This window comes from Xenopus laevis, chromosome 8L (assembly GCF_017654675.1).
Source record: "Xenopus laevis strain J_2021 chromosome 8L, Xenopus_laevis_v10.1, whole genome shotgun sequence".
Taxonomy (NCBI): Eukaryota; Metazoa; Chordata; class Amphibia; order Anura; family Pipidae; genus Xenopus; species Xenopus laevis.
The window spans coordinates 115,470,771-115,542,859 of record NC_054385.1 but is presented as its reverse complement, the minus strand read 5'-3'; the positions used below and the strand labels follow the sequence as shown (position 1 = coordinate 115,542,859).

General features: G+C 37.2%; 4 protein-coding genes and 1 pseudogene across 4 annotated transcripts; all 5 read left to right on the top strand.

The window, feature by feature from the left end:
- The first annotated feature begins 5,780 nt into the window (after positions 1-5,780).
- Positions 5,781-10,789, top strand: LOC121397318 (olfactory receptor 6P1-like). Its single transcript, XM_041573944.1, has 2 exons — positions 5,781-5,951; positions 9,983-10,789. The coding sequence occupies exons 1-2, from the start codon at positions 5,781-5,783 to the stop codon at positions 10,787-10,789; spliced, it is 978 nt and encodes a 325-aa protein (XP_041429878.1).
- An 8,775-nt stretch (positions 10,790-19,564) lies between these two features.
- On the top strand, positions 19,565-20,563 carry LOC121397317 (olfactory receptor 6C4-like). Its single transcript, XM_041573943.1, has one exon. It carries the CDS (start codon positions 19,565-19,567, stop codon positions 20,561-20,563), a length of 999 nt encoding a protein of 332 aa, XP_041429877.1.
- A 767-nt stretch (positions 20,564-21,330) lies between these two features.
- On the top strand, positions 21,331-24,415 carry LOC121397316 (annotated as a pseudogene).
- A 1,778-nt stretch (positions 24,416-26,193) lies between these two features.
- On the top strand, positions 26,194-42,743 carry LOC108699034 (vomeronasal type-2 receptor 26). The gene is made up of 6 exons (XM_018230892.1): positions 26,194-26,501; positions 31,994-32,285; positions 32,652-33,449; positions 35,401-35,619; positions 38,948-39,071; positions 41,818-42,743. The coding sequence occupies exons 1-6, from the start codon at positions 26,194-26,196 to the stop codon at positions 42,741-42,743; spliced, it is 2,667 nt and encodes an 888-aa protein (XP_018086381.1).
- Positions 42,744-46,428: 3,685 nt separating this feature from the next.
- LOC108699033 (vomeronasal type-2 receptor 26) lies at positions 46,429-70,947 on the top strand. The gene is made up of 7 exons (XM_018230891.2): positions 46,429-46,712; positions 50,124-50,415; positions 54,666-55,436; positions 62,102-62,225; positions 63,221-63,976; positions 69,071-69,266; positions 70,650-70,947. Exons 1-7 carry the CDS (start codon positions 46,429-46,431, stop codon positions 70,945-70,947), a joined length of 2,721 nt encoding a protein of 906 aa, XP_018086380.2.
- The last annotated feature ends 1,142 nt before the right edge of the window (positions 70,948-72,089 follow it).

Here is a 72,089-nt window from a genome sequence, read left to right as displayed (position 1 = left end):
ACTCTCTAAAGTAATTTATGCATAATACCATGTTTGTACAAAGTAAATAGCATTATTTATGACTTTTGACAGTTCAAACATTTGCCAAAAAGCTGTTTTCACCTCTTTGTTTCTTAAAGCATAAATGAAGGGATTAAACAGTGGAGTGAGCACAGTATATGAGAGTGAAATAAATTTGTCATAATTACCACCCTTATTTCCAATATACACAACAATTGCTGTAATATAAAACAAACTGGCAACAATGAGATGTGATGAACAAGTTGAGAAAGCTTTCTGTTTTCCCTTAACACCTTTGATTTTTAAAATGGTGTGAATGATGTGTATGTAGAAACCCATGATTATTAGGAAAGGAAAAATTGTAGCAAAAATGGCAGTTAAGCTTGTAACAATATTAACAATAAACTTATCAGAGCAAGCCAAAATCTGTAAAGGAACTAGATCACAGTAAAAATGATTGATTTCAAATAGGCCACAGAATTCCATATTAGCAGTAAAAACAGTAGGTATAAATACAATAGCAGCCCCCATAATCCATGGCAGTATTGCTAACGTAATGCAGAATTTCATGTTCATAATAGTTGAATAGTGGATGGGATTGTTAATAGCTAAGTCACGATCAAAAGCCATGACTGCTAAGAGGAAACATTCGGTTGCTCCAAGTGTGTCTGAGATAAACAACTGTATGAAACAGTCAATGAATGAAATAGTCTTGTTACAAGAGATAAGGTTATCTAATAGCTTGGGGACAATAGAAGATGAAAACATAATTTCTAAAGCAGAAAGTGTGCTGATAAAAAAATACATTGGAGTGTTGAGGGATGGCTTTATGTTGACTAAAATAATAATTATAATATTGGCTGTAATACATATCATGTATGCTAACTGGAATATAATAAAAAACAGGATCTGTAACTGATGAAAGTCTGAAAAAGCTGAAAGAACAAAGTAACTGCCAAGAGTTCGGTTTATCTCTGCCATTTTGAATGCAATGGATATTTGCTATACAAATGTGATCTGAAAACAGTAAAAAAACTGTTTTAGTTTATTTACTGATAATGATCCTCACTCTATTAATTGTAAGAAATATAATTAACAGAAAAGAGTCTGACTTCAAGTTACATTTTTTACATCAATTTAAGAGGGTAAGGGGGTAATTATAAATATATACAATACAGTAAAATAATATAGCACATGTCATATATAACAACTAGACAATAGAATATAGAGATTAGATTCAATCCAATTTCTGTCAATTCATAAAAGCTAGAAGATTTATAGAAAAAGGGAGAACATTTTTCAGAAGTTTGTTAACGGGGCCCATTTGTTCAATGATAAATGGTTCTATTTTTTGAGTTGTTTCTTTTGTTTAGGAAAGATTAATTTTCACATGTCATTCATGTAATCTACAGCAGTGTCTACTGGTGGTGGTTTATTCATATATTCATTTAAGAAACATGGATTTTCTAGCCAAAGGCAAGAGGATCATGATAAAACTTACAATGAATAAATAAAATACAAGTTCATATATTCTATAAAGTCTGTAATATGAATGTTTATTCTCAAAATTTGTTTTAGGACAAAACCTAAAACCATGAAAGATATTAGCATTGCATTGTTTTCAATTGAGTATGTTTGCCTAAAATATTCTTCTCTCTATGTAATAAAACAATATCTGTGGACATATCTGTGGTTGTTTGTAATGACCCTCCTACAGCACCTTAGCCATTATTGTTTATGTTGGAATTTTATTGGCAGGTACATTTTACCAAGCAAGTACAACAAAGGGGGATCAACATCAGTTTGGTTTTAGATTTAGTCTCATTGCTTTTTACCCTTTTTTAACATTTTCTAAAGATGGGATATAGTAAGTCTTACATTAATCTGTAAATACAGAGAAAATAGATCTACCAGTTATGCTTACAGATGGCTTGCCAGGCCCCCACAGAATAAAATAAATTAAATTTTTTCTGTAGCTCCTTTCTGACTACAAAGGGATCAATTCTATGATCAGATAATGATTGTAGGCTTCGCATGTGACATGTTGACCATAATGTCAGTATTGTTCCCTTGTTTGGCTTAAGTACAACATTTGGACAGGGCACTCTTTGCACCATACAGCATTACACATTTAGAGAAAGACTGGTAGAAAGTCACCCAGTATATAATCAAACCTTACTTCCTTTCAGTTTCTGCCCCAATATCAAATGCTTTGCATACCCTAGGAGGAGACAAGCCAATTAAGCTGGAATTATAACCTAGATAAAATAAAAATGTTATTTTTTTCATGAAATCAAAATGTGCAGTATAGCCTCCCACTTTAACCTAGAGTGAACAACTACACTGGACGGGTTAGAGTATACTTAAATAGTCAATAAGTAAGAAAACAAATCAGTTAAAGGCAGGGAAAATAGTATATTATTTAGCAACTAAGCCAGATAAGGTTTAGTGCTCATAAAAGATGCCGGCAGAGGTTCATGCCATGTATTCTTCATGGTCAAATAAACAGAAAATGCATTTTATAATTTAAAAGATTATCCACAGATGTTAAGAAATGTCACCAATGGAGCCTTTGCCGTGCATTCTTCTGCAAAATAAGTTTTTTTTAAATTGTAAATTACTGTAGTTTCTGTCATGCCACAATATGAATTTCCTTTTACCCTAATATATATATAACTAAATAATGCTCTGGGGTGTTTGTCAAATGGGGCCAAATTAACAAAGTAGGTAAGGTCCATGGTGTATAAAAAGTATAAAAACATAACCATTTTAGGTATTTTAAATATACAGTATATATATACAATATTTCTCTATCAAATGGCTGAATGTGTTGTGGCATATTTTGTAAAATAAAAAGGCCTATCAGAAGATATTTCTTTTTCCTAATAGTTATATATTGATGGCTTAATATCCTTAATATTGTGAGTCTCATTAACCATTCATGTTATATTTCAACAATTCAGTGTTTCTTAATAATTTGTAATGATACTAAAGGCTATGCTTCTATGACAATCATTGATGCTGGCTGGAATTAAGCATTCAGATGTTAGGGGTTTGCAGAGGGTCACCATCTTGTCCCAAAATGTGATAATTTTGAATGGGATTTACTTTTTCTTTAAATTTCTTACATACTAGGGGGCACATTTACTATGGGTCGAATATCGAGGGTTAATTAACCCTCGATATTCGACCATCGAAGTTAAATCTTTCGACTTCGATATATCGAACGATTAAATTTAATCCATCGATCGAACGATTTTCCTTCGAACAAAAAGTGCTTAGAAAGCTTATGGGGACCTTCCCTGTAGGCTAACATTGGTGCTCGGAAGGTTTTAGGTGGCGAAGTAGGTGGTAATTTGCTAATTAAGGGGCTTTATAAGCCTGTGGCAAACTATACCACGTTGCTTGATCATTGAAGCTCCCAAGCTAGATCCAGCGTACCACTTGTTCCTGTGACTCCTTGTTCCTATGACTCCTGTGCCTGATTCCTGCCTTGTTCCCTGGTCCTGTCCTTGTCCTGCCTGGTTCTCTGCTTCCATTAACTATTGGATCTCCTGGTATTTGACCTCGGCCTGTCTCTTGGACCATTCTCTGCCTTCAACCTGCCCCTGACCTCGGCCAGTTTACCGGACTCTCCAAGTTTGCCGCCAGTTCTGAGCTTTTTGCCTATTCTTCAGATCACTCTTGCCTGCAGCCTGCCTCTGACCACTGACCCGGTAAAAGGACTTCTGTTTTTCTTGCAAATAACCAGTTGTGTTGCCTGCACTTTACTTTAATAAATCTTTCCATGTTACACGGCACCTAAGCTCTTACCTGTAAGCCACTCACCTGTGGCCCAGCCTTACACTAGGTATATTAGATCACCATAATTTTACACAAGATGGCAACCGCAAAATTATTGATATTACTATCAAATCTATGACTTTATTCAAGTTATATGCCTGTGGCGCAGAAGTTCAGTGGAGGGACATAGGTCCCATCGATTTATGGGCGACTATTTCAAATTATTGCTAGGATTCACAATACATGGTGTAAACAAATTGTTGTATATGTTAGAAACAGCCGAGGAGTTACTGTAAAACATCAACTTCTCAATAAGTCATGTTCTAGATCTAAAGTAAAATGTACATATATCTTTTCACACACATACTGTATATAATGTGTGTTTTGGAATTTATTAAGCCCAATGCTGCAAAAAGTCAGAATCTGAAAATCTGGCATCTCAGACCTGCCGAGTTGTATTTACATTAAGTCAATGGGAGAGGTTCCTATACTATTTGGAAGTTTCTGTGGACTGCACTGGAATTAGCCTGAGAATCTGACTATTTCTGACTTTTTGGGCAAAAATCAGAAAAATTAGAGCTTTTTGGTAAAAAAAAGCCAGAAAAAATCAGGCGATTCAGGAAAAAACTTTGAAAAAATTGTGTTTTTTAATAATAAATAAGGTCATATCATGGATTCTAGTTTGGTCTGAAACAAAATATCAATAAAAGAAATTAAAAATATCAGAAAAAATCTATTTTCGATAAATAATACCCCTAACTGTTCAATAAGCCTCCATGTTCCAAGTAGGTTTAGTCCATTCAATTCTCTGAAGAAGGGACTAAACCTGGGCCTTGGATTTATGGCTAATTATGTGGACTAAGAAAGGACTGCACCAGGTCAGAAATAGCAACATGTCTGGATATGGACTAAGAGATCATATGGAATTCCTTTGATTCTACACTCCAATAATTCAGCCCTAATTTATACTCAGCTTCTTTGACCCACATTATCTTGTTACTTATCTGCTTGTCTCTTGCAGATCTCCTCGTAAATGACTTTGACACCTTACACATAGATTGATATTCCTTTTTGTTGGTATGAGCTGAATGTTGTATATATACCAGAGAACATAACAGCTTCATTTTAGCTTGAGAAAGGAACTAAAATGTTCTGAAAGCTTGCTATGATTATATTAGTTAGCCAATAAAGGTATCACCTTTATACCACTTTTGTTATTTTTTATTTAAAAAGTTTTGCCCTGTGCCATGTCTATTACTACTATGACACCATCATGTTAACTTAATTGTGTACAAAAACAACTTCAGCCTCAAATATTTTGACTTTTCAAAATTTAAACTTGCACTCTAAACCTCTATATCATGTTATAGTGTACACCACACCAGCTAAAAAAGACCTTTGAAAGCCTTCAAAACAGATCATTATCTTTCTTTTTATGTGTTTTTTATATTTCAAAATGAGGTTTAATGTTTGAGTGCCAAAAAAATCCCACATCTAAACAATGATATATGTAAAATCCATCATCTACAACAATCCAAGCAAACAATCCTCCTCCTCCTGCATGACAGTGGCTGCCTCTTCTTCTTTGCTGCTTCTGGATTAGTGTTCCACTTCAGTTTCTCTGGATATATTCAGCGCACTGCATCTGACGTCATATCACTTGGCACAAAATTCAAATATTTAAAGGGGCCGAAGGCAATTATCCACTGCCCATCGTAGGTTTATTTCTATAGTTCCTGGGTGCACTTCAAGTTGCTTTGTCTGTTCTCTGACCTTCCCTGTCCCTGATCTTCACTAGTTCACTGCCTGTCCTGACCTTAGCCTGTTCCTGATCACTCTTTTGGATCCTGATTCTGTACTGCATTACTGTTGGTTTTGTCTCTGGCCTATGGCCTTGACTATGTCTCAGACTCCAGATTCTGTACTGCATTGCCTGAATTGGTATCAACCTCGGCCTGACCCTTGACAACGCTCCCTGTTCCCTGTCCTTCCAATACATGTTACACAACACAGTCCATGGTGGCCCTGATGAGACAAACCCACATGGTGTTGTAGCTAAAGAACCAAGTGAAAGTGAAATCAGGTCACCTACCACCTCCAGATGTGGCTCACATACAGTAGTTCTGGTAGAAGAACAAGGAGTTCTTCAAGCCAAGTCAATCCAGAAGGTAAGAAGACGACATACATTCAGACCACAGGAATGTTACTACAGTGGATGATGAGGATAGGCAACCAGGCCACATGTATAGCTCTGAAGAAAATTTAAAACTAATCACAGCTATCATTATTTAATGATCTAATTTCAGGGTTTTGGAGGGAGTGGAAGGAGAGCACAATCAAACTGACTTCCTGAAGCAAAATGTAACCATACAACACCTGTTTGGAATCAGTCATTCATTGGCAGATATTGCTTTATCATTGTGTAAGTTTGTAGTAAACACTAAAAAAAGCAGATCATAACATAACTTCCATTTCTAGCGCCGACAACACACCAACCACTTCTAAATTGTTATGTGACACAGTGGCCAAAGAAAAACAGATTGTCTCATCAAGATTGCAGACTGAGACAACAAAGTGCTATGGCATGCCCCACTTCAAATATTAAAAGAAAAGGTATAAAATAATTGTTAAGCACACAGTATAAAAACATAATTATTTTTTGTAAAACTTTATGATTGTCCTGATATGTCTAATTTGCTATGAGGATATTGTATTTTGGTTGTGTAACATTTGCAAAGTGCCTTTTTAATTTGACAACACCAATGGTCAGGTTTTTGTAAGTGGATAGAATTGTATTTTTGCCACACAAGCCACAACAAAAAGCATCCCGGTATAAGGTTACATTTTTTTATTTCCTGTTGTAAGGATTTTTTTAATAAAAATGGTGGCAAAAATTTGTTGTTTTTTATTGATCAATTAAGGGCCAACATTTATTAGAGTATACTTAAATAATTCTCCAAGGCATGCTGAAAAGTTAAAAAATATAGTTTATTTACATCAAATGTTAAAATACATGAGAAATAACCCCTTTAGCGCCTAACGCATTTCATGCTTACCTAGCACTTAGTCATAGGCGATTTTGCCTATGACTAAGTGCTAGGTAAGCATGAAACGCGTTAGGCGCTAAAGGGGTTATTTCTCATGTATTTTAACATTTGATGTAAATAAACTATATTTTTTAATTGTCAGCATGCCTTGGAGAATTATTTAAGTATATGGTTGTACCTCTGTTTGGTCACTAGAGGACTCCGGCATGCTTAACATTAATGTTTACTGGCCTCTACTTCCAATTTGATTAAAATAACATTTATTAGAGGACTGTTTCAAATAATACGGGAGGGCAAAGGCTACAGTCTAACTTGTGTACTCCAAACCTCATCATCATCATCATTTATTTATATAGCGCTGTCAAGATACGCAGTGCTTTACTGCATTTATAGCAAACAGGGAATAAATGGTGGATAACAAACGATTACAGAGTACAAACCTAGCTTAAATGTTAAAAATAAGGTTTACTTACATGTAGTTAAGGTTTACTTCCAGTTCTATGGAAATGTGTAGATTAAGGGAAGATGTAATTAACACACACACAAAAACACACGTAGAATATTGGTTTATAATTGAATATCCAAAATATAGCTTTAAATGTAACACCTACACTATTGATATCTTACTCAGATGTCTGGTTGTTAGGGAACATTTTACTATAGCAGCCTGTTTGAAGGAGAGAGTATAATGTGAATTGTAGAGGGTGTTATTAAAGTAAGCTGTTGATAATACTGTATTTCAGTAAAGAGCAGATAATCCTCACATAAAAAGCTATTTTGTGTGGTGAGGACTGTAGGAAATGTTTAGAAGCATGTTATGTGCAAATGACAATAGGACCAAAAAACAACATTACAATGATGCTGCTTGAAGAAAGAAAGAGTGTACAGTGTGAGATCAACTACATCAAATGAAAATTAGCATGTTCATAGATGAAGAGGTAGCAAGAACATGTGTAAGCTAAACCTGAATCTCATCTGTGATCATTATAGTGCTTCTAAAAGAGAAGTGTCCATGAATGATTTGTTGCTGGACCTGATTCCCACATTGACCTGCATCTGTAGGATCTTCAGGTTGCTCATCCCCTTCAATAGCTTTGTGGTAATTGTAGATCCCCCAATGATGTGCATTGCAATATTATGTAAAATGCAGGCTGCTAAAATATTACAACATTATAGAGTTATTGGCAGCCGAATACTAATAGGAGTTAATGTCAGGCCCTTTCCAAACCAACTTGCAGTCTGCTGTTTCAGACACTGGTTGGTTGCTAGGGTCCAAAAGAAATAAAGTGGTATAATATTAGTCAAGTGTTATACACACACTTATTAAAAAAAACAAAACTATAGAATATTTAAAAGTATTTTTGTTAACAAAATACACATAAGTGTAGCTGTAAGTGCCTTTAATACACTTGTGCAATGTGTGAGAATAGAAGACGTAAAGAGGGCAAAAGAGGATAGGAGGAAGAGCATTTCCGCCAGTTTAAAGTGGCAAAAGGGAATCTGGAAGTTATCACAAAAGACTTCACTCTGGGTTTCGGGGTGAATTAAATTGCAAAAAGTAAGAGTTCCCTGCACTTTCAATGGGCTGTTAGGTAATGTAAAGATAGATTGGTTAATGCGAAACGTGTTAACACAATGCATTGCATAGTGAACACCCAAAAAGTCACACTTATCATACGAAATGTACCACATTGCATTGAATTGAATCCATGAAGTCCATAATGTACATGTTATGCTATCCTTTACATTGCCACAACTCCTATGAACACTTCTCTTTGTTTCTTGTGTTATGTATGTATTACATACAGTTTTACACACCTGCCTTATTAATAATATTGAGTTAGAAAACAGTTATGATCAGCAGCTAAAATAAATAAAAAACACATAAATAATTTAATATTACTCTGAAAACAATGTACCCATTAGAGAACTTGTTAATTTTTTTAGCCAAGTTGGGATATTGTGTTCTGTATTGTCACAGAAGATATATTTCCCACGAGTCAAAAACTACCTTTAAAATGCTATAAATTTTGTAGTGAATTAGAGCACATGCAGATATCATAAATCTCATTTGTATCGTATATTTCAAGTAAGTAAGACTAGATTTTTTTCTTCTCTTGAAAAGCTGCTCCTCTGTTGGTGTTTAAAGTAAGGGGATGGGCCTTACGGACATGCACTTTTCCACACTTCTATGTTTGAGATGAAGAATAATGAAAGCTAATTATAACTAATAAATTGTACACTATCTTCTATGCTACTGAAAGATTAAATATGTATGTCTTGCATTTCTGTTTCTTTTTATTTGCAAAGGATATTAATATGGTATTTGCTCCTCCTTTACCTTTAAAGTTCATTCTTCATTAATTGTAGGGACAAAAGGAAGTATAAACATTTGGATGCATGCATTTAGTTATTTAGTGCATACAATGATTACCTAGATTTTGTAGATTTTGTAAGTGTCATTCGAGATATAAATAACTAAATGAGGACAAATATGTTAGACAAGTAAAATGCATTAATATCTTAATACCATGATTATCACAAACCTGGGTGAGATCAATATTCAATTACACATTCATTCGTACTGTGATAAAACATATCTTCTAGTCTTTTTGAAATGCATGGAATTTATAAGCCAATAGATGATGGTATGACACAGCAAAACCAACCAAACAGCTTTATCAATTTAAAATAACCTTTTTATTTTTTACATCTAACATGGGTTTTATTGATTTGTAGCAGGAAGTAGCAACATTGACTTTTCTTTGGATTAAGAGAACATATAAACAATTACTAATTATCACTGGATCCCAACTGTAATCATGGAATAGTAGTGAACCCTCTACCTCAAGTTTCAATGGGTTATTTTTTCTCTTTTTGGTGGAATAATATGGCATGATCCACTTGTCTGTGGAAATCTTCAAAGATCAGGAGAGCAACATCCTACACTTGATCAATAATTACAACTCTTTGTGCAGGACTGGAGAGTCACTTCAAAAATAATGGATGCATACAATAAGACTCTCGTAAAAGAATTTATTCTTGTGGCATTTTCAGATATCCAACTGAACCAGATTTTACTATTTATTATTATCCTACTGATGTACATTGTATGTATAAGTGGTAACATTACCATCATTTGTCTTGTTAAGTATGAGCCTTCGCTTCATAAGCCAATGTATATTTTTATCAGTGTATTTGCATTTTTAGAAATTATGTTTGTCTCAGTCATCACTATGCCAAAGCTCCTAGCAAACTTACTTTTATCTAACAAGCAGATATCGTATGTTGGATGCTTTTCCCAACTGTATATCTTCAATGCTTTAGGGGAAACAGAATGTTATCTCCTTGCAATTATGGCTTTTGATCGTCACTTGGCCATTAACAACCCTTTGCGTTATACATCAATAATGAATTTAAACGTTTGTTCAAAATTAGCTTTTCTCCCATGGATAATTGGATTTAGTGCATCTTTTATTCCCACCATGTTCACAGCTAGTTTGGAATTCTGTGGGCCCAATGTGATTGATCATTTTTTCTGTGACTTGTCCCCTGTACAAAATTTGGCTTGTTCCAATCCTTTCATCAGCAATATTGTTACGATTGCATTAGCTTTTTTCATGCTTATAATTCCATTTATAATGATAATAGCTTTCTACATCCGTATTATTATTACTATATCAAGGATTAAGACTTCTGAAGGCAAATTGAAAGCCTTCTCTACTTGCTCTTTCCACCTAATAGTAGCCAGTCTGTTTTATGGCACTTGCATTATCGTATATGTTAGGCCTAAGGGAAGCCGATATGACAAGTTTCTTGCTCTCACTTACACAATAGTGACACCCTTATTAAACCCCTTTGTTTATACTTTGAGAAACAAAGATGTTAAAGATATTTTGAAGAAAAAGATTGGTTGGATTTTACAGAAAGCTGTTAATTGCCAAACATCAACATTTTAAACAACACAGAAAATTATAGCAAATAGGGGAGGTGGGAAAAAAGACACATATAAATCAAATACATTTATGAAAATATGTACTTTTTATTTTGGCAATTAAAATGTCAGTATACAATGTATTACTATGAATTTTTATTTTGCTTACCTTTAATTGTTTATGTTATATATATTGACAATGATTTTGTTTTTAAATACAGAATATTTATCCTATTATTTGTCACTGCAGCTCCCTGTTCTACTATTAGGGGCAGATTTATTTGGAGTCTAATAGTAAATTCAAATTAAAAATGGTATTTTTTGTTAGTGTCAAAATTCGCACATTAAAATTTTAATCCCCCAATTCGAATGTAATTTTGAATGTGAGATTTATCACATCATGTAAACAGTTCTAATTTGAATATTCACCACCTAAAACCTGCCAAATTAATTCACAAGTCCATGGCAGAGGTCCATAGATCCATTTGAATATGTTAATAGCCTTCCTGACATTCAAGTTTTTTTCAGAGGAAAATTTGATTTGAGTTTCGTTCGTATTGGATTTGAATACAAATGATCATTCCATTCGATTGAATTTTAGACGTACATATTTTTTTTATAAATAACCTCCCATCAGAGTTGTGAGTAGTGATGGGCGAATTCGCGAAACGACGCCGGCGCCTGTTTTTTTGACGTTGGCGCCCATTTTTGACGCCGGCGTCCGTTTTTTCTAAAAAAAAAATTTGACGCCGGCGAATTTTTGGCGCGAATTTTCACGGGCTGCGAATCGCGCAAATTCGCTGCGAATTCGCGCCTGGTGAATAAATTCGCCCATCACTGGTTGTGAGTACATTAGAAAAAAAATTCACATAAATTTGAAATTCGACCTTTGATCCCCCTCTAAATGAAGAGGGCAGAAGAAGTAGTAGCCATGACAGAGGATGCTGTAGGAAGCAAATTTGCCTTTGTATTTAGAATATCTGTAATATGGAATAAAAAACTCACTTTTATTAAGGTAAAATGGTTAAAGGAGCTCAGTAAAGGGAGAAGGCTTTAGTTCTACTTTAACTGCAACTAATTTTAATTGATACAATCAGTTTAACGTTTGGTCATTATTGGGAAATGTATTAAGAATTCTTTACATTGCAGAAGATTCATCAGTTCCATCTTAACGGAGTTAACAGTCATAAGGCAATAAAAGAGGGGAGGAATAACAAAGGCCTTATTTGGTTTATGTAACCTGGTGAGGAGAGTGATGGGGGTACATACCTTGGTAATACTGTGAGATATTAAGTGAGAGCTAAACAACTATGTTCACTTCTGAATTTATAGGCCATCTAGGCTGAGAATTTCTCTTAGAGGGAAAGAGGCCAGAATGAAAGAATATGCCAGTTAGCTAATAATACCCTTATGGGCACCTATTTAATACAGGGACCACAAAGGCATGCCCAGTGTAATGAAAACTTCTAAATATTTCTTCTAGTGGGAATTCCTAGTGTGCTGGGCGCACCAGTGTCCCTTGAACAGCCAAGGGGTCTTAGCAACGGTGCAATAAGCCTTACTACATCATATACCCTTACTGGCACATTCCCACAGAATCATCTTCCAATTTTCTAGGGAGAAGGGAGATATAAAGTGTAATTGTGGTTAAGCAAATTTCCAAAGGGCCAAAATATCTCCACAATGTTGAAAAGTTATTTAAATGTATATTCTACAGCAAACGTACACTTCTGTAGAGCAGGTAGAGAGATCAGACACTAGTTTGTGCACAGTTTTTCAACAGCCTTAGAGGGTCTACCCTGTGACTCCTCCCTGAAAGGACTTGCCCTTTTGAGGGCCCATAAGCTTAAATTAAAGACTGATGTCTTTACCTCATGTCTGGATGAGCTGTCTTGTGTTGGAGTTCATTTTATCTTCAAGCAAGACCTGTGTAATCCAAATATCAAAGGTCACTTTTGTACAAGTTTTAACCCTTTTAAATGCCAGCTGAATATCAGATTTCATTTGCACTCGGTGCCAGATGGGGTTTTTTTTAACATCTTGTGCTTAGGGGTAACGATGGGTGAATTTATTCGCCAGGCGGGAATTTGCGGCGAATTTGCGACAAATTCGCACGATTCGCTGGCAGCGAATAAATTTGTGAAACGCCTGCAAATATTCGCCGCCAAAAAATTGCCGGCGTAAAAAAAATTTTTTCGGAAAAAACGGACGCCGGCGTCAAAAACGGGCGCCGGCTTCAAAAACGAGACTCCAGCGCCGTTTCGCAAATTTTTCGGTGAAGCAAAACAGCGCAAATTAGCCCATCATTACTTAGGGACATTTCCTGAGTGGGATTTTTAGTTTATCTAGGAAAACTATCCATTTTTTTCTGAAGATCCAGAGCTTTCTAAATCTGTTTGAGTTTTGTGTATTTCCATTTCTGGAACAATATTTAGAAACTTGAAATAGCAAAAAAATTGAAAACAAAAAAGCCTCACATGTCTCAAATGTGTCAATAGCAGATATGTATAGTTTTACAAAGATTTATGACTTCTATAGATCAAAAACTCCCAGCAGTAAATTACTGAATTTCAAAGAACTACAGTAGAACATGGCATACTTTGGATTCCAAAGCCAATAAATCCTGGAACAATAGGTTTACTCTAAGAAACCATATATTTTTGAATAATTCTGTTGAATCCAAAATGGGTAACCACATGTTTTTACTTCTAATCACCAAACATCAAAGCTTTTCTGAACTTATTGGTTTCTGTAAAAATGTATGAAAATTCAGAAAAATCACCTAACTACTTTTATTTTGCAAGTTTATCTCCCACATAGCATAAGGTACCAAGGAAATGCCTAAATGTTGGCCATTGTGCATAGGATTACCAAAGACCCCAAAATGAAGAATTATTATCACATTTACTGCATTTTTCTGGGTAAAAACACAAAGCAATATGTTGACCACCCAAAACCATGTATTTTTGGAAAGTACACATTCGGTCAAATCCAAAAAGGGTAACTATGTCTTTCTACTCCAAACTACTGAGTCACAATGCTTTCCCAAATCTGTCAGTTTTGAGGAAATAGCTGAAAATTGCCATAAATCTTCCACTTTTTAGCATCGTATCTCCCTCATAGCATGAGCTAACAAGAAAAAACGACCTAAATATAAATGGCAGTGATCCATTTTGATGCCCACTGTGCATAGGATTACGAAAGTAACTTGTGCTTAAAGATCCCAAAATGAAGTTTGCGCATACAACTTGTCCTGGAAGACGCTTGGTGGGGGTGAAAACACAAAACATATGTTGACCCCCCCCCCCCCAAAATCATATAGTCTTGGAAAGTACAGATTCAGGCAAATCCTAAATGGGTAACAATGTCTTTCTATTTCAAACTACTGAGTCGCAATGCATTGCCCAAAATTGTTGGGTTTGATGAAATAGCTGAAAATTGCCTCAAAGCTTCCACTTTCGAGCATCTTATTTCCCTCATAGCATTAGGCACCAAGAGAAAACATCTTTAAAATCAATGCCGGGGTCCACTGAACATTTTTGACCAAAAATGGGTAAATATGTTTTTCTACTACAAACTACCAAACTTTAAAGCTATGCTGAACGTAGTGGTGTTTATACATTTCTGCAAATCAATTATATGCAACACATTTTGTAACGTACCAGCATAAATTGCTAGGAAAGCCTATGGGGACCTTCCCCATAGGCTAACATTGGTGCTCGGTAGGTTTTAGGTGGCGAAGGAGGTGGTCGAAGTTTTTTTTTTAAAGAGACAGTACTTCGACTATCGAATGGTCGATTAGTCAAACGATTTTTAGTTCGAATCGTTTGATTCAAAGTCGTAGTCGAAGGTCCAAGTAGCCAATTCGATGGTCTAATCCTTCACTCGAGCTAAGTAAATGTGCCCCCTAGTTTAATCAGCAGTCAAAATCACAGTTTGAATATTTCAGCTTGGCCAAATTGATTGCACCCCAGGGGCCTCTTTTCCCCCTGCTCAGCTCCTTGCCTAGGGACTTCTGAATGTGTGGCTTTAACAGCCCTCTTAGGCTTCCCAGTATCACTTCCTGCTTCCTGTGGCAGAGCACTCCAACCCCAGAGTATGACTCATCAATCACAGCATCTGTTAATTTGCTCATATGCTAGGTTTCAAGCCTATGTACCTTCCCTATAGTGTTTTCCCAGCCTCTGTACTACAAGCTGTATTAAACCTGTCTCACCAATATTTATTGATATTTACCAGAACTCTAGAACTGCAATATTAGCAATCCTTTTAAATTGACTACTTTCTACATTGAGAACTATGTATCGTGTTATTGAAGCCTTTCTCATGATGAAGAAGCTTGATGCTAATAGTATTTCATTCTAAGATATGCCATGATGAAAATAAAGATGATTTAAATATATTAAAGTCTGGACTTTCCTCATTTGATGCATCATCATTTTTCTCTTAATTTGTTTGTCTTTCATTGTCTGGATTCAAGGTAGTCATGTGTTTGCCCAGGAAAAGAACCAAAAAACCCATACTGGTGTTTGCTACCCATTCTTTAATTATTGGGTCCGAGAGCTGAACTGCAATGTACTTTTGTGCATATGTTTAAACTGCTTTCTGTGATAGTAAATGTTTGGTGGTCATTTATGATTCTATTTATTGTTTTTCATGTAATGGCACATACAATAAATAAAATAACTCTTCTGAACATTACCAATAAAATGCATGTCAGTTAACAATGGTTACAAAAAGGTTTTGTTGCCTATGCCCCCAAAATTAAGTATCTTCAAGATACCCTGGAATAAGTTCACAGTGTTATGAAATGTATTAATGGATTCAAATAGAAAATGGACAAATGGAAAATACAGCTAAACAATTTAAAAAAAAAAAAGGTATGAATAACTAAAAAAAGGTTTTAAAAGTTGAGTTTTTTCAGACGATTCCTATTAAAAAATCAGAAAACCTCTAAAAGTTTGAATTGAATACAGCTGTCCAATAGGATCAGCGTAGCTCCCCTTGACTTCTATTGGACCTCAACAACTTTTACATGGCAAAGTTGTATTAAAGGTTTTTGTGGATTTTACACAGAAAACCACAATTTTTTAGAGATTTGTGGAAGACTTGTTGAAAAAATAGTAAATTGTCCCCTTAATGTTTTCTCAAAATGTTGCTTCAAAATAAATTTTCTGCCAATTAAATATATAAGGCCTTGCATGAACTTTCATTTAGCTATGAATAAAAGGAAAACCAGGAACCACACACTGAGATTTGCACCCAGACCTAGAAAAAAAATCTACATATGGAATTTTAGGGAGGCTCTTCAGTAGTGATGGGCGCCATTTCGCTTCGCTGGAAAATTCCTGAAAAATTCACGAAACGGCGCCAGCGTCAGTTTATTGGACAGCTGTATTCAATTTTTTTTCTATACCGGCGTCTGTTTTTTCCAACACCGCATCAAATTTTTCACCAGTGAATTTTCACGGGCGTTTCGCAAATTTATTCACCGGCGGCGAATCGCGCGAATTCTCGTCTGTCGAATAAATTCGCCCATCACTACTCTCCAGATAATGAAGGGAAGACCATACACTAGATAGGTTTGGGAGATACTATAGACCTAAGTGGACAGTATATACATATGAAAGCTTTTGAGGAAACCCTGCATATAGGCATGGCTCAGTAAAAAGAATTACAGTGTACGTATTTATAAACGTACAAAAAAATGATGGGGGAATTTCTCCCGTTTTGCTTCGCCGGAAAATTCGCAAATTTAATGCTACATTAGCAAAGTGGCAAAAAATTAGCAAAGCTCGAATTTTGACACCAGCATCAATTTTGATGACCGTGTCAATGGGCGTCTGAATAGTGTTGACATGCGACGGTTTTGATGCTAGTGACTTTTCAGATGCGCATTCAATTTTTTTTTACGTCTGTGAACTTTCACTGGAGTTTACTGTGAATTTATTTGCCTGCGTTGAAACGTGGAAATTCGCTGCAAATCCGTGCCTGGCAAATTTATTTGCCCATCACTATGTATAAACTGAGTTCCTAGGTACTGTTTATAGAATTCAGTGGAATATTTCATTAACTAGTCAAAAATATTGTTGTGCTTTTGTCCAAAGTGCTCTCTTTTCAAAAGAATTTTTAATATCCTATTAAAACTATACATGCATATACATTTTAAATTTACAGCATTATTTGGAGACCCATTTTGTTTATTAAAATGCTTATTAAAATACACATATTTTCCATGTTCATCTGTAGGTATACGCCATAAGCATGTACTCCTTGAGGACCTTGTTAATGCTTGCATAAAAAATTCTATTTCTCTAATAAGGAATTCCCATGAGTCATCTGTAGAGTCATCTATATTCTATATAAGAAGGAACTATGTGAGATCTATTAGGTTTTTACCTCTTCTCTGTGTTGCACTGTGGTTCAAAACTGCACACCTTGATAGCTGTAGATATTTTAAGGTAAGAAAAAGAGGAGCATTCAAAGGCTTCTCCTGATATTCAAGTGATGGGAGATAACTATTATCAGCCAATGCAAATATATATATATATATATATATATATATATATATATATATATATATATATATCATTTTTTTTCTTAATAAATTCGGTACATTGTGTGCATTTGTGAAAATCCTTTTTAATATTTTAATATGTAAAGATTCTCTAAAGTATTATCCTGTGTATTACAATTGCCTTAACATGTTTTAGATGTAGTAGAGCCAGTTACACAATTAGAACACACTTGGGGGCCGATTCACAAAGGGTCAAATATCGAGGGTTAATTAACCCTCGATATTCGACTGGGAATTAAAATCCTTCGACATCGAAGTCAAAGGATTTTAGCGCGAATAGTGCGATCGAACGATCGAAGGATTATTCCTTCGATCGAACGATAAAATCCTTTGAATCGAACGATTCGAAGGATTTTAATCCAACGATCGAAGGAATATCCTTCCTAAAAAAACGTAGGAAAGCCTATGGGGACCTTACCCATAGGCTAACATTGAGTTTGGTAGCTTTTAGATGGCGAACTAGGGGGTCGAAGTTTTTTCTTAAAGAGACAGTACTTCGACTATCGAATGGTCGAATAGTCAAACGATTTTTAGTTCGAATCCTTCGATTTGAAGTCGTAGTCGAAGGTCGTAGTAGCCCATTCGATGGTCAAAGTAGCCCAAAATTCAAATTTTTTTTACTTCGAATTCTTCACTCGAAGTTAGTGAATCGGCCCCTTGGTATTTTTCACTGAATGTGGAAACTCTGCTTGAAATCTGAAGGTGTAGATACTAGATTATGAAAATCAACACTAGTTCCATAAATTATAATACTATTTTGCACTCCCTCAGACCTTCTGTAAACCCTTTAAAAACAATTGAAAAAATTCTTTAAAATCAATAGAAAAACATCAGCAATATAAAAAAAAAATGCTCATTTGCTTTTAGTCAATTTATTAAATTTCTCTCAGGGAAATTTGTGAATACATTTCTCTGCAGTTCTGTCCCATCTTTAGTACTCATTTGATTGCTATAGTTAATAAGGGCAATGCAATTAACCAAAGATTAGTATCCCACTTTGCCCAGTTCTAGTAACTTATAAAGCCATTAAGATGTTTGTTGGTTTCTTAACTTTGGCAAACTTTGCAACTTGTATTACATAAACCCCAATTATTCAAAATGCTTCAGTTTTTTTGAGATCAGAGCCAATCTATCTTGTATCAGCAGAAACAGGAATGAGATATGTAATTTTCATTAGTATTAGTTCAGTTATTTAACTATAATCAGAGCTATTTGGCCATCTAAGTGTTCTACTAATCACAAGAATGATAAACAAGTTGGCTTAGGTATTGCCACATTAAAGGAACAGTAACATCAAAAATTAAATTGTTTTAAAGTGATAAAAATATAATGCAGTGTTGCCCTGCACTACTAAAACTGCTGTGTTTGCTTCAGAAACACTACTATTGTTTATATAAATAAGCTGCTGTGTAGCAATGGGGGCAGCCATTAAAGGAGGAAAGGCTCAAGTTATACAGCAGATAAGCTCTGTAGAACATAATGGTGTTATCTGTTATCCATTATTTATCCTGTGCCATATAGCCATTTTTCAATTTCCGCCATTGCTACTCAGCAGCTTGTTTATATGAACTATAATAGTGTTTCTGAAGCAAACACATCAGTTTTACCAGGGCAGGGCAACACTACATGATATTTTCATTACTTTAAAACACTTTCAGTATTTTGTGTTACTGTTCCTTTAAGGTGGTTATTTACTAAATTCTGAATGCAAAAATCACGAAAAATCACAAATATTTCAGGGATTTATTAAACTCCAAGGATGGAAAAGTCAGAATTTGAAAATCCAGCATCTCAGACCTCTCAAGGTTGCATATAAGTCAGTGGGAGAAGTCCCAATGATTTTTTGATGTGCACTGGGTTTCATGCAATACCCCAATGTTTTCGGAGTTTTCGGGTGAAAATTCCAAAAAAATCGTGAAAATCAGATGAAAGATCCGAAAATATTGTGAAAATCGGATTAAAAAAAATAGTAAAAATCTGATTTTTTCCCACAAAGATAATTTTCGGGAAAATGTAAAAATAAATAAGTGTAAAAAAACAGAGCAGATTTGAGTTTGTAGCAGAAAATATTGAGATAAATTTGGACTTTGATAAATAACCCCCTAAGATTCCTACTAAATCTACAAAACATTAACAGGTACATTTGAAGGGGAATTTCTCTTATAACCGACCGCTTTGTAACAAAGCTTGTTCTTAATTTCATTTACAGGTGTTTAATTTAAAATGGAAAACTACACAAAAACAACAGTAACAGAATTTACACTTTTGGCCTTTTCAGACTTCCATGAGTTTCAGACAATATTTTTCATAATTGTCCTACTAATGTATATCACATGCATTTTAGGCAACATTACTATAATTACCCTTGTTAGGACCGAACCTTCTCTTCAGACACCAATGTACTTTTTTATAAGTGTTTTTGCTGTTTTAGAAATTCTATTTGTTTCAGTGACAGTGCCAAAGCTACTAGACAACCTAATTGCACATAACAAGAAAATATCATTTGCTGGGTGCTTTGCACAATTATATGCCTTCAGTTTCCTTGGAGAAACAGAATGTAGTTTCCTTGCCATCATGGTTTTTGATCGATACTTGGCGATACACAATCCACTACGTTACTCTGCAATTATGAATCATAAGTTTTGTACAGGGCTGGCTGTACTGCCATGGATTATTGGTTTTGTTGTTTCTTTCATTCCCACCGTCTCTACTGCTGTTTTAGATTTTTGTGGCCCTAGTGAAATGAATCATTACTATTGTGACTTTGCTCCACTGCAGAACTTGGCATGTTCAAATCCCATCATTAGCAATGCACTGACAAGTTTTACAGCTGCACTTACTGTTGCCTCACCATTCTTTATCATTGTGGGATTTTACATCCGTATTATTTTCACAATAGTCTCAAATATGAATAATACAGAGAGTAAACAAAAAGCCTTCTCCACCTGTTCATCTCATCTCATTGTATCAAGTATGTTTTATGGCTCAGGAATAACTGTATATATCAATCCTAAGGGCAGCCAATATGATAGATTCCTGGCACTCACCTTCACAGTCATTGCTCCACTTTTAAACCCATTTATTTACACACTGAGAAACAAGAATGTTAAGGAAGCCTTCCGTAAATCATTTGGGCAACTTTTAAAACATCTTCCTGTCCAATTTCATAATAAAACCAGCCAAACACAGCCTAATCACATGCTAGCATCTCTACATTTTTGATCTTTTTTAAGGCATCCGTCCTTCAAGAAGCAAAAATGCACCTGTCTTAGACTTGGGAGGTGATTTATTATATTCAGTAATTATATCTAGTTAATTATATATGTTCAGTGGTACTAATAACTTTTTGTACCACTCATAGAATACATGGCCAGCCTGCATTGCCTTCTATCTCCTCTTTTTAACGCAAACAAATCTATCATCCTTTTTATTTCACATATCCCATATTAATCTCTACTCGGGCAAGTTTTTAGTTCCGCTCAATTTTACGTGATCTCTGAGAATGTGTAACTCAAACTTAAAAATAACCACCTGCAGGGAACTTCAACCATCGAATAGGCCAAATCTGACTTTGTTTCAAATTGAAAAACCTTCGAAAATTCGACCACTCGAAAATCTAAGTACAGTCTCTTTAAAAAACATTCGACTTCGCCAACTTAAACCTGCCGAATTGCATCATTAAAATGATGCCCATAGACTCCAATGGGTGAAAAAAAATTGTTGTGCATCAAAATAATGTGTCGCGCATCAAAACATTTTGTCGGCAATAGACTTCAATAGTGATGGGCGAATTTGTGGAAAAAATTTTGCGAAACAGCGACAGCGTCTCGTTTTTGATGCCGGCGTCAGGCGTTTCACGAATTTACTTGCTGGCTGCGAATCGCGCAAATTCGCCACGAATTTGTGCCTGGCAAATAAATTCGTCCATCACTAGACTTCAATGCATTTTGTAGCTTTTTTACCATTTCACGAATTTTCCATGAAGCTAAATGGGTCAGAATCGCCCATCACTACAAGGCAGTGTTACAAAGGACAAGCAAATGGAGAAACTGGAGGAGGAGAGTGTTATCTATAGTGTAAAAAGCAGCTGAGAGATCAAGAAGTTTTAGTAGTCAAAAGGAGCTATTAGCTTTAGCCATTAAGAGGTCATTGCTTAATTGACTGAGGGCAGTTTCAGTGGAGTGTTGTTGCCTAAAACCAGATTGTAGAGGTGGAGATGACTACTGCAAGTTTTAGTCAGGAAGGAAAGAGTTGAGAGAGAGAGATTGAATTGATATATTTAAGCTTTGAATAGACAGGGATTGGCATTGCAAAGAGGTTTTGAAGGAATGGGATCAAGTGAGAAGAATCCAAATGTTTTGAGACTTTCTTATCAGTCACAGGGGAGAAGGAGCACTGATACAGTAGACTGGGAGATGTGAAGCAATGTTTTTCACCTATTGGAGTCATTTTCATGAAACTTGGAGACAAATTTCGCTCATCACTAGTAGTAAATTATGTTTGTTTAGCTAAACAGGGGTTGGTAGGCTTGTAGGAGAGCAGAACAGATTTGTAACATATGCCAATTTGGCACATGGGTTGGATTTCAAACCACAAATGCACATTAATATTTTCTAACTGGAATCCTCCCCATGTGTCAGGTTACAGGCAGATTCCATTCAGTCAATGCATACATATATGGATATGTGGTTGAATCAGAGTTATAATATATGTGATATTAGTATCAGGCCCGAGTTATAGAAGATCCTCATCTAAGATTGCTTTTATGCAGTGATCTTACATACAGTGCTACAAAATATGTTGGCACTATATAAATAAATACATGTTAATAATAATAAAATAAATCCATAAAGACTTAGGAAAATTTTGAAATCTGCAAAAATAAATAAAAAACACAAGTTAAAAAAAAAAGTAAAATAAAATGATCTTACTGGCATGCCTGGGCCATTCTAGATAAATGGAGCCTTGATGTGGAAAGTATGTCAGGGCCTAAATTTGTGGGCATATTGGGGGTTACATTTATCTTAGGCCTCATATTTTGTAGAGATGAACTGAGTTTGAATATACTACTGTATTTTACTGTCTACATAGACACATTTATTAGCAACATTTAGTCAGTCTCTGATATGTTTGTATGTATTTTGTGTGTTTTTAAAGCATTTTTGTAAAGCATCTTTGTGTATATATATATATATATATATATATATATATATATATATATATATACACAAAATATTCAGACTCTTCTCTAAATAATAGATACATAATAGATACATAGATAGATAATTCTCTAAATTTGCTAAATGACAAAGTATCTGATGTTTTTATTTCAAAGCCATGAAACTCATGTTTAAGATTTAATAACATAAAAATGAAATATTACAAAATTATGAAATATATATATATATATATATATATATATATATATATATATATATGCTGTTTGTTAAAGTACTAATTTCCTTCATTCCATCAATTTTAGAAGAAAATACTTGCTAATATAAGGGTAAAATGCCTCTCATTTTTGCATCAATTTATTCAGATAAGGGACAAGACATTTCCCTTGAGATCCAGCATACTGTAAACCTGGGTTTTAATTTCTGGTAAATGCTCTGGAGACCCTGCAGATTTAATGAGGTGCTAATAAAACTGTAGACAATTACTCTAAGCTCCTTTGCTGGTTGCATGTACATACACACCCCTTCTCTATTTTAGCGAAGTAACACATATTGCCAAAATCATGACTGGATCTCTCATGAGCCAGAGCTCTTCTCTATATGCTTCATAAGATGGACTTTCATTACTTGCTCATGGAAAATGAATAAACATGTTATTACAGGAAAATAAAATACCTAATAGGTTACTATAGCTGTAGACATTTTCAGGTAAGTGAATCCTACAGACTGAGTAAACAAAGGTCAAAGTGATACCTTACGGTAAATAAAGCCTTACAAATAGTTTCATGGAGATCTTAAATCTATAGCCTTCTCCTTTTTAAAAGGTTATTGCTGGTCATCTGAAATTGTTCTGAAAACTGTTTAATTTGAAAGTGAATGTCGGTTTAATAGACCATTTTTTTGATAAATGGATATTCTACATTTCTTTTACAGACACTGTTGTAGCTCCAAAATGGAAAACAACACTACAGTATGTCAAGTCTAATAGAGTTTTTTTTCTGGTGGCTTTTTCAGACTTCCATCAGTTTCAGTTTGTATTTTTTATTATTGTCTTACTGATGTATATTATATGCATTGTAGGAAACATTACAATCATTGCCCTTGTCAGGACTGAACCTTCCCTTCAAACACCGATGTACTTTTTTATTAGCATATTTGCTACTTTAGAAATTATATTTGTTTCTGTCACTATCCCAAAACTCTTAGCAAACCTTATTGCAGATAAAAAGGGCATATCATTTTTTGGATGTTTTGCACAATTATATGCTTTCAATGCCCTGGGAGAAACTGAATGTTGTCTTTTTGCCATCATGGCCTTTGACCACCACCTTGCAATAAACAACCCTTTGCGTTACTCTGCAATAATGAGCCATGGATTTGCAAAGAGTTGGCCATGCTCCCATGGATTATTGGTTTTGTTACTTGGTTCATTCCTACCATTTTCACTGCTGGTTTGCAGTATTGTGGACCCAATAAGGTCAACCATTTCTTCTGTGATTTTGCTCCGTTACAGAATTTGGCTTGTTCAAATCCTTTCATTAGCAATATGATGACATGTTTTGCAGCCACAGTCACTGTTATAATTCCATTCATGATCATTATGGGTCTTTACATCCATATTATTCTCATAATTGTTTTAGGCATGAAAAGTTCTGAGAGTAAACGGAAAGCCTTTTCCACCTGTTCATCCCATCTCATAGTATCAAGTCTTTTCTATGGCACAGTAATGACTGTATATATTAGACCTAAGGGCAGTCAATATGATAAATATCTTGCTCTTGCCTACACAGTTTTTATTCCATTACTCAACCCATTCATATACACCCTTAGAAACAGGAATGTGAAGAAGGCTCTACATAAATTACTAAGACATTTTTTAAATCAGCTTTGTTTCTAGAGTCAAAGCAAACTCATTCATCTCATTACACTCATATAAAGTCACCCCCTCATTAGAAAAATTTAATTTCAAAAGTTTCTCTTCGGAGAGGGTTATTTACTAAATTACAAATTTTTCTAATTTTTTAAATAAAAAACCATGACCAAACTACAATACCCAATGTTATCTTATTTATTAATGAAAAAGCTTAATTGGTTCTGGTACAAGATTGGTTCTGTACTTTTTCAGGGTTTTCCCCCAAATCCCTCAAATTTGCAACATCGGGCTTTAATAAATCTGAAAAAAATTAGTTTTTTTTAAAAAAATAAATAGATAGATAGATAGATAGACAGATGAAATTGAATTTTTGGGAGCAAAAATTCTCTAGGAAAGTATATTTCCCATTACTCATGTTGTTGACTCATCAGTCTTTGTGCACCTCTTCAGCCCTAAACATATCATATAGACAAATACAAGAGTCCTCTGCACTCAACCTATTATCATTATATTTAAGACAGAGACATTTTGTGCATACTGCTACTGAAAAATGCCTGACCCTTCAAGCAAAACAGGGATTGTTTGTCCATATATTGCAATATATTTAAGCTGGCCAACTACGTCAAAGTCATCCCATATCTGGCCAGTCCTACGCTCAATTTTCATCAGATTCATTAAGAATTCTATTGCTTCATTATACATTTTACAAAGGGACTAAGTTTACCTGCAACTTACTTGCTGCTTTCAAAGAAAAACTCCCAAACTTGGCTGCCCTTCCATTAGACACCAGTGGGATCACCTGACTATAGTTGGGAAGGGTGCACAATGACCTTATTGTGTGTTTTTGGTGTGTCCAAAAATGTGTGTATCACATGCATTAGCAACATACAGAAAAAACAAATTGAAGTTCAAAATAATGATGTGCCCAGAACCTGGTTTAATGTATGATTGTAGGTATTTTGTAGTTAAGATTCTGGTTATGCTATAGTTTGCTGTTAGTGCTACCTTGCCAGGTTTCTGACCTTCCAGCCTATTTTTGACAGCTCTGTTTGCTGCCAGCCCTGACTGAAAAGAGAGAATATGAAAATTCAGCATCTCAGACCTGTTGAGGTTGCATATAAGTAAAGGGGAGAGGTCCCAATGATTTGATGTGCGCTGAGTTTCGTATAATACCCCAAAGTTTTCGGGGGTTTTTGGGAAAAAATCTGAGTTTTCTGGTGCAGATTTGAAAATTGAATAAAAAATCCAAAATAATCACAAAAATCAGACTTTTTCCCGCAAAGCAAATTTTCGGGAAAATGTAATCATAAATACGAGCGGCTTTGATCAGAGTTTGTAACAGAAAATATTGAGATAAATTCGGACTTTGATAAATAACCCCCTTAGTTTTACCTGCACTGGTCAATCAAATAATAATAAATAGGCCCCTAAGGGTGATGGGGAATGTCCATCACATTTCAATAAGATTATCAAACATGCAAATGGGCAGTCTAACAAATGCAGAGCACAAGTTAATAGCATACAAGTTATTTTAGTAACAAGGTGAGAAAAACAGATTTTATTTTCATCCACATTAAGAGGAGTCCAATTACCTCATAATATCAGTGTATAACCTAAATTCTTAAGCAACACAAATAGCAATGTGGGGGGGAACTGTGGTCACTTTTTTAAAAAAACAAGAAAGGATTTATAAGAGAACTCTGTCTGTCAATGTTATAGTTTACTACTAATAGTCAAAGATGCTGATAAATGTGTGTCACTTGTATGTTCTTGATTGTGACTTTTCCTGACCATAACTAATGATGAGCACCAGTGAAGATAGCAATATACAATCTCAACTGATAATGAAATCTGATTTCCCAATAATCATATATTCCAATGAGCTGCTAATGTATTCACTGTATATTGCTGTGTCACTGACATATACTGGAACTGCAGAGGACCATCAAGGACAGACCAGACGAGGATGTTATCTAAGTACCCCAGTGAGCTCCATGGAATACTCCAGAGATGGGGACATCGTTATAGGAGGGATACTTCAGATATTATTAGTTGCTACAGGAGACACCAATGATTTTGTAGAAACTCCTTTTTCAGTGGCTTGTGGGGGGTAAGTAAACATTCATTGTATAATACAGGGCCATGTATTTCTGCAAGTGCAGTTGTACAGACAGTAGCTCCAGGGTTTGGAAGCAGAGTTGGATACAATTATGGTGGGGGAAGCACAATTATGTCAAGAGAATTGCCCCTTTGTGACCCCAATGAAGTCAGAATACTGGTGAAAAACATCGCACTTGCACTTAAAATTGCACTTTGCTCACTGCACTTGCAGATTTACAAATGCCAATATATCTCTAGGAATTGTGCAGATTTTAGGTTAAAAAAATAAGAGTCCATCAAGTTCAAACCTTTGTGCAATTAAGTTCTTAAAAATGCTTATTCACAGAAATCCAAATTTACATTTTCAAGCCCTTCAATTCTTCTACTCTTGTAGTTGCATCTGTTTTAGGATTATAAATGTTATATGCATATTTTCATTTGCAAGGCCAACTATAGACTAAATTTGACTCAGTGAGGACTATGTCTTGCTTTTATCGTCTTTTATCTAGTTATTCATTGCAAAGTTTATATCACAATGGAGGTAAATAAAAGGAGGCAGAAGTGACTGTGAAGTATTAACCATGCAATGAAAAGTTGCTTGTGACCTCTGGCTTTCAAATACTGCAACTCCATTGATGATCCATTGATGATGACATTAGATGGCAATTACATTGACATATTTGTACTTAAACCCATGCTATTTTTGAATTGTGTGAACCAGATTCACCAATTCACCAATGTTTGCCAGGTAAATGTTGGTTAGTATTATTTGAAGCTGCCCTGATCCTATTGGACCATTTTAAATTAATTCACTTTTAGGAATTGTCTGAAAAACTCGAATTGTTCGAGTTTTTAGAGGTATTTGTATTATTAAGCACATTATTCAGCGTTATTTTCATTTTGCACTGTTTATATTTGGATCTTTTTAGATTGAGTTTAGCTGTGGTTTCAAAAACCTCTAAAATCTGACCTTTGATAAATAGCCCTTAGTTAGAGCCTTTAGAGCCCATGTAGACAGGGGGTGTTTTGAATGACAATTGAAGTCAATGGGCGTCCATTAAAATGTCGCCGGCATCGAAATTGTCCCCAGAGTCTGAACCGTCACTGGCATAAAAAAAACTTTGATGCCAGCGAACTTTTGCGGTGAAGGGTTAACATGCCTACGTGCCGACCCTTGTAGGCCTCTGTACTTGTTTTCCCGTACGACCCTGTACTGTCTCTTCTTAGAGAACCTTGCATAAGTATCATCATGTACTAAAAACAATATTATCAGCTTGCCTCAGACAAAATATCTTAGCTAACGCGCATGCACATATTTGTCTCTTTTCTATCTTGTCCATCCTGAAGGATATACCTGGGGAGAAGCTGTTCTTTGATGAAAAGGGGAGCTTTCCAGGACAATTTCATATTCTTAACTGGATCATTTATTTAAATGGGACCATCAAAAAAATCCATGTTGGAAGTTTCGTGGCTGATGATCATCACCTTGTTATTAATGAAAGAATCATCATTTGGGGTCCTCACTTTAATGAGGTAGGAATTTCAATATTGGTTCACAGTGGAAAGCCTTCATTTTTTGTGTGTGCTTGTGTGTGCAAGTGAATTATTGTGAATATATTGGAGGAATTGTGTGAGTGTGTGAGGTAGGAAATGTGGAGGTGCATGTAGGTGTGGGAGAACATTTTTGAGAGTAATTGTGCATCATTTTTTGCAAGCTTGCCTGCTCCAATACATTCCAAGTTAGTTGAGAATAATCATGTTTATAGGCGGCAAATTATATTTCTAATAATTAATCTAATATAATTTCCTAAGCAAAACAGTGCTCAAAAAAAACAGGACAGCAAAAATATATAGTGTATTATTTTAAAACATACATTTGTAAATGTTCTGTCCACCCTACATATTACCCTGAGGCAGTGTGTAGTTCAACATGCAGCTAAACCTCCCCACACACCAATAAAGAGACTGAGAGCAAGTCTGTAGATTTTACTGGAAGATTAGCAGGTGAGAGAGAGAGAGATGAACTGTAATATAAATGTAATATAACTGTAATATAAATGAAAGGGAATATAATCAATGCAAAACTCACACAAAACACTGTGTTATGTCACACGCTGAGAGTATAGTAGCCAGGTATGTTCAAATGTAATATTGTGGATGGCTGAATAAAGGTGTTGGATAGAGTCATAAAGTATAATAACATGGTGAAAGCTTGTGCTTTAGACCGTAAATAACTATAAAGTACAATTTGACTTGTAACACCTTTTTGGCCACCCCCCTGTGCCAAAGGTTATACATCACATATTCCTTTCCAATGCAGACCCTGAGTCCCCTTTGCTAAGTGAAAGGGTACTGGGAATTATCTCTCATAGCAGTGCCTCCACCTAATGGGATCCGGAATACACCTGCGGGTGGCTCCATTAGGAAAACATTCAAACGCACACATTGCTGTGTAACAAATATACTTTATTTAATATTAAAGGCAAAGTAAAATACTGTATGCATTCACATCATACTAATGACCACTACCCTGGGGAAACTGTGACAGTCCCATTCCGGCACCTCCCTGCTAGGTAAAGTCCCGCACTACTCCTTTGGCAGACAAAGAGTCTCAGTCCCTTTTCCCCCAAAAAGCTCTTAAGTTTCCCAGGTAGCGCTACCTGCCCAAATACCTTTCCCGCTGGACAAAGGTATAGCCTGTATCATGAACAGGAGACATGCTGGATTCTTTCTTTTTCTACCCTCCCTTGGGCACAACTCACCCTGGGGATTCACTCAGATGGGTAGGCTCATCCAGAGCTGGAACAGGCATCCACAGTGATTAAATACATTCAGTGAAGCACAAGCAGCTTGCTTTAAATCTTCAGGGTATTGCTCCCAATACTATCAACAGTGTGAGTATGACAAACCCCCTTTATTCCTTACACACAGCTCCCAGCATTCTCCATAATCCAAGCACACAAAAAGGCATCCAAGCTCTAAACCCGCATGGTTGAGCTTACCAGGCTCTGGAGTACCCTGCATCAGCCACAAGGCTATCAAACTCCTTTTTAGCCCCTACATCTTTGCAGCAGTTTCTATCCACCCTTTCTCAGTGAAAGTGAAAGCAGCAATGGCTGTGTGCACATGGCTCTGCCTATATCAACAAAAAGGATTCCTGTGTCCCCAGCCTCTCCACTCAAAAGCGTGCTGTCCGGAAAAGAGGTTGGCACCTCTCCAATATACATAGAAGCGAAAAATTCACCAGACACTCAACAGCAAGTGAAGCGGGGCGGACCCCTGCGTGTTTATTCAAGTCTTGTGATGTAACATTTTGGGGGCAGACCCCTTCATTTATACATCACAAGACTTGAATAAACACGCAGGGGTCCACCCCGCTTCACTTGCTGTTGAGTGTCTGGTGAATTTTTCGCTTCTGCCTATATCAAAACAGTTACGCAGCAGCAACACCTTCTGACACCCTCTGGTATCTGCCAGACACAATGCACAGGGACAAGGGCTCCTGCCCCACCCAAGACTCTTGGTAAACCCTGTAGCTGGAGAAGCAGGGGATGTCCACCATGTGGTTTCAGACTGTAGGGGAATTAACCCTACGAGTCCCTACAGACTTAAAACCCCACACTAACTTATTTCCATATCAATGTAAAGAATGATTTCAATTCAAAAAGACTGTTTAAAACCTTAGGTGTAACCATTTTCAATTTAAAAATTCAACTGGATTCCAACTTCAGCAATCTGGTAGTCAAATCCCTCCACTATTTTCATTAATATTATCTATACTAAACATTTTAGATATCTGGAGAGTGCATTTATGCTCGATTTCAAAAATGTTTAAACAATATACTATCCTCATTATTTTATCTTCAAAATGTTCCCCTAATCTTTCTCTCAATTGCCTAATTGTATGTCCTATACACAGGGCCCCACATTGACACGCCACCCCAAACTTCCCAACCACATAACTTTATTTTTAGCATTTTTCGATTTATTAGAGGTTGGTTTTAAGCTTTGGTGACTTTTAGTAGAACAGAAAGTATGCACTGTACAAATGAAAATCAACTATTGTATTTCTGGTATGAAGAAACCTTTCCAAAATAAGGATTAAGAACAACTAACATCAGGATAAAAGCATATATCCTGAAAGGTCAAAGTTGTCTTGTGTAAGGCTATGGGTATTAATTTAATTTGCTAGTTTGAGTGATAGATTTTTTTAGCAGCTGGGTGGCATTTGAGCAAATATTTGTAGAAAGTTAAATAAAACAAAACATGCAATTAAATACCTTCTTAGTAAGGCTAAAAATGAGCACAAATAACACATTTCAACCAACCACTAATTAAAGCTGTGAGCAATGATATATAAAGTTCCCATTAAAGCTTCTAGTACGCCATATGGTGCCTGATACAAATTGTTTGCATTGCACTTGAAGTAATTTGAGATTTTGGTTACATTTATATACAACAGTTTATATTTCTCTTCTTTGCAAACAACTCTTTTGCAAAAAGTAGATTCAAAATGTATACACGTTTATCATGGAGTGACCACGGTGGCTGTGAATTGCTTTATCTAATACTTATTACCATTGACCAAGTGTTTCCTAGTTCAAATGATGTGTTTTACAGATTAGAGCAAGGACATGGATGCATTCTCACTTCTGGTTCCAGCCCTACCAAATTCTCCAGAGATGGGGACATTGTAATAGGTGGGATCCTCAAAATTTTTTTAATAACTGTAAGTCAACATACTGACTTTCAGAATTTTCCTGATCAGACGAAGTGTGTAGGGTAAGATATGTTTCTAAGAATTGCTTGCATTGGCCATTTTATTGTCTTCTGGCACTTATATATACAGGTATGGGATCTATTATCCAGAATGCTCAGGACCTGGAGTTTTCTGTATCTTTCTTTTTTTTTCTTTTTAATGGATTTTTCTGTAATTTGGATATTCATACCTTAAGTCTACTATAAAATCATGTAAACATTAAATAAACTAAATAGGCTGGTTTTGCTTCCAATAAGGATACATTATATCTTAGTTTGGATGAAGTACAAGGTTCTGTTTTATTAAAAGGAAATCATTTTTAAAAATGTTAATTATTTGGATAAAATTGGGTCTATGGGAGATGGCCTTTCCTTTATTCAGAGCTTTGTTTATAACAGGTTGCTGGATAACCGATCCCATACCTGTGTCACATGGGAAAAATTGTATCTGCTACTTGTGGTTAGCTAGAAAATGGTTTCATTTTTTTCCATAGGCAAGATGCATTTTATACTTATCTCATTTTATACTTACTTTTAAACGTATCTCTTGACCACAAAAAAAAATAATTGTGATTCACTGATTGACAACTTCTAGTAAATTTTCTATCTGAAACTGAAATTTTCATGTTTCATGCAATTATTTCAAAAGCAGTCTTTGTATATAGATCATTATATAAGCAATGCACTATGCACACCTGTATTTATATTATACCCTATTGTTTTCTTATTCTGCTTTTTAAACAGGCCTACCTTCCAGAACCTGAAACACCTTCTGGCTTTTATTTATGCCATAGAAGAAATAAACAACAACACTGATATATTACCCAACATCACTCTAGGATACCACATCTATGATGTTTGTGCTAGTGAGGTTCTGGCATTAAAGAGCGTGTTCCACCTAATTTCTAATGAAGAAAATCCATCTCCTAACTTTATCTGTCACAAAAAACAGAACCTGATTGCATTTGTTGGGCATTTGTTATCATCTACCACGTACACCATAGCACAAATAAGCCAGCTATACAAATATCCTCAGGTATTAAAAATAAATACTCTTTTCATAATCTCCCTTTCAATCCTAATTGGCAGTTGGAAAACACCATTTTTATTCTGTCCGATTATGGAAATGAAAGAATTTTTACACAAGACTGTTAATCATATGTTCATCATATACGGTAAGATTGAACCCTGTCCTTTGTTAAAAGTCTATGACCATAAGATTGACAGTGAGATTAGGATGGGTGCTTGTTTGATGTTTATGATATTTTATTTGTGGTATCATAGGATTTTTCACTCCAGCACATTGCTAAAAGGGTATCCTTTATTCCAAAGCTTTTATGTAAGTTGGGCAAAATGTCGGACAATACTGAATTTGGTTTGTATATATTTTTTTCTCCTTCAGATAAATTATGGGGCTCTGGACTCTGTATTTAACAACCACATCTTGTACCCATCTCTCTTTCGAACTGTTCCTACTGTGTATTCTCAGTTTAAAATGATTGTGCAATTACTGACCCACTTTAGATGGGCTTGGGTGGGGATTGTGGCAGCAAATGAAGAAAGCTATCTCCAAGCAAGTGAGGAATTAATAAAAGAAATGAAAAGGGCTCAAATCTGTGTAGAGTTCAAAGAAGTTATAGCAATTTCAACACATGCACATGCTACAACTATCATCAACACTTGGGAAGTGATTAAACGTTCCTCAGCCAGAGTAATCATCCTGTATTTGGATGAAACCCAATTTGTACCATTTCTAATGAAAGGACCTTATAAACTCATATCAGAAAGATTGTGGATAGCATCTGTGACCTTGAATATTATTACAGATTACAAATTTAAGCAAGCTCTATTTTCATTTAATGGTTCTCTGTTAATATCAATTCCAGAAAGAGACATCCCTGGTTTTAGTGATTTTATGACTCAGTATATTCTGACCAACATTTTTAACAATACATTTATACAATTGTTTTGGGAGTTAAATTTAGGATGCTCTCAAGCACTACATTTAAGGGACTATAACTGCTCCAAAAAGAAGATACTGAAAGAGTTTTTATCACAAAACATGCCAAGCAGTTACCGTATATCCTATGCAATCTACATGGCAATATATGCTTTGGCATATGCCATGCACAATATGAATTTAGCTACAGAACTGCTAAAGTCAGCCAACAAAGGATTAATTGGTACAACACCATATAAGGTTTGTTCCCAAAACAGTTCTCCAACTGATTTTACATTGAGGAATAGGCAATGTCTTTGCTTTGGTTGAAGTTTAGGTTAATTTAGATCACCTTTAGTTGTGACAGTAATCACAATTTTTTTTCCATATGAAATTAGTTTATCTTCTTAAAATGCAGGGCCACTTGTTATGCTTGCATTCACACTAATGGAAAGCAGATTATGACAAATTGTGTGGGTGCTGACTGCCACTACAGAATGCAGCAAGCAACTTAACTTTATGCTTTTAATGCTCATTAAATTGCAGCAGGTTCCAAAACAGCTATTTGGATAACAAATTTTGACCATTGCACCCAAAATTATTTCTGATCTGGTAAGAGTGCGAACACTGTACATAAAGTATATATATATATATATATATATATATATATATATATATATATATATATATATATATATATATATATATATATATATATATATATATATATATATATATATATATATATATATATATATATATAAATATGCACAAATAAGATCCGCACTCACAGGACTTATGAAAATTATAAAAAATTTATTGCAAGAGTCTAACGTTTCGACCTCATCCGAGGTCTTTTTCAAGAAAAAGACCTCGGATGAGGTCGAAACGTTAGACTCTTGCAATAAATTTTTTATAATTTTCATAAGTCCTGTGAGTGCGGATCTTATTTGTGCATGTGGAGATCGAAACTGTCGATACTGCACCCAGGCGTTTGAAACTATTTTTCGAGAGTGCTGGCTTCTTGGAGGACTGTATATATATATATATATATATATATATATATATATATATATATATATATATATATATATATATATATATATATATACTCAAAGAAGACCAGCAACACCGGGATTTCTCATGAAAAATAAATATATAAAAACGTTTTTGCTGTCAGTTCCATGTCTGATTTCACAATGGGCCAATGCTGCAATACATATTTCTTTATAAATGGGGTGCGTGCATCATAGGTGGTCACATAATATAGTGAATCATCCCTATTAGTTTTCATTTTCGCCCCTAAAATTACATCTCAATCCAATGTCATGGCCCATGCTTTTGTCTCTGTGATAAGTTTAACTGGGTACCCTCTCTCCAGGAACTGTCTTGCATAGTCTCTAAAGCTATAGTTTGCTTCTCCTCCTGAACCCGAACCACTCGCAACAACTGCAACCTGGGTAAGGAGTTTAATAGGTGTTGGGGGTGACTGCTGGCATAATGTAGTAGTGTATTCCTATCCGTAGGCTTTTGGAAAATCCTTGTGTGTAATTGCTTATACACTATATATAATGTGGAATATTTGCCACATACACACATATATTTTTAAGCAACAAGTCACTTTATAGCACATGTCACTTTAAAAACAGTAATCAATGAAGTTGCTGATGTCACTTTTGGTTCACTTTGAATACAAGTATGTGATTGGGTTACGGTCATGGTTGCTGCAGCAGCTGCACTTTACTTTTTAACAATTTAAGATAAGCCAAGATTCCCTCCCTTGGGAGATAAGCATCTTAAAAAGCAATTCACTTTCATTTGCAAAACTGTTATAACACATACAACTCCTAGAAATGTGTTAAAATTGCATAGCCTGACACATTTTGTAAAATGGACATGGTAATTAAGGGATGTGCCCATGAAATGGACATGGTCAAAAAATGTCCATTTTATGACTATTGGGAGGTATGATATCTTCTGGATAGTGACTTACGTCATTATAAAACAATTATTGTTCTTTATATCTATGCTTATTATAAGGTTAATTCCCCTATGGTCTGAAAATTCCCTGGTGTGGCCAGCTAAGTGTTTGGCCTAAATTGCATATGGGAGGGGGGTGAGTCATTTTGCCTATTGAAGTGTACCACTATCCATGAGGGCCCTAAGTTTAATCAATAGCATTCATTTTAACAACCATTTTCATTTTCTCTAGCTAAATCGTTATCTGAAAGATCTTCATTTTGAAAAAGCATCTGGAGAGGATTTTGTCTTCAGTGCAGATGGAAATATTCCAGAAAAATTTGATCTTCTTAACCTGGTTATTTATGCAAATGGAACCATGTGTCGAAACCATGTGGGCAGATTCTTGCCAGAGGTTCACCAAATTGATATTATTAGGGAATCGATCAATTGGGGCCCTTATTTTAATCAGGTGAGAATTTCAAGTTCTGCATGCACCACAGCAGATGTTGTCCTATTCTTTCAAAGTTACAGTTGCTGTCACTCTAAGGGGCAAATTCACTAAGATGCGAAGTTGCGCCAGGCGAAACTTCGCCGCGCTTCGCCAGGCGTAGTTTCGCCAGCGCTTCGCAAATCCACTAAAATCCGAAGTTGCGCACAGGGGTAGCGTAAGGTTGCGGAGTTGCGCTAGCGTTGTTTCACTATATAAAGCGAAGTTGCGCTAGCGAAGGCTAATTTGCATATGGCGCGAAATTCAAATTTCAATGGAGGAACATGTATCTGCACTACAAATGCCTAGAAAACCTTCAAATCTGCAAATAAAATTTTTGTTTTGCCCTACACATGTGCCCACTGTCTAGGTAAGTTGCCATGAGTCAGGAAATGTAGGGGGGAGGAAGGGGAGCCCCAAAAATTTTTCGATCTTTTTCAGCCTATCAGCAATCATGTAGAAAACACGCCAGCGTTTTTGGGACTTAGAAAAATTTTTGACTTTTTTTAAACAATCCCTATCTACTCTATTGCGCTTCGCCAGGTCTGAGGTGGCGAAGGAAGTCTAGCGTAAAAGGTAGCGTTCGCTACACTGCGCAAGTTAGTGAATTTGCGTAGTTTCGTCGCTAGCGAAGATTCGCCTGGCGTAAGGTTGCGAAGTAACACTAGCGAAACTACGCCAGCGTTCGTTAGTGAATTTGCGCAGTAGCGAAAATGCCCAATGCTAGCGAATTAACGCTAGCGTTCGGCGCTTCGCGCGTTAGTGAATTTGCCCCTAAGTTGGCTGTGTGAAAAATCCTTTTGTGTCAAAAGCTGTTCCTTGCACTTCTGTATTGTTGTGCTTGGTGCCTCTTGGTCCATTTTGCCTCTTGTTCTGAACTTAGTGCAGTACACCTAGGGCCAGATTTACCAAGGGTCGAATTTCGAGGTGATGGGAGCTTTTTTAAACAGGAACCTGAAACAGGAATTACGGCAGGTTTTAGATGGTGAATAGCTAAAGTTGAATTTTTAAAGAGAAAGTACATGGTAAATTTCAACATTTGAATCTTCTTATTTTTTTCAAATTGAAAAATCTTCCCCCTTGTGATGCATGAGAACCCTCAAAATTGTAGTACCTCTAAATGGTTTAGGGTTTCCACATAGTACTTTAGCATAAAGAATCGGGAATCATATTGTACGTTTATGCACTTTACAGCACTGCGGCTGCTTAACCTCACTTTACAAATAAAGCTATGCATACATAAATACACACATTCTGACATCGAACACCAGACATGTTGCCAAGTGGACTTTTTTAGCACAATTGCATCTGGTTCACTCAGGCGGACATCGCCCCCTCCTGACATTAATTAAACTGAGAACTGGAGGAAAACACAGCACTGCAAATAAAAATGCACTGCAATTGCTTCGAAAAGTACATTTTACACTCGGCAGTTGTTGGTTGAAAATATCTCCTATTTACGACCCTGAACAAGATTGTGAAAAAATTGGACCTGCTGGAATGACAGACACAAATTTCTGTGGGAAAATACACACTTTTACATTTTTATCACAAAATCCACCCCATATGCACACTAACAAACAGATGCTGTGTCTGTCATTGTAACGTGGAGCCATCACACAACCTTACACTATAGCAACATGGCATCTGCTGCTGTGAAATTCAAAATAAAGGTCAAAGTATGGCCTATGTTTAATGCCCAATTGAAGGTCTATTTGATATTCGAGTTATTTACTTTTGGCCTGGTTCTGACTAAGATTCTCATTTACCATTCTGATACCTTCTATTTAGTTTCTTACCTGTTTTTCCTGTTTCTCACTGCCAGGTACTGATAGTCTTATGGCCCTGACAAATGTATCTAAATCCCTTCAACACTTCCAGTGCTGTTATTAAAGTTATGAAAGTATGTAACGGGGACAGAAACATTCTCTCATTAATTTCAAACAACATGATGTTTTACTGCATTTTTCTTTTTTTAATTGTAATACACATTTAGGGGATACTCATTTAGGGGATATTTCTACATCACACTATATTTACCACTGTTTCCATTAACTTTTTTATTTTGAATATTGTATGAAATCATTTGTCTCCTTTACCAGTCACTAGTGATGGACGAATAAATTTGCCTGGCGCAAATTCTCGGCAAATTTTTGCGAAACTCCCGCAAAAATTTGCCTGTGAAAATTCAAAAAAAAATCAAAAAAATTTGGACACGCGTCCGAAAAGTCGCTTACATCAAAATCGCTGCACATCAACACTATTTGGATGCCCATTGACTTTATAGCCGGCATCAAAATTACGAGGGCATAAATTTTCAACTTTAACAAATTTTTCACTGTTTCTCGCAATTTCGCTGCAAATTCGCAAATTTACCGGCAAAACGGGAGAAATGTGCCCATCACTACTGAGCACATTATAATAAGAATGCAACAGATACCTTACCCTTCTGATACCTTGCATTTAGTTTTTTACCTGTTTTTCCTGTTCCTCACTGCCAGCTCCTCCTCAGGTCCTGGTCCTGATGATCTTATGACCCTGACAAATGTATCTAAATCCCTTCAACACTTCCAATGCTGTTACAAAAGTTATAAAAGTATGTAACGGGGACAGAAACTTTCTCTTATTAATTTCAAATAACACGATGCTTTGCTGTATTGTCTTTTTTTATTGTAATACACTTCTCATTTAGGGGGTATTTCTACATCACACTGTTTACCATTATGTTTTTCCAAATTATTTATTTTGAATATTGTATAAAATCATTTGTTTCCTTTACTGAACACATTATAATAAGAATACATCAGAAACAATGTACTTAGTCTTATACTTATAATTAAATTAGAGATGTATTATGGGCACTAGTGATGGACAAATCTGTCCTGTTTCGGTTTGCTGAAATATTTACGAATTTCCCGCAAAATTTGCAAAACGACGAAGAATGCGTGAAACATATTGAAGTCGATGGGCATCAAAATTATTTTTATTTAATTTCAAAACCCACGTCAATTTTTATACGTCACCTATTTTGTCCAAATGCATTAAAGTCAATGGGCGTCCTAATAATTTCTACGCACAACAATTTTTCAGCAGCAATTTTTTTGTCACTTTTTGCGAATTTATTTGCCGGTGGCAAAATTTGGAAATTTGCAGATATTCGCACCTGGCGAATTTATTCGCCATCACTAATGGGCAACAACATACGCACAGGCCACTAAAATGCCTACATGTTCTTTAAGAAGAAACCTGTGGCTTTTTAAGTGTTATTTTTTACACAACAGATTATAAGTAGCTTCCATTCTTTTTTAAGACTCCAACCTCAATTTGTAGTAAGCCATGTGCTTCTGGCCACAGAAGAACTCATCAGAATGGAAAACCACCTTGCTGCTTTGACTGTGTTCCATGCTCTGATGGGGAATTACCCAATTCAACAGGTATGTGCCCTACTTTACATTATATTTTATTTTCCCATAACTAATTACCTAAAGGCCAAAACTGTATTTGTTTTTATAAATCCCATTGTGACCCATGTTCAGTGTCTGTTTAGATCTTAGTTTCTGAGAGAACTATTTTGCACCATATTATATGAAATATCCACAGATTTTGCAGTCTTTGTCTGTATACATTTAACTGTGAAATTAGAAGACTTATGCTCAAATGTGTCTTATGGAAAATATCAGTCTCTAAAAGCTATTGATGTTGTAATATAGACAACATACATGAGGAGAAATAGTCAAATGTACACCTACTCAAAGGATCAGTAACACTAAAAATTTTTAACACATCAATAAAGCACAATCTTAACAATATTAAATACTTTATTTAAAAATACCATAAAAAATATCTGCTTCCAATTGTAGGGATAAGTCAATATGGCGACCGTGCGCGCTTCACATCTCCTAGCCTGACTTCTTCTAAAATACGGAAGTCCGTTGCTGCAGTTCTAGAGACTGTCTGTATTATCTGTCTGATTTGTGCTGTGAGAAGTAGGGATGTAGCGAACGTCGGAAAAAAAGTTCGCGAACATATTCGCGAACTTGCGCAAAAATGCGAGCGGTTCGCGAACGGTTCGCGAACCCCATAGACTTCAATGGGAAGGCGAACTTTAACATCTAAAAAAGACATTTCTGGCCAGAAAAATGATTTTAAAGTTGTTTAAAGGGTGCAACGACCTGGACAGTGGCATGCCAGAGGGGGATCAAGGGCAAAAATGTATCTGAAAAATCTGCCTGTGTGTGCTTGGAAGAGATAGTGTAGGGGGAGAGCTGTTAGTGATTTCAGGGACAGATGATAGTAAGTTTGCTGGCTAGTAATCTGCTTGATACTGCTCTGTATTGGAGGGACAGAAGTCTGCAGGGATTTGAGGGACATTTTAGCTTAGGTAGCTTTGCTGGCTAGTAATCTACTGTTCTCTTTAAACAACTGCCATACGTTGACCTTGTAGGCATTGTTTGCCCAGTTTTTTTGGACGCAGCCACTGAAGCATAGTTGCCAGAAAAAATATGCCATATAAATGCTGAAAATAGTAATTTTTCGCCATACGTTGACCTTGTAGACATTGTTTGCCCAGTTTTTTTGGTTGCAGCCACTGAAGCACAGTTGCCAGAAAAAATATGCCATATAAATGCTGAAAATAGTCATTTTTTGCCATACGTTGACCTTGTAGGCATTGTTTGCCCAGTTTTTTTGGTCGCAGCCACTGAAGCACAGTTGCCAGAAAAAATATGCCATATAAAAGCTGAAAATAGTAATTTTTTGCCATATACGTTGAGTCAACGTATGGCAAAAAATGACTATTTTCAGCATTTATATGGCATATTTTTTCTGGCCTCTGTGCTTCAGTGGCTGCGGCCAAAAAAACTGGGCAAATAATGCCTAAAAGGTCAACTTATACACTACTACAGCGGTAGTAAAATAAAAAAAGTAAAATAAAAAAAAAATGAATATTAAAAAAAAAAATTAAAGTTGGTGCTGCTGAACTACTAGGAGCAGCAGATTAGCACACCAGTCCCACTCCCCAACACTGCTAGACTAATAGCACTTGGCTCTTATAGTAGTAGTAGTAGTAGTAGTAAAACAACAAAAAAAATAAATAAAAGCAGTCCTTACAAGGACTACTGTTATTGCAGCAGTCAGCAGATGAGATCAGAAGCAGGACAGCTGCCCACTGCAGCTACATACAGAGCACTGCAGTAGAAGGTAGATTACTAGCCAGCAAAGCTACCTAAGCTTAAATGTCCCTCAAACCCCTGCAGACTTCTGTCCCTCCAATAACAGAGCAGTATCAAAACGATTACTAGCCAGCAAACTTTCAACTGTCCCTGAAATCACTAACAGGCAGCAGCTCTCTCCCTACACTATCTCTTCAGCACACACAGGCAGAGTGAAAAAACGCTGCAGGGCTTCGGTTTTTATAGGGAAGGGGAGTGGTCCAGGGGAGAGCTTCCTGATTGGCTGCCATGTACCTGCTGGTCTGGGGTGAGAGGGCAAAAAAAAGCGCCAACAATGGCGAACCCAAAATGGCGAACGTCGCGCGACGCTCGCGAACTTCCGGCGAGCGCGAACAAGTTCGCCGGCGAACAGTTCGCGCCATCTCTAGTGAGAAGTGAAGGCAGCACCAGGTTTGCTATAGATCTTCTAAGAGTCACAGAAGAGCCCCATCATCTTGCTGTCATGCCTTCATTGTTCGCAGCTCTAACCAAAATAAATCAGGATGGCAAGAAGATAAGACTGCCCACACATCTCCTCTCCCCAGAACCTAAATTAAAAAGATTGTTTTTTTTTACTGACTCCCGGTTTTAGAAGATATGGGGCTAAGAGATGTGAACGCACACGTAGTGTCCAGCTGAGGGCATGTCGCCATATCGCCTTGTTCCATTAGACACTGCACAACCAGTAGTATACTTTTTTTATGGTATTTGTGAATAAACCATTACAAATAGTTAGCTTTGTGTATGATATACATATTATTGGAGGGGGCTACAAAGGATTTTTAATATAAAAAAATGTCATATTACTATTCCTTTAACACTCATATAATTAGTGATGTGCAGATCAGTCTGAAACTTGTGGTACATACAGTTCCAGAGTGCTCAGACCCACCACCTAAGTGATCAATAACTTTATTTGTAAAATTTAGTGCAGTTTTGTTAACTAAATTCATATTTAATCAATTTTTAGATTTGAATATCTGTGCCAAATGCCCTGAAGATCTATGGCCTAACCCCAGCAGGGATAAGTGCATTCAAAGGATAATTGATTTCCTATCCTATGAAGATCTCTTAGGGTTAGCATTGTCTTGTTGTGCGTCCATCTGTATTGTTATTGTAAAAACTATTTTGATTACCTTTATAAAACACAGAAACACTCCTATTGCCAGAGCTAATAATCTTAAAATCAGTTACATGCTTCTTGTGTGTCTTAAATTGTCCTTCATTTGCACTTTCCTGTTTATAGGATGTCCTACACCGTGGATTTGTCTTCTGAGACAAACTATATTTCTCTTTATCTATGCTGTTTCCATTTCATTAGTTTTGGCTAAAACTATAACAGTATTACTTGCTTTTAAAGCCACAAAACCCGGAAACAAGTTTCGAAATTGGGGAGGTGCCAGCATATCTTTTGTACTAGTGTTTTTCTGCTCTTTTGGAGAATTTTTAATATGTACTACATGGTTAATATATGCCCCGCCATTTGTAGACACTGAAAGCAAAACTATACCTGGAATTATAATCCTACAGTGTAACGAGGGATCATTTACTTTTTTCTATCTTGCAATTTCTTACATTGGCACTTTAGCGTTTTTTTGCTTTATTGTGGCCTTTATTGCACGAAAATTACCAGACCAGTTCAATGAGGCACAGCACATCACCTTCAGCATGCTGGTGTTCTGCAGTGTCTGGGCCTCCTTCATTCCAACCTACCTCAGCACCAAAGGCAAACACATGGTTGCAGTGGAAATATTTGCCATCCTGGCTTCAAATGCAGGTTTGCTGACTTGTATATTTGCGCCAAAATGCTATATTATCCTCCTGAAACCTCATCGCAATACCAAAGCACAGCTTTCTGTTAAAATTAAATTAAGCAAAGCTGCAAAAACACCCTAAGGTATGTGCCCATATAACACCAAGAGGTTTCTTTGAAATACTATATTTAGTTTGGAAAATCATTTTATGAATTCTATATTTATGCATTGCATTTTGTGCTGATGCAATTAATTTTATTTACCATGATTGGTAAATTATTTAATCCAAAATTCATCGAATGAACCCAAATATTTTTCCTTAAAAAATAGAACACCCTAAAAATCACCAGTGAGTGGACTGTGAGTATGTTTGCGAATGTTGAAGATGTCTTCCAGTCCACCCCACCCCCGTGGTGTGCATTGTGTGCAGTGTGGCTGGTTCACTGTATTACAATTAGCGGAGTCATCTCCCAATATATTCTCTTGAATGTTTCATTAGAAAAAGTGCTGTAATTTAAATGTATACTGATGCAAATTGATTGTAATAAAATGCTGATCAATGTTGTTTTGAGTGATAATACTCAAAACAACATTAGTCATTATAGTTGATCACTACGGTACACCAGAAATAAACAATAAGAACATGTCGTGGAAAAAATGGTAAAGAAATCAAAAGGGAAAATGTTTTTGCATTTCCAGTGAAAGTATCTAAAGACAATGGGGTATATTTATCAAAGAGTAATGTTAGAGATCACAACAGTCCATTAGTGTGAAATACTGCCACTCTACATTCATTTCTAAGGGACTTTTAAAAGAGTATTTATCAAAGGGTGAAAGTTAAAGCCATGATTTGCTCTGGGTTTTGTACGATAATCCTGTTACATAAGGCATCCCAAACCCAGAGCAAACAACAAGGTCCCGGCCATGGCTCATGCTTCCGCCTTTAACAGCCACCTTTTGATTCAGGAGGAGCCCTCCACTACTTGGATTCTGCCATTTTAGTGAGAGAATTCTGTGCAGACAAGGAAACCAAATGTGTGCAGGAGGAACAGATTCACTAAGCACCGAATTGCGCTAGCGTGCGCTTCGCTCACGTCGCAACACTTCGTCAAGTATAGATTCGCCAGGACAACGCTAATTCAATAAAAAGCTGCATCCAGGGCGTCAAAAGCTGCAAAGTAGTGCTATCGTTACTGCGGCAAACAAAGCGAAGTTGCGCTAGCATTGCCTAATTTGCATATGGCGGGAAGTTAAAGTTCAATGAACGTATATGTTGCAGCCAATGCATCACACTACACAAGCCCAGGAAACCTTACTGAGTTGTTACATTGCCCTACACATGTAGCCAGTGAATAGTTTATGTGCCATATGTAAGGAAATGTAGAGGGGAAAAATGTACGATCTTTTGCAGCCTATCACCCTGAAAAGTTGCCAGCGTTTTTTGGGACTTCAACTATTTTTTGAGGAACTCCAATCTACTCTATTGCACTTAGCCTGGTCTGAGGTGGCGAAGGCAAGTCTGGTGCAAGAGGTAACGTTCAGTAAAATCCGCATCTTAGAGAATTTGCGTAGTTTCATCCATTCGCAAGAGCGCAACTTCACCAGGCGTAAGGGAGCAAAGTACCGCTAGAGTCTATCTCATTCGCTAGCGATGTTACGCATGCACTAAATCATTGAAGTAACAAAATGACGTCATGCTGGCAGATTTTTGTTAACGTTAGTCACTTCGTCTTCTAGTAAATCTGCCCCAAGGAGCGTTACTGATGAACAGACATGGGTCAAAACCAACAGCAGCACAGTACAGAAACAGGATCCAAGAGAATGGTTAATAAATGGGCAGAGGTCAAGACAGGCAGCAACTTAGGGTAGGTCAGGAACAGGCTAGGTCAGAAACAGAAAAGAGAGACTAGAAAACACACCCAGGAGCTATTAGAAATAGACCTATGTTGGGAAAGGAATAATTGGCCATGGCCCCTTTAAATAGTAGAATTTCTTGACAAGCATGATGAGGTCAGATACAGCACTCATGTCCAAACCCAGAAGCACTGTAAGCTTCAAACCAGAATTGGTGTCAAACCTGTCAGGAGTATTGTTGCGGAGTAGCGATACATGATGTCATCACATCTCATTTAGGCACTTTTATTTCTGACCTCCTCCCTTGTTCCTGACTTCGCCACTCACTGCCTGCACTGATCTTTTGCCTGGATACAACTACAAAATCTCTTAACCCCCGAATACCATGAACTGGACTTTTCTGTATACAAATTCCTCCTTCGTCCTTATTCCAACATATTCGAGACACTAGGCCCTGACAAAATGCCAACATATGAATAGAGTGTGGTAGAATTTTACTCCGGTGAATAGTGTTGAGTTGTATTTCAAGCTTTCATAAATATGCCCCAAAGTAATAGCAAAGTTCCTGTGAAGGTTTGAGCGTAATTATTATTGGCAAACTCCGCCCAACGCCAGCTCAGTCATCTTGAGAGATGGAAATATGTCACCCGAGAACTTCTCCAAGGCTTACTTTACCAGCCCAGCATATCCATTTGACTGAGGGTAATAAGTAGGAGAAAAGTGAAGAATGACCCAAAGAGATTTGCAGACTGTTTACCAAAATGTGCAAAAGATCTTAGAGCAGACACAATTTAAACTGTAAATCCATTGAGGTATAATATGTGCTGGATAAAAGTAGAGACAGTTCAAATGCAGATGGGAATTTATACAACAAAAACAAAATGTATAACATCAAGCAACACCCATAAAACTGTGTTACACTGGGAAGGTGGCACATCAACAATGAATTCCAAGTCTTGGTGGATCCAAGGACATGGGGGGGGGAGTAGCTGTAAGAGGACAGATGGTATTTAGTGGCATAGTTAGTGGTTAGAGGCAAAATTATAACTGGAAGCAACAATAGAGGCCATTTACTTAAAGAAACAGTAACACCAAAAAATAAAAGTGTTTTAAAGTAATCAAAATATAATGTAGTGTTGCCCTGCACTGGTAAAACGAACTTGTTTGCTTTAGAAACACTACTATAGTTCATATAAACAAGCTGCTGTGTAGCAATGGTGGAAATTGAATAAAGTCTATATGGCACAGGTTAAATAGTGGATAACAGAAAACACCATTATGTTCTACAGAGCTTATCTGCTGTGTAACCTGAGCCTTTTCTCCTTTGAATGGCTGCCCCCATTGCTGCACAGCAGCTTATTTAAATAAAGTATAGTAGTGTTCTGAAGCAAACACAGCAGTTTTACCAGTGCAGGGAAACATTGCATTATATTTGCATTACTTTAAAACACTTTCATTTTTTGATGTAGCTGTTCCTTTAAATGAGTCTTATCTGATTCTTGCTCCTTTTACTGCAGTTTTATTTGTTATGAACTAATAACAATGTTTTTATTATCCATGCTCTTGTGATGATTGGAGATTGCCCATAAAACAGTAAAACTACTTACCATTTATTAACCTGTACTACTGGGTTTTTTATGATTTACACTTTATTTCACCAGGTAGTCTGGCATAATTCTTTACAATTTCTCTTGTATGTTCATGCTTTTTTTTTGTTAATAAAAGATGTGTTTTAATCATTTATAATGTCTCCTGTGGTTAGTACTATTCTACGAATTCTCCATTGATTTGGCCTTTTTCCAAAAAAGATTTTCAAGTCAAGACATAGAATAGCTAAAAGTATCTATAAATAAACACAATAAAAATATATATAAGGAGCTTTTATGTAAGAGTTTCACACTGCTTGCTGAACGGACCAACTGTAATATTACTGGGAGTGTAACCTTCTTGCAAGACATCATTTTTTACACACAATGCTGTGCTCTTTTACTAAGATTGTCACCTTCATTGTGGCTGTTGTGCTTCTGACGCTGTTATTGTTTGTAGAGGTAATTTCTGCTCGAAAAGGAAAATCTATGATCAAAGCACAGCCCTGTGAGATAAAGAGAAAATTTCATGAATCTCACACACGTTATTCTCTTGATGGAGACATCATTATAGGTGGAATCTTAAACATATTCTTGCTGAACACACATTATATACTTGGAGTTAGCAACTATCCTTACAACATACTTCCAGACTTCCCAGGTTGCTTTTTGTAAGTGTTAAACACTATTCATTCTTTACGATTATTAGGTGTGTAGTGGTGTAATAAAAGATTGTTACACATTTAAGTAATTAGCTAAATGAGTTGGTAGAGATTTAGAAAGAGGGCTTTCTACCTGCATTGTTGCATAACCCAATCTACTCACTATTTGCAATGCCTTTTATCCTACTTGCTTTGACTTGTCATCTGTTTGGATAAATAATTTGACAAATTACACAATAAATTGGACCAGTACATGCAAAATTTTCGAGGGAAACATTAATGCTATTAATTCCTATTACAGGTATGGGACCTGTTATCCAGAATACTATTGTATCACTACAGATAAAAAGGGAACCATTTTAAACAATTGTAATCTCTTATCTAGCTACCTCCTCACATGCTCACATTCAAGACTTTGCAAGGGCTGCACCCTCCTCTGGAATTCTCTCCCACAGTCTGTCCAACTTTCTCCCAACCTTTCTGCTTTCAAAAGATCTCTTAAAACTCACTTATTTAGTGAAGACTACCCTCACTCTGTTTAGCTACCAAATGCAATACCTTATGCTATATCTCTCACTTGCATATTTTTTATTTTTCCCACTCCCACCACTTGTGTCTCATTCCCTTCCCCTTTAGATTGTAAGCTCTTTTGAACAGGGCCTTCCTCACCTTCTGTACCGGTACTGGTTGTTTTTTATGTAACTCTGTATGTTCTATGTATGGAATTCATGTGATCTCTTTGTATAAACACCTTCAATTTACAGCGCTGCGCAATATGTCGGTGCTCTAAAAATACTAATAATAATTTTATTAAAATGGAGGCTATGAAAGATGGCCTTCCCATAAGTCAGAACTTTCTGGATAATGTTTTTCCAGGTAAATGGATCCTACACCTGTACTAAGATATACTTTAGAGTTCATTAAATTGGATCTTGACTTGAGATAAGAAATTAAAACCCATTTTCAAGTTCGTCAATATGTATTAATATGGTGTACTGACTTTTAAATAAACACTTTAGTTTGTACTCCTTTTGTCCTTGTTCACAGTCTCTAGCCAGTCACTGGCAGTGCTGCTTGGAAGTAATCATTTATGAATAGCTTGCCAGACAGTATGAAAACTGTGGTGTATCTATAGTATATAGTAAGTCATAAAGATGTTTCGCTGGTCACCTGACTGGCTTCTCCATTCAGAAAGACATGACTTATACAAAGAGTTTTCTCGAGTTAAATACCCTGGAATCTTGCTCCAGTCAGTATAATCTGTTTAGTATAACCAGCAAGAGAAAGCCAGTTGGATGACTAGCAAAACGTCTTAAAAATAAAATAAAATACAGCAGGTCAAGTTGACTTGACTTAATGTAGATATACCATGACCTGGATGAATGAGAACCTTCATAGACAAAACTGCAGTGTGGTTATGTGGCATAATAAAGGTGGCACTTTCAGTGAGAAATAAACAGTGGAAGCTTTCATACATCTACGATTCTGCACAAAGTTTAAGTGGGGAAACTGAACATAGTTTTTTTTTAAATGTTTAACTAGATCCTCTTTAAAGGAATGTATTTAATTCTATTTCATTCTAGGCAGAAGGTTCTGACTGATAGTAATGCAGGAAATAATGCCTGAGCACTGGTTCTGATTAGTGATGGGCGAATTTATTTGCCAGGCGCAAATTCACGGCAAATTTGTGTGATTCGCCGCCAGCGAATAAATTCGCGAAACGCCCGCGAAAATTCGCGGAAAAAACGGACGCCGGCGTCAAAAATGGGTGCCGGCGTCTAAAAAAAGGGTGCCGGCGTCAAAAACGAGACGCTGGCGCCGTTTCGCAAATTTTTCGCCATTTCGTGAAAACGCCCATCACTAGTTCTGATAGTATATACTGTAATTTTCCTTTTATTAATTTCATACATTTAGGGGCAGATTTACATAGGGTCGAATGTAAATCCTTCGACTTCGAATATCGAAGTGGAAGGATTTACCACAAATATTTAGATCGAACGATTAAATCCTTCGAATCGTTCCATTCAAAGGATTTTAATCCATTGATTGAACGATTTTTCCACGACCTAAAAATTGTTACAAAGCCTATGGGGACCTTCCCCATAGGCTAACATGGCACCTCGGTAGGTTTTAGGTGGCGAACTAAGGGGTCAAAGTTTTTTTAAAGAGACAGTACTTCGACTATCGAATGGTCGAATATTCGAACAATTTTTAGTTCGAATCGTTTGATTCGAAGTTGTAGTCGAAGGTCGAAGTAGCCAAAAAAATCATTCGAAATTCGAAGTTTTTTTTATTCTATTCCTTCACTCGATCTAAGTAAATGGGCCCCTTAAACTGTAAACCCATACCTCAGAGGAGTAAATGGGTTTATATCTAGGTGGGCTTTTCTGCCTATAACAACTACCCCTGGCCTTTGGCCTGGTCCTCCGCTACTGCTGTGCCGCCAAGTTTTACCACACAAGCAGTGCTTGAATTGGGTCGGGGTGCCATTCCACCACTTGTTTTTGTCATGTGGGATGCAAGGTTTGAACATAACTGAGCTTTTCTTGTGTGTCGCTCCAACTTTTTTTTGCAGCTCTCCATGTGCTCTTTCTCTCTTGTATATACAGGTATGGGATCCATTATCTGAAAACCCGTTATCCAGAAAGCTCTGAATTGTGGAAAGGCCATCTGTCATAGACTTCATTATAATCAAAAATCCAATTTTTTTTAAATGATTTCCTTTTTCTCTGTAATAATAAACAGTACCTTGTACTTGATCCCGACTAATACATAATGGGGCAAATTTACTTACCTTCTAAGTTGCGCCAGCGTTGGCTTTGCCGCACTTCGCCAGGCATAGATTCGCCAGGGCTGCGCAAATTCACAAAGATCCAAAGTTGCGCACAAGTTACCGATCATTTGCGAAGTTGCGCTAGCGATGATACTATCACCGGTTCGGAGCTACGCTAGCGATTGGAAATTAGCATACGGCATGCAGTTAAAGTACAATGGCTGTATATGCAGCAGAAAACACATTACACTACACAAGGCCAGGGAACCTTAATAAATGTATTCTAATGCCCTACACATGTGCCCACTGTATAGTTTAGGTGCCATATGTTATCAAATGTAGGGAAGGGAAGGAGGGTACCCTAAAAAAAAAGAATGGACGAGGAATCGGAGACCAGTGAGCAACATGAGAATCAGGATTCAGAGCACCTATCAATAAGATGACGTGGCCGAGAACAGGCAGTGAATTTTATATGCTTATCTGGAAACTAATGGAGCATTAATCTTGGAATGTAGCTACAATAGAGTAGTGGTAATGTACACTGCATAGCAAACAGCAGGTCACTGGTTTGAATCCAAGCAGCATACCCTTCATTGAAGTGGTGATATGAATTGAACTGAACTTATGAAATATTTTACTCTATACAGACCTTCAATTGATTATATGCGACATACACTGGCCTTTATCTATGCTATTGAGGAGATCAATTCTAATGAAAAGATTTTACCCAACATAAGCCTGGGCTATGTAATGTATGATGCCTGTTCTAATGAGGTTATTGCTCTAGACCGAATATTCAGGATTATGTCAGAAATAAATGAAGCAATACCAAATTACAATTGTGACAAAATACACAAGCCTGTAGCTGTTATTGGGCACTCATTATCTTCTACAACCTACACAATTGCTCAGATAACCCAACTGTATGGATACTCACAGGTATAATTCCTCTATGCTGTATGCCACCCATTCATGTATATCTTCTTTATCAAAGACAATAGATATGACAATCAACCAAAGGAGCAAAAAGTCACATTTGCCAGGAATAAGCGTAAGAACAGGGCTAGACAAGAGACTTTCAAGTGGTGTTAGTCTCTTCAAATGTAGAACGTTATCTGATAACTGTAGTTGTGAATATATATAAAGGGTAAGTTATAAAAAAAAAGCAAGAAAACGTAACTTAGAGCTTATTCAGCAAAGACTTTTTCATCTGGTCTGCACCACTTAAGAAATAATCCAGCTTGAGGTGCAGATTTCAGCATCAAGGGGCACAGGACAGTTCAAGTGTCAATATGCCAACATGTCTCCTGCCCTCATGAATATAGCACCATATTCATCAGTGGAAATTCAGCAATAGCAGAAGGCAGGGTGGAAGGTGGGGTGTATAAACCCCAGGTCCTGCACCTCCAGACGAATGCACACCAACATAATTATACAGAGGTAAATCTGCACTCGCAAAATACTTCAGGTGGCTTGGGTCTTCACTATATACAGCTTATGTATTGGGTCACCACCTCTTGAGAATGGAAACACCCTTTTATTTCCTTGAATCTTAAGGTATGCAGTTTCACCATTATTACATTGTAAAAAGTGTCTAGATACGGCACTCAGTTATAAATAAATTGTTAAAACAACATTTTTTGTTTTATGGTCCCTTCAACTGAGCTGAACAGTTAGAGAAATGACTGAAACAAGACATCAACCTCTGCAGTAGGGATGGGCGAATCTGAGCCGGCGAATTGTCGCAGACGTCCATTAAAGTCTATGGGCGTCAAAATTCTTTTTTTTTTTTTTTGATGCCGCCGCCATACTAGTCTATGGGCGTCATTTCCACGGTGAAACAAGGCGAAAAAATTTCCCCATCCCTACTCTGCAGCAGAACAAAGCTGAACTCAGAGCAGGTTTGTCTTTGCACCACTTACTTTAAGCATAAGTATTTATTTACAGACAAAAACATGGCCATGCCATGGGTTCACCTGTGTCTCCCATTAAATGAATGTGATGTCTTAATTCAGGTCTAGCAGTCAGACAAGCACAGGAACTTTTTGTACATTTATTAGAACATGGCAGGTAAGACACTCCATAATTTTCTCTCAGGAATGCCCTTAACCAAAATGTCAACAAAAGCAAGTTACTACAGTCTGGGTAGGGAATTCAACTTTAAAATTATTCTCCAGGTCACAGGGCCACTACTCGAGCTACACCCCTCTCTGGTGTAACACTAAGCTACCACACTTTGAAGCAATCCTAAAACCACAACTCTGGGCCTCCTTCAAGATAAAATATGTTGAGGACATTATCCAAAAGACTGACATAGAGAAATCTAACTTGCTCATATGCACATACACACTCCTCAACTTGAACTTGATGTTATTCTGCAACCTCCAACTTCACTACATTTCACTTTTTTCATCCTGTCCCTTTTAAAGAATATACACAAATGTGCCTATTGATGATGGAGAACCCTGGAGCTACCACCAAACCTCTCATTGCAGTAGCTCCAGAGTTCCCTCAATGGCTTGCATCAATAGGCACACCAAACTTCAACAAAAGATTCACTCTCTAATTTGCTTTAACACCATGCACCGGAAATGACCCAATCCCAACCTGCATCTGTTTCCCTACCACACTTGCGATTGTGCTCATTTTGATGTAACAGCCACAATCGTAGAATGCACTCACAGTAGTTGTTATAAATAATGCTGTATTGTGGGTAAAAAAATGGCAATTTGCTTACAAAATTGCAGTATGCACACAGCACTTGGGTTCATAAATTAAAGTTTTTGTGAAAATATTAAGTACAAAAACCTACTTCATATTTTATAGGCATATCATATTGGTATATTACACTTACAGTATATAAGCAACACATTTAAATCTTTTATAATTTGAGTTTAATTAGAATTTTTAAGATATATCAGTTGAAAAAAAATCTCAACTTCAGATAAAAACAATTGACAGATAAACCCGGCAGACTTCTAAAGAGGTCACTGGCAGGTTGAGATTTCCCTCTTCATTGCCCCTAGGATGTATGGACCAAGCACCCGCCCTCCAACCTTCACGTGCACCCTGCCCCAGGGAGTTCCTCATCCCCAGTGTCCCTTAAAATGAGCCTGGAAGCCATTCTGCCCCTCAAGTCCAGGCCTGGTCTTTTGGAATGGTATTTTCAAAAGTCAAGGGATTTTTGCATTTTTTACAAAAAAAAAATATTTTAGTAAAATGATTTTACAGATCCAAAATGAATGGAGACAACACAATCGAGTTTTATTATTTGAGATTTTTTTAAAAAATATGCCGGTGGTTCAAGATTTTTCAAGAATCAAAAAACCTGAATTCAAAAATTAGTAAAGCTGTCTCCACATATTCTCTTTTTTATAATTTTTCTGTTGTGTGCTAGGTAAACTTGAATATAACATATTACAGTCAATCTAATGATATTTTAAAAATAATTACAAATTTGTGAATAATTTCTATGCCAACAAATCACAATATTTCTGAGAAAGGGATATATAGGGGCATATTTATCAAATGTTGAAGTTCGAAGTTAAAAAAACGTCAAACTTCGAATTCAAAAAGACCAACCGAATGGAGGTCAAAGTTTTTTGGGGTCGAAGTGGGCCAAATTTGGCCTACTTCGAATCGTACGACCGCACTTCGGATCGTACGATCATACTTCGATCATACTTCTGTTCAAAGTTTTTTTAACTCCGACCTTCGATCTCCCAAACTCCCCCAATTGCCTCCATACAGGTTCTAGGAGTTCCCCCTAGGCTAAAACAGCACTTCGGCAGATTCTAGGTGGCGAATGGTCGAAGTTTTAAAGAGACAGAAAAAAAATTCGACCTTTGAATTTCGAAGTTTTTTTCAACTACAAATCGAAGTTGGACTATTCGATGATCAAAGTACCGTATATACCTGAGTATAAGCCGAGTTTTTCAGCATCCAAAATGTGCTGAAAAAGTCTACCTCGGCTTATACTCGGGTCAGCGGTACCCGACCCGTGTAGCTGAGATTGCAGTCACTTTTAATCATTCCTATACCAACAGTACACTTGGGGAGAGACTGCAATATCCCACAATGCCCTCTGTTGGTTATATGAAAGAATAACAGTGCGCCTTCTGTTGGTTATATGAAAGAATAACAGTGACTGCAATATCACACAGTGCCATCTGTTGGTTATATGAAAGAATAACAGTGACTGCAATATCACACAGCACCCTCTGTTGGTTATATGAAAGAATAACAGTGACTGCAATATCACACAGCGCCATCTGTTGGTTATATGGAAGAATAACAGTGACTGCAATATCACACAGTGCCCTCTGTTGGTTATATGAAAGATTAACAGTGACTGCAATATCACACAGCGCCCTCTGTTGGTTATATGAAAGAATAACAGTGACTGCAATATCACACAGCGCCCTCTGTTGGTTATATGAAAGATTAACAGTGATGGCAATATCAAACAGCACCCTCTGCACATGGTAGTGGGACAGTGGGACAATGCACACAGTAATCCGTTTGGCAATTCTCTGTCACCATCAACTTTGCAAAGAAGTCCGGTTGATCGCTGGGGGGGTCGCTTTGGCAGAATGTGCGCTGCTGGGAGACAGGGCTGTAGTTGTGTCTAGGCTTATACTAGAGTCAATAAGTTTTCCCAGTTTTCGTAGGTAAAATTAGGTACCTCGGCTTATACTCGGGTCGGCTTATACTCGAGTATATACGGTACCCAAAAAATACTTCAAAATTCGAAGTTTTTAACTTCGAACCTTCACTTCAACCTTTGATAAATCTGCCCCTTAGTGTTGTATATTTAATTTATTGTTTAACATTTACTGATGCATCCAGGGTATCCATGTTACATTTGTTTGAAAAATTGAGAAAGACAGTTGGATGATTGGTGAAACGTCTTCAAGACAAAACACAGCAAGTCCAGTTGATTTGACTTATTTCTACAGATATACCATGACCTGGATGAATGAGAATCTCCACAAACAATTTGTTTGAAAATATATAAAAAGTGGAGTTATAGAACCTATTCCTGTTCAACAGAATTTAATTTATTTTGTGATCATGATGATTTATGATGATTAATAATAATAATGATAATGATCTATTTACCTTGCAATGCCTCTTACATACTCTAATTTAAATATTATTGTAGATAAAATATTTGTTTTTCATTTCAGCTGAGTTATGGAGCCATGGACCCTGTGTTCAATGACCATTCCCAATTCCCATTAGTATTTCGAACTGTTCCTAATGAATATTTACAGTTTGAAGTTATTGTACAACTGCTGATCCACTTTAAATGGACGTGGGTGGGGATCATATCATCAGATGATATCAGCAACCATAAAGCTAGTTTGGAACTGATAAAAAAGTTGAAGAATCACAGAATTTGTGTTGAGAATCATATTGTGATTGCAGTTTCACCGCATGTTTATATCAATCCTATTGTAAAATTAATTCAGCAATTAACTGCTAAAGTTATTATTTTATATTGCACCTTGCTTCATATAATGAGTCTGACTAGATTTCTAAACAGAAGTGTATTACAGATAACTGGTAAAGTCTTTGTAGCGTCAGTAACTTTTAATGTTAATGATGATAATTCTTTTATGCAATCCGATATAACACTCAATGGCTCATTGTTTATATCAGTTCACAAAGGGGAAATCCCTGGTTTTATGAACTATTTGTCTCATAGAGTCTGGGAAACTATGCCAGACAAAAACTTTGTTGGAAATTTTAAGATGCTTCTTAAATATTTCCCAAGTCTGTGTAATGATAGCCAATCTACCTGTTTATTCTTTAAATACTGGGGAAATACTTATTACACAACGTCTGTTATTTACAACACAGTCCATATATTAGCACAAGCTTTACATCAGATGTATTTAGATAAAGTGCTATTTGAAAATGGATCAAAAGATTTAGCAGAGGAATCAAAATACAAGGTGAGTATTTACCATGTAAGATGAATACAGTTATCTGATTTGGTAGTCACTACTATTGTAGTAATAGATGTTAGAAAATTGACAACAAGCATACTAATTGTTTCATACATTAGTTCATATTTAATAAAACTCTGGGAAACTGCAAAAGTATTTGACATTCATCTCAGTGTGTGCCTGTTTGCAGTGTATGTAATAAAAACACAATGCAGTCTTAACCTTAAAAATCAATATTTGTCTTATGAGTGTAGCCCATCCTTGGATATGCTATAAAACTGTAATTTTAATGTGTGAATTATGTGTTTTCTGCTTGCTATGTGCCTATGCTATGTGGACTAGTGATGGGCGAATTTCTCCCGTTTCACTTCGCCGAAAAGTTTGAAATATTTTTGATGCCGGCGTCCAAATATTTTAGACGCCGGTGACAATTCTGACGCCCATTAAAGTCAATTTTCGCTGGAAAATTTTGTGGCAATTTCGCTAATTTATTCGCTGGCGGCAAAACGTATACATTTTATGCAAATTCGCGCCTGGTGAATAAATTCTCCCATCACTACCAAATGCTGAAAACAACTCCCAGCAACTCCCATCCTCTGTTTTACCTTTAATTATTCTCACTATTGAGTTTATCATGCCCAGAGTTGAGGAACAACTCCCCGATTAGATATTTGTCACCAAACCATGTTAGCAAAAGTATCAGAATCACTAATGTATCTTGCAACAAACAAACTTCTTTAATAACTTCCAGGTAGCTTAACATCTGGTAAAAGTCAGTAGTAATTCACTTGAATAATATAGGCAGCATTCCAAAACACATCCCCCCAGAAATAAAAGAGTGAATCACTCATCAATAGTTGCATAATTAACTTGGGTTCAACCCATTCAAATGAAAACCAGTGCACATACACAGTGTGTATATATATATATGCTCAGGACCTGGGGTTTTCTGGATAATGGATCTTTCCATAATTTGGGTCTTCATGCCTTAAGTCTACTAGAAATTCATTTAAACATTAAATAAACCCATTAGGCTGGTTTTGCTTCCAATACGGATTAATTATATCTTAGTTGCAAGCTACTGTTTTATTATTACAGAGAAAAAGAAAATGATTTTTAAAAATTTGGATTTTTTTGGATAAAATGGAGTCTATGGGAGACAGCCATTCCGTAATTCAGAGCTTTCTGGATATGGGGTTTCCGGATAAGGGATCCTATACCTGTATACACTCACACTGTCCCCCATAGGCCTGCAAACTATATATACACTAATATCTATATTAATTGTAGATTTTAGTATCACTATAACTTTGGATAATATGCTTGTCCAATAAACCAGCCATGCCCCATTTAAAGACATTAACAGAATCAGCCATCACAACCTCACTATCCTCACTTTGAAGAAACACCTATGTTGCTTCAAATTACAGTTCTTTTCCTCTAGTCTAAAGGGGTGGCCTTTGGTGCAGTCCATTTTATAGAAAGATCTCCTGCTATGTGTCTATAATGTCCTTTAATGTACAAGTTAAAAAACAAATGTGCAAGAACAGACCCCTGTGGTATGTCACTGGTCCAATTAGATTCCATTTACCACCACACACAATCTATCCTTCAGCCAGTTCTCCATCCAAGTACAAATACTATGTTCCAGGCCAATGTAACTTAATTTAACCATTAACATTCTGTGTGGTACTGTATAAAAAGATTTAGCAAATCCAAATATTACATCCACTGCCACCCCAGTCAAGGTTCCTACTCACCTTTTCATAAAAGGTAATTCAATTAGTCTGACAAAATCTGTTACACTAAAACCATGTTAGTTATTTATTAAAGTCTGAATGGCCAAAACTCGAAAAATGTTAGTTTATTTTTACTATAAAATTTTAATTTTTATTGAAAAAAACCCTCAAATTTGTTGTGATCTATTATACTCTGAGGATGAAAACGTCTGAATCAGAAAATCCGGCATCTCAATGGGACCATTCCCAAAGATATCATGATCTGCACTGGGTTTCGTGTTTTTGGGGCAAAAATCTAAGTTTTCAGCCAGAAAAATTGTACAAATGAGTTTTCATACAATTTTTTTTTTTGTATTAAGTTTTTTCCCGCACACAAATTTTTCGGGAAAATGTATTGATAAATAAGGGCAAATAAGCTGTTTATATTTGGTCAGAGTATACTTCAGAAAAAAATTATATAAATTCAGATTTTGATAAATAACCCCCATAGTATTATGATTTGGACTCATGTCCTCATCGGAGAAAAAGGCTGCTCGGCTACCTTCCCAAACCTACCTTTAACTCCTGGAGCAACTATAAACAGGAACTCAATAGCACTAGAAAAACATTAAAAAGGCCACCACAAATTCCCATTGACTATTATACAAAGCATTTTTATTCCAATTTTATTAATGATTCCCCACGTTCCTGCTTTTCAAATAACAGAACAAAACAACAAAATGTAAAAACTGGTTATAAAGATACCAAGACTGATACCTGTTTAAATGGAAATACTGTATGACAAAAACATCCTCAAGTATTTTCCTAAAAAACATATTAACAATAGTTTTGCTTCGAGGAGGGGGGGTTAAAAATATACCTTTCTGTGTTATATTCATGTATATTTTACAGTATGACACCGCTAGTATTCATTTTTCATAGCGTAATGGTTGTAATGATGTTGTCAATTACCAAACTGACATTAAATGGTATTTTTCTTCTAATCTATTTGTTTACATACAGAAAATTGGCCTGCTTATTTGATTATTCTTTGTTATGAAACATTCCAGCAAGATTAACTCATTTTTGATTTTACAATAAACTTACTCTAACATCAGGGCAAAATTGTAGGTAAATTCTTAATTCATCTCTACAGTAAGTACAGTATGTTTTCTATCCTAGAAATTCATGAAACTAAAATTACCAATATGACACTGAAATGCTTTTTAGGGGCAGATTTATAAAGGGTCAAATGTCGAAGTAAAAAAATACCTCGAAATTCGACCATCAAATTAAAATACTTCGACTTCGAATATCAAAGTCGAAGGATTTTTTAACGAATTTTGCAATTGAATGATTGAAGTAAAATCGTTCAATCGAACGATAAAATCGTTCGAATCATACGATTTGAACGATTTTAGCGTACGATAGAACGATTTTACTTAGATGTGTAAAGACTCAGAAAATAATTGTAGAAGGTCCCCATAGGCTAACATAGCACTTCGGCAGGTTTAATTTGGCGAAGTATTGAAGTCAAAGTTTTTTTAAAGAGACAATACTTAGATCAAATATTCTAACTATTTTTACTTTGAATCGAAGTCGAAGTAAATTTAAAAAGTCGTAGTATCCTATTCGATGGTCAAAGTATCCAAAAAATTACTTTGAATTTAGATTTTTTTTTTTTACTTCAAAAATTCCCTCGAATTCACTTAAACCCTTGATAAATCTGCCCCCAAATGTCTGCTTTTGGCAAATGTTTGACTGTAGATGGTGCATAAATGGAATGTCTTAAAACTACTGCTTGAGATATTCATATATTTATGAACTGGATCCTCCGAACCTCACAACTTTTTAATTTTCTGTAGCTGAACCATTACCTGAAAAATGTTCATTTGAAAACTTTGTCTGACGAAATATTCTTTAATGAGCAAGGATCTGTTGCTGGGAAATTTGATATTCTCAACTTAGTTAGTAAAACAAAAAATCAAATTAGAAAAATTCCTGTTGGCAGTTTTGTGCCATCTGCCTCTCCAAAGCTATTCATCAATGAAAGTGCTATTGTATGGAATCCATATTTTAAGAAGGTAAAACTTTGCATGTTATTCCTTCCCTATTTATATAAACATAGTTCAAACTCATCTGTGAACACAAAAAGTAAAAACAATAAGATTTGTTTCTGTTTTATTTACACTCTTAAATTCGCAAGAGAAACTCTTTTCCCTCACACAGATATAAAACAATGACTGTGATAACATGAATTCTGTCTATGCCTTGTTGCAGTAAAGGGCCATTACTGATTCCATAACATTTAACTCATTGCATTTATGCACAAATATTATACATTAAAATCCCCCATTTTACATTTTCTGAGGACCAGTAAAAAATACAGTTTCTGTTTTTTCAGGGCATGAGAATGAAATTGTGTAAATTCAGTAAAAATGTAAAAGAGTACTCAGGAGTTAGTTTTACTTTAAATTACAGTATTTACTGTGTTGATGATAACTGTTAATTGCAGTATTAGGGGCATATTTATCAAGGGTCGACTTTCGAATTAAAAAAAACTTCGAAATTCAAATTCAAAAAGGCCAACCGAAATTTAGTTGAAGTTTTTTTTTGATCGAATAGGTCCATATTCGGCTGAATTCAATCATATGAATCAAAGGAATAGCACATTCGATCAAAAAAAAACTTAGATTTTTCCAAGTCCACCAATTGACTCCAAATAGGTTCTAGGAGGTCCCCTATAAGATAAAACAGCAATTCGACATGTTTTAGATGCCGAATGGTCAAAGTCGAATTTTTAAAGAGACAGTACAGTACCTGATAAATTTCGATATTCGAATTTTCTAATTTTTTTCAACTTCTTATCGAATTTGGACTATTCCCTAGTCGAAGTACACAAAAAATAGCTAGAATTTTTTTTCATTCGAAAATTCACCTCGACCTTTCATAAATCTGCCCCTTAATGTTTAACTATGTTTGTTCAAGACCTCTCTGACAATCACATGCACAACTTACAGCAATCAGTGGTTTGTGCATTACTATTTGAGGTGCAGACAAATTGAATTTGGCTATTTATAGACAGAACCGTGGCAAAATAGACATCTGGTTAGTGTTATGAATCTTTTAATTTCACTTATAATAACACCATGACAAATTTTGGTGTGAAATCAGGGACAACATGATATAAAATCAAGGAAGAGCACCCCATGAAATGCATTTTTGTTGTTGGAACTTCAAAAAAACAGTGCCAAATGTAGGAAAACTTAAAATCAGGTGTATTAAAAATTGAGGTTTCGCTGTATACAAAAAGATAAAAAGGTCAACCCAAAATGGTTGTGGTGACTGAAAAGATCAATTAATAGCAAATTTAGGGGGGTATTTACTAAAATCCAAATGTATCCCATGTTTTTATTAAAATAAAGTTGACTTAACTTCCATCCACTAATTTAACAAATTTATTAAAAACCGGTGTGGGAAAAGTCTCCACAACATTGTGAGACAATTCAAATCGTACAACTTTTTTGAATTTGACACTCAAACCGTAGGTTTTTTTTTCGAGTTGTTGCTTGACGTCCCGATTTATTCAGATTATCATGTGAAAGCCAATGCAGATCACGATGTCAAGAAACATCTTGTAACAATTGTAAAAGGGACATCTGCCATTGACTTCTATATGACCTTGACAGGTTTTAGCTGGACTATTTTCAGATTTGATTTTTTAGCAGCTTTGGGTTTTAATAAATCTCTAAAAATTTGAGTTTTCCCCCTAAAAAACACAACCTGAAAAAAATTGAAGCTTCATAAATAGGGCCCTTAGAGTCTGTGGAACACTTCATTAATACAAATAGAATAGCACACAGTTCACTTAGAGAGGAGAGTTATTTAAATAGGGAAATGTGGTGGGATAAGTTAGCTTTCCCTTTACTTGAACCAATAATGGTAATTTCAACTGCAGCATACAGTAGGTATGAGGCAAATCAAATTTGAATCAGTTTTCATCATCAACATCATACCTTGCTTTTGCTTTTAGCTCCAATTAAAACTGAGTATGCTTTTGTATGATGTTTTTTGAGATAATCTTTGATATACTTTTATCTTGTTTATTGAAAATATATTTCCTAGGTAAAATTATAGAACCATACTGTAGGGCCCTATAGGGATACAGGCCCTATAGAGTTAATCTTTTCACCATTTCCTTGGGTTATTGGGTAGAATCCCTGTTACAGAATAACCTTTACAGTGATAGGCACTGCTCTGACTCACTCCTATATAGTGTGTGCAGGGAGTGGCCTCTTCCTCTTTTGCCTCTGGATGTGATTCCAGCTGGATGTGCTCAGGGGGACTGAGTGCAATAGGCCCAGAAGAAGTCATGTGTCCAAGTCGGGGACCAGGTAACCCCGTGAATGAGGAACAGATATACTAGGGCAGACTTGTCATAGTCTCTCTAGGAGAGAAAGACAGAGAGGATAGAGAGAAAGAGCAGCTGAAGCTCCAACAAGGATTTGCAGTAAGGGAGTAGCTTCCCAGAGGCTCTGTGTGTTGCCTCCAGTCAGGGACCTCAGTGAAGAGGGACTGTAGGGTAGAAGCTGCTTTCCTGACAACTTCCTGTACTGCATTTGCCTGTGTACTCTCTGTGTGAACTCTCAATATGCTGGTTTCCTTAACTCCTGCGTGAGTACTGAAACCTGTGGTCACTTGCCTCGTGCATAGTAAATAAACTGTTCCTGATTGTTAAGAACCTCCTGGAGCCCAAGTTGTTTTTGTGTGCACAGTAGCCTGGGGGGGGATGTAGTTGCACTAAACCATAGAGGGAACACTTCCACTTAGCGAAGGCCCTGCCCTGGATGTAAGTGGCGTGTAACCCATGTTCTAGTGTTCTAGCTGGTGAATTAACCCCGAGTGGCCCAAATAGGTGTTACAATACCTTTATATTTTATTATGTTTATGTAGACTCCAATCTCTCTGTGTAATGATATTTGTCCCACTGGCTACCGAAAATCTTTGGAGAAGGGAAAATTCCCTTGTTGCTATGACTGCATTCGTTGTTCTGAGGGTGAGATAGCCAGCTCCCCAGGTAAGATTTTGCTCAATGATATTACACACCTCCGAATATATTTTTTGTTATCACTCTCAAAGATATTTTGCCATTGTATTGGATAATATAGTATGTAAGCTTACATGCCCTATAAAGACACGTCTCTTTGGTAAGATTAGATATTTCCTAAAATAATTTTGATGTATAATTATGAAATGTTATATCTATATGTATGCAGTTTAGAGGAGTAGTTCACCTAACAGTTAAAGCAATTTTTATATTACACTGCCAACATATGGGGCCTGATTTCTAAAAATTCAAATTTTTTTGATTATTTTATTTAAAAAATCTGAGCAAACTAGAATCCCCGATTTGACCTTATTCATTATTAAAAAAACATGATTTAATCTGATCTTGGGTAAAACTCAGAAAAAAACGAAACATGCAATTTTTTCAGATTTTGTCCCTGAATCTATTTTTTCGTGGAAAAGTCCCATTTTGTTTGAATTTTTGCCCAAAAAGTTATAAAAAGTCTGATTTTCATGCTAATTCCAACGCAGACCTAAACAGAATAGGGGGCTCTACCATTGACTTATATACAACCTCAGTAGGTCTGAGATGCTGGATTTCTGGATTCATACTTTTTCCATCCTCAGGGTATAATAAATATCTAAACATTTGAGGGGTTTTTTCCACTAAAAATTTGGATTTTATAGTCAAAACATTCCAATTTTTTGAGTTGTTGGCATCCAGACTTTAAAAAATAACCCCCATGGTCTTTATTTGACTATTTGAAAATCCTGAACTGTACAGCAGTCTGGTTACATTTCATTTTCACCTGAGAAGTGAAACAGATAATGTTCTTTCTATGGTGGGAAAAGATCACTATTCTACAATTATGCATGAAAATCGCTGTAGAACCATACTAGGTATCAAAAAACAAAACAAAAACACAACATTATAGAGTTTAGATTTACAATTCAGTTGTGTTATTGTGTAGTGCTGTGATATTAATGTACACTATTTATTCAAAGATGCAGACAATTGTCTTCAGTGTCCAGAAGATCACTGGTCAAATCCAAATAGGGATTTTTGTCTCAGAAAAGCTGTGGACTTCCTCTCCTATGGAAACTGCTTGGGAATAGTATTGGCAACTGCTGCCCTCCTTTTCTCTGTATGTACTGGTGCAGTCTTGTGGATCTTTATAAAGAACAGAAGTTGCCAAATTGCGAAAGCCAATAATCGGAATCTCAGCTACATTCTTCTTGTTTCTCTCTTCTTGTCCTTCTGCTGCTCTTTCTTGTTTATTGGGCGTCCTGTGCCCATAACCTGCATCCTGAGACAACCAACATTTTTGTTCTTATATACTGTTGCTATTTCTTCTCTACTTGGAAAAACATTGACTGTTGTTATTGCATTTAATGCTACAAAACCTGGGACCAGGTTAAGGAAATTAGTGGGATCTAGTTTTTCTGTTTCTCTTGTACTATTTTGTTCATTAGGTAAAATTCTGATTTGCAGCACTTGGATAATATGGGCTACACCATTTGTTGCACTTGATACCAAGACAACACAACAGACGATGACTCTCTGGTGTAATGAAGGTTCTTTTGCTGCTTTCTGTGTATCAGTTGCTTATATTGCTGTATTAGCACTTATTAGTTTTATTGTTGCCTTTATGGCGCGGAAATTACCAGATAGATATAATGAGGCTCAGCATATCACCTTCAGCATGTTGGTGTTTTTTAGTGTGTGGGTCTCCTTCATCCCAACATATCTGAGCACCAAAGGCAAATACATGGTGGCTGTGGAGATATTTGCCATCCTTGCCTCTACTGCTGGAATGTTGTCCTGTGTATTTGCTCCTAAATGCTATATTATACTCTTTAAACATAATCTAAACACCCGAGGGGGATTCTAAAATATTTCAACAAATCCATCATTATATGTGGAATATCAAAAAGACAGAATCTGTAGATCAGTAGAAAAACATGTAAAATATTAATAAAGTAAAACCCCATTGTATAATTAAGAAATGTTTTAGAATTTGAAAAATAAGTCTCTAGCTTCTTTATTTTTACATCTACCCTTTAGACACTCTTAAATGAAATTACTGTCTTGTTCTGGCAGTTGAAAAAAAATATGATTTCACCAACCATATCAGTGGCAATTTTGTCATATCTCTCCCAAAGCAGGTACATGATGAGGTACCTCACCTCCTCTGGCCACATCATTCCAGGTTCTACTAAGACCATGGCTTCAAAGTTTTGGAATGCTACAAGTGGAAGGGCAGGGCTTTTATATTGGTGACGCCCATTTTTGACATGCGTACAACACGCGCGCCACGTGATGCAAACACGCACGTGCACACATATTTTGACGCAAAGGCGCCGAATTTCTATGCAGAAGCCATGTTAGGCCTCAACCAAAAGAAATTAGAAAACAATGCGGCATGTATTCGAAGAAACATTTTTAGAAGCCATGTTAGGCCTCAACCAGAAGAAATTAGCCAACTTAGTTGCAAAATTAGAAGAAACATATTTAGAAGCCATGTTATGCCTCAACTACAAAAGAAAATTGCCGACAATACAGCAGTAGTATCTAAGATAGCAGAAGAAGCTTTGATAGGCCCCTACAAGAAATAAAATTGCTGACAATGCAGCACAGCAGCAGTAATACTAGGGCTAGTAGCAGGCTGCAGCAGCAGCAAGGGCAGCAGGTGCAGACAGATGGGGAATGGTCAATACTACTGAGGAGGAGAGTATGGGCAGCAATGGAGAGAGGAGGCTAGATCTGTGAAGAAGAGGAGGCTAGTCTCTGCTGTCTGCAATGGGCACTGTATGCAATGGGCACTTGGCACCCGCTTATCCATGCCTCATTCATTTTGATAATTGTCAGCATATCCACGCTGCCAGTGGATAGCCGTGTCCGCTTCTCAGTGAAGCCACACTCTGACAGGACACTGGCAGGGGGCAAGCCAGCACCTCCAGAGCATACTGTGCCAGTTCTGGCCACTGGTCGAGCCTCAATACCCAATAATGCATGGGGTCATCATCAGTGCGAATGACATCCTGCTTGCTGACTGACCCCATGTAGTCAGCCACCATATGCTCCACCTGCTGCTGGTGGTGGCTTTGGGTGCTGACTGGGCCTGCTGCTGGCTGTTGAGGCTCGAAAAAGCTCTTCCACACACCCATGAGATCTCCGCCTTTGCTGCTGCTTCTGCTAGGCCCCCGTCTCTGCTGGGTGTGTGGAGTAGTGGAGGCCTGAGAAGTGTCAGACTGGGGGATGGCCTCCACTAGTTTTGAGAACAGAGCCCTCCTAAATTGACCCACCCTCCTCTCTCTCTGGGTACTAGGAACTCCCCCACCTTTCCCTTGTAAGTGGCCACCCAATAATCATACCGGTCTTTGATGGAACAGACCCTGGGATCGCTTCGGAGGCCAGTCTGCATATGGGCAGCCATGTAAAAGAGGTGCCCCGACCAACCTCTTCTTGACTGCCCTCCAGATGCAGCAGGTCATCTGGCTCAACCTGCCCCTGCTCTTTACCTTCCCTGCCGTGGACAATAGCTAGGGTGGTTGGGTGGGGTGTGCCCTGCTCCCCATGCTGCGCAGGTACCCAGTCCTCCTCTCCCTCATCCCCCTCATCGGGCACATTTCCTCCTCATCCTGCTTCCCAGCCCCCTCTGCCTGCCTACGGGGCCTACTCTCCTCCTCCTCCTCAGGCACTTCACCCTCCTCAAGCAGCCCATCCAACGTGCGCTTGAAGAGGAACACCAGGGGTATCACGTCACTAAGACATGCATTGTCCCTGCTAACAAAGTGTGTGGCCTGCTCAAAGGGGGCAAGTACTCGGCAGAGCCGCCTCATTTGCTGCCACTGCTCTGCACTGAAGTACCCTAAATCTGCCCCCTGGCACTGTGCTCCAGCAGGTAATTGCTGACCCCCCAGTGCTGCTCTACGAGGCGCTCCACCATGTGCAGGGTGGAATTCCAGCGTGTCGGCAGGTCACAGATGAGCTGGTGGGGTGGCAGATTATGCTGCCGCTGCATCTGTGCCAAAGACGCGCTGTCGGTGGGGGACCTGCGAAAATGGGCGCATACCCTACGTACCTTCTCCAGCATGTCACCCAACCCTTGGTAGCTCTTGAGGAAGCACAAGAGCACGTGGGTCAGATTGCCTAGGTGGATGGTGGCCAGTAGGTTGCGACCGTTGTCGCAAACAACATTACCTGCTTTGAGCTGGCGGGGAGTGAACCACCGCTGCACCTGAGTCTGGAAGGCAGCCATGAGCTCAGGTGCAGCATGACACCTCTCGCCCAGGGACGGAGTTGCAGCACAGCCTGACATCACCTGTGTTGCACTGAAGCGTAGCTGTGGGGACACTTCAGGGGTGGCTCATCCATAGTGGAGGAGGAGGAGGAGGAAGAAGTGGGCATGTGGGGTTTGCCCTGTACCCCACGGGGAGGCACCTGTAGCCTGAGGGGAGCGCCCCTGCTTGCACCCTCCCCAGCACTCATCAGGGTGACCCAGTGTGCAGTGTAGGTTATGTACCTCCCCTTCCCGTGCCTGGTGGTCCACGTGTCAGTGGTGCAGTGCACCCTGCAGCCGACAGCATGATCCAGCGACAGGGACACATTCTCCACCACCTGCTGGTGGAGGGCAGGGACGGCCTTCCTGGCAAAATAATGGCGGCTGGGGATCCGCCAGTTAGGGGCAGCGCAAGCCATCAGCTGTCGGAAGGGGGCTGCTTTGAGTAGCTGATACGGCAGCAGCTGCACTGCCAGAAGTTTTGCCAGACAGCCATTAAGCCTATGCACTTGGGGGTGGCTGGGGGAGAGAGGCGTCTTGCGGGTGAGGAACTGGGGGAGGGAAACCTAACGGGACAGGGGCCGCATTGAGGAGGAGGAGGCTGCAGAAGAGGCTGAGCTACACAGTGGCTGCCTCCGACTGTGAGCCCCAGAATCCTCTTCCCTTGCTGCAGGGTCTGGGGAGCTAGCACCTCTTCCCTGAGGAATGGGAGGAGGTGGACAGGAAGCACCACTGCCCCCCGGTTTGGTGCTGCTCCCACGTCATCCTGTGATGACGTTTCATATGGGAACTTAAAGCTGACGTTCCCATATGTGACCCTGCCTGCCCCCTTCAAACCTTCTGCCGGCAGAGCTGGCACAATGCTACCGTCTGGTCCTCTGCCTGGCAAGTGAAAAATGCCCACACTGCTGAAGTGCGGGCCACTGCCTTGCCTGCTGTGGAGGGTTGGGGATGGTCCCCACCCGTACGCCCATAGGCTTTGGACCGAGGTTCAGTGCTGCCTGTTGCCTGCCCCCCTAGCAGTGGTTGGTGGAGCAGGCTCTTCATCATCATCGACAACACACAGTTCCCCCCCTGAACTGCTGCTGTTATCCTCCTGAGCTGGCTCCCAGGGTCTGTCCCTGTCATCGTCCTCCCCCAGACCAGACCCTGCCTCATACATCAATACCCACATCCAGCATGCTGGTGTCTGACCCCACACCAGCAACCTGCTGCCCTGCCCAATATCCCCTACTGATGTGGGCTGTGACATGAATGCCCCCCTCCTCCTCATCAGACATGAATGCCCCCCCCCATTCCTGCCTGATCATCAAAAAGATACTGGGTGTCTGGGCGAAAGTCCACCTCAGGATCAAATAAGAGGGATGGGGTGTCATCCCCCACTGAACTAGCAGGTGATGCCACCTCCTGACGCTCACTGGTGCCCGCTGCAGATCAGGTAGCCTGGGTCAGCCAGTCTACCACCACATCTGCCTGCTGCGAGCGTATGGGTCGCGAAGCAGTAACCCAGAGCCACCTGCTGCTGTGGCACTTGCTGCTGCTGCTGTTGCGGCTGCTGCTGTTGTTGTTGCTGCTGCTGCTGTGATGGCAGCTTGTGCTGCACTACAGTGCCCAGACTGGGCATGGCACGTGGGCTGGGCTGTTGTGGGGTTGGATGCCCACGGCCAGCACCACGGCCTCTTCCTCGGCCGTCCCTCCATATCCCACCCTTCTTCCCACCACCACCACCACCACCCCTCTCCCACGGCCCTTCATAGTGGGCACAACTAAACTAAAAAAATAAATCAATAAGGGGGGGTTTGGATATTTGGGGGAAGGAAAGGAGAAAAAAATAAAACCCTCAACTAAATCCCCTCAGCAGAAGTGTGTACCCACAAGGAGTACACACACAAGCACAGACAAAGACAAAGATAGTTAGCCCTAAAAAGGGCAATTGGGTGGTGAGCAGGCAAGCAGAAGAGGAAAAACAGTAAACTGAAATCCACAACCTCCACTTGCACTGACTCAGAAAAAAAAAGCTCTCTACACAAACTCCACTAGCTAAATCACACACAAATCTCTCACTATCCTGCTCTCTCTAACCTCTACCAAAAATGCCACGAGTAATGGCCGCCTCTGCAGCTCCTTATATAGACAGTGGGATGGCCTTTTTTACAGACCTTTTTGAATCTTCCCTATAGTGTGAATGGTTTGTGTAACTTTCCATTTAGTGTTTATTGTCTAAAGAATTTGTGTTGCTTTTTTCACTTTGACATAAATAGAAGAGCAATTTGTTTAAATCATAACTATTATCTACTAATTCAGCTTTACCCCAAAAAAGATTTTGTGTTAAAACATAGAATAGCTATAAGCAACTATTAATAAAAATACTGAATATATATAAAGAGCTTTTAGGTTATAGCTTCACTCTAGTTGCTGAAAGGGCCGGGAATGAAATCTCTCCGGAGTCCTCCTGCAATACAGCATATAAAACAAAGGATGCTTTGCTCTCGCACTAAGAATGTCGCCTCCATTTTGGTGCTTATGCTTCTGACACTGCCGTTATGTCTAGAGGTTGTTTCTGCTTCTTCAGGAAAATCTATGCTCAAAGCACAGAACTGTGAGATAAAGAGAAATTTTAATGCATTTCACACACGTTATTCTCTTGATGGAGACATCATTATAGGTGGAATCATGAACGTTTTCTTGTTGAACACGATTTATTTTATCGCAGACATCAGTCACAGTCATTTTTACCGCATACCACCATACTTCCCAGGTTGCTTTCAGTAAGTGTTAAACACCATTCATTTTTTTTCTTATTATAAAAAGGTGTGTGGTGGCTGTTTTGTAATACTGGGTTGTGACACATTTAAGTGAGAAACAAAGTGAGTTGGTACAGATTTAATTAGTTTAAAAATGCCATGCTACAAACACTATTTTATTTCTATTGACTGGTTACATTGCCCTTCATACTAGTTGCTTTGACTTTCATCTCGTTGGCTAAATAACTCGTATCTAAAGATAAAGTAACACTTTCTAGTTCATTAATGGGGATGTTAATTTCCAGGTTCAAAAAAGAGGTTTATTTACTAAAATTCGTATTTTTTTGATTATTTATTTATATATATTTGACCTTATTTATTATTTAAAATGCATGATATATTTGGATCAGGGAAAACTTCATAAAATCAAGTGTATACCTGAATTGTGCAAATTTTTGGGAGGTTTTACGAGATTCGCATGAATTTTTCAGATTTTTGCCCAGATTTTTTTTTGTTTGATTTTTTTAGGCTAATTCCAGCGCAGACCACAGAAAATTCCAAATAGGTTAGGGACCTCTCCCATTAACTTATACACAACCTTGGCAGGTCTGAGATGGAGGTTTTTCAGATTCTTACTTTTTGCAGCATCAGATTTTAATAAATCCCCAAAAAATTTGAGTTTTGCGCCAAAAAGCCTGACTGAGCAGTAGCAAAAAAAATCCCTTATTGTTCTTATAGTGAAGCTTAACTTTTAATAAACTGAAAGTATTAAAAAATTACAAGCGAATGACCACTAAAGCCAATAAAATATCTGAATACCTATGGTCCAAGATAACTAGAATTCACAAGGTGTAATTCCAGTTTATTATTCAGTGCAACACTTTGTTTCAGTACAGTGTATTTTATATTATTACCCAAATATAAAAAGCATGAACTGCATGAATATAAAAACTGCTGAATGATGGGCTTAAAAAAATACAAAAACCTCTATAACCACAAAACAAAGCTTTACAGACAATTATTAGTGATCAATAATTAGAAAACCTCTTAAAAAAAGTCTTAATATCTTAAGAAAGGTCTAATAAGATCTCCTTTAAAGGGCTATGAAGTCAAATAAAATAAAAACAGATTTCTAGGTTCCCTGCTCATAAATAATCATATTACACATATATTAAACAAATGTATTGATTCTTAAACCTAACTATGCTTTAATAAGTAGATATTTGTAGAAATCTGTCTTCATGGATCAAACAGATTGAATACAATTGTTATATCATCTTTTTCATTTCATCTCATATTATTTTCATCAGCTTACACGACGGCTTCAGATGTGATAATCAGTTGTAAAATATGTTTGGTATGGATGGTGACACATTATAGTTTATTGATATATTTTCCTTCATGCAGACCATCAATTGATTATATGCGACATACACTGGCCTTTATCTATGCTATTGAGGAAATCAACTCCAATGACAAGATTTTACCCAACATAAGTCTGGGCTATATAATGTATGATGCCTGCTCTAATGAGGTTATTGCTCTAGACCGAATATTCAGGATTCTGTCAGAAATAAATGAAGCAATACCAAATTACAGTTGTCAGAAATCACACAAGCCTGTAGCTATTATTGGCCACTCATTGTCTTCTACAACCAACATTATTGCTCAGATAACTCAGCTGTATGGATACTCACAGGTATAATATTATTTAATTGCCACCAACTATCTCCATATATCACATCAGCCATTGATGTATGTGTTATTTATCAAAAACCATATATAAAGAAGGTCACATATGCTGAAATTACATGTCAATACAAGCACCTAGCATTTATATACCTTTCTCCTAATCAGAGCTACTGTAGATATCATAGGACCAAGCTGTGCAACCTAGTTGCTTATGTGGCACTAATATTAAAATGATTGCTAATTGTCAGCATTCATCAGCTTGTATCTTCTAGTGTGGAGCATGAAACATGGTAGCCATGTCCACCGGTACTTTTCCAAAATATTTGCAGATAGACAGCAGCACATCTCCAATATGTAAGTCCAAAGATGGGCAAACTGTTCATATAAATTGATGTTCACTGTATGAGTTATTATTATCCTGTATGTGCAACAATATTTTCTATTCTGAAGCAGAAATTCTGTTTTATCTGTAAGTATTTTCTCGGTCTTTTCTTATCTCGAAATGCAAACTATTCTAATCTGTCCATTCAACAACTAAATAGGATTTATAGGATATATAGAAGTCCTCATTCAGTAAAGTCCTTAGCTAGTAATGAATCTGCAAAGGATACCCAAGCTATGTGTATACATTCTAGCTACCTAGATGCAACATAGGAATGTGAATTGTTACTTCTGTCATCAACAGTTTGCTTCACTCTAATACAATTGCCGGGATCCATAGGGTTAAGTTCCCCTATGGTCCAAACATCCCACATGGTTGGAAATTACCTGCTGTGGCCAGCTAAGTGTTGGACCTAAATTGGATTTGGGAGGGGGAGTGAGTAATTTTCCCCTGTGCAGCGTGCCCTGGTAGTTCCAGATTTGGCCATAAGGTATCACTGTGTCATTTCTATAAAAAGATGATCTGCCATGTGCTCAGGCTCTTCTTTTTCTTACTTTCACTCCAGGAAGGTGTGCAGGAATATTAGCAAAGATGTGAGCCCAAGGGATGGTTTAGCACTTGGAGGGCTTTGGGTATGGGGCCCCAAGCATTAGAAGCTCGACCAGGAATGTCTAGAGCTCAGATGCATCGAAAAAAATCACCATCAGCACACTGTTAAATTTGCAAGAAAGTGCTCAAGTGCAAAATTTATTTAGCCCATAGCATACAAAAAA

Excerpts from the sequence above, each read along its gene's own strand:
- LOC121397318 (XM_041573944.1), top strand. The coding sequence starts at position 5,781 with ATGTTACACAACACAGTCCATGGTGGCCCTGATGAGACAAACCCACAT. Across the intron at positions 5,952-9,982 it reads AAGCCAAGTCAATCCAGAAG|TATGAGCCTTCGCTTCATAA; the intron begins GTAAGAAGACGA and ends TGTCTTGTTAAG.
- LOC121397317 (XM_041573943.1), top strand. The coding sequence starts at position 19,565 with ATGGAAAACTACACAAAAACAACAGTAACAGAATTTACACTTTTGGCC.
- LOC108699034 (XM_018230892.1), top strand. The coding sequence starts at position 26,194 with ATGAGCACCAGTGAAGATAGCAATATACAATCTCAACTGATAATGAAA. Across the intron at positions 26,502-31,993 it reads TTTTCAGTGGCTTGTGGGGG|GCCTACCTTCCAGAACCTGA; the intron begins GTAAGTAAACAT and ends CTTTTTAAACAG. Across the intron at positions 32,286-32,651 it reads AGCTATACAAATATCCTCAG|ATAAATTATGGGGCTCTGGA; the intron begins GTATTAAAAATA and ends TTTCTCCTTCAG.
- LOC108699033 (XM_018230891.2), top strand. The coding sequence starts at position 46,429 with ATGCTGTGCTCTTTTACTAAGATTGTCACCTTCATTGTGGCTGTTGTG. Across the intron at positions 63,977-69,070 it reads AACATATCTGAGCACCAAAG|GAAAATCTATGCTCAAAGCA; the intron begins GCAAATACATGG and ends CTGCTTCTTCAG. Across the intron at positions 69,267-70,649 it reads TACTTCCCAGGTTGCTTTCA|ACCATCAATTGATTATATGC; the intron begins GTAAGTGTTAAA and ends TCCTTCATGCAG.